The sequence below is a fragment of the Saccopteryx bilineata genome, chromosome 6, assembly GCF_036850765.1.
Source record: "Saccopteryx bilineata isolate mSacBil1 chromosome 6, mSacBil1_pri_phased_curated, whole genome shotgun sequence".
Lineage (NCBI taxonomy): Eukaryota > Metazoa > Chordata > Mammalia > Chiroptera > Emballonuridae > Saccopteryx > Saccopteryx bilineata.
In genome coordinates this window covers 115,109,321-115,181,409 of record NC_089495.1, presented here as the reverse complement: position 1 = coordinate 115,181,409, position 72,089 = coordinate 115,109,321, and positions in this window count along the sequence as shown.

Here is a 72,089-nt window from a genome sequence, read left to right as displayed (position 1 = left end):
CATACCTCAACATGATAAAGGCCATCTATGACATACCCAAAGTCAACATCATAATCAATGGGCAAAAATTAAAAGCAATCCCCTTAAGTTCAGGAACAAGGCAGGGGGGCCCCCTTTCACCACTCTTACTCAATATAGTTCTGGAAGTCCTAGCCACAGCAATCAGACAAGAAGAAATAAAAGACATCCCAACTGGCAATAAAAAAGTAAAATTTCATTATTTGCTGATGACATAATACTGTACATAGAAAACCCTAAAGTCTCAGTCAAAAAGCTACTAGACCTGATAAATGAATTAGGCAAGGTCGCAGGATATAAAATTAATATTCAGAAATTAGTGGCATTTTTATACACCAATAATAAACTTTATGAAAGAGAAATTAAGAAAAGAATTCCCTTCACTGTTACAACAACAAAAATAAAGTACCTAGGAGTAAACATAACCAAGGAGATAAAAGACTTGTACTCAGAAAATTATAAAACATTGAAAAAAGAAATCAAGAAAGATACAAACAAGTGGAAGCATATACCATGTTCATGGATAGAAAGAATAAACATCATTAAAATGTCTATATTACCCAAAGCAATCTATAAATTCAATGCAATTCCTATTAAAATACCAATGGCATACTTCAAAGATATAGAACAAATATTCCAAAAATTTATATAGAACCAAAAGAGAATGCAAATAGCCTCAGCAATCTTGAAAATGAAGAATAAATTGGAAGGTAGCACACTTTCTGACATCAAGTTATGCTACAAGGCTATTGTAATCAAAACAGCTGGCTGAAGAACAGGCATATAGATAAATGGAACAGAACAGAAAATTCAGAAATAAACCCACACTTTTATGGTCAATTGATATTTGACAAAGGAGGTAAGAGCGTATAATGGAGTAAAGACAGTATCTTTAATAAATGGTGTTGGGAAAACTGGACAGGTACATGCAAAAAAAATGAAACTAGACTACCAACTTATACCATTCACAAAAATAAACTCAAAATGCATAAAGGATTTAAATGTAAGTCACGAAACCATAAACATGTTTGAAGAAAGCATAAGCAGTAAAATCTCCGATATCTCTCACAACAAAATTTTTGCCTATATATCTCCAAGGATAAGTGAAATAAAAGATAAACAAATGCGGGTTTATCAAGCTAAAAAGATTTTGCACAGCAAAAGGCACCATGAACAAAATAAAAAGACAACCCATACAGTGGGAGAACATATTTGCCAATATGTTTGATAAAGGGTAATAACCAAAATTTATAAAGAACTGAAACTCAACACAAGTACAGTAAACTATCCAATTTAAAAATGGGTAAAGAAACTCAACAGACACTTCTCCAAAGAGGACATATAGATGGCCAACAGGCATATGAAAAAATGTTTAACTCACTAAATATCAGAGAAATGCAAATTATAACCACAATGAGATATCACCTCACACCTGTCAGAATGGTGCTCATTAACAAATTAACACACAGTAAGAGGTGGCGAGGGTGTGGAGAAAAGGGAACCCTCCTGCACTGCTGGTTGGAATGCAGATTGGAGCACCCACTGTGGAAAACAGTATGGAGATTCCTCAAAAAATTAAAAATTGAACTGCCTTTTGACCCAACTATCCCACTTTTAGGAATATAACCTAAGAATATCAAATCACTGATTCAAAAGAAGATATTGGACCCCCATGTTCATGGCAGCATTGTTTACAATAGCCAAGATCTGGAAATAGCCCAAGTGTCCGTCAATGGATTAAAAAGAAGTGGTAAATATACACAATGGAATACTATGTGGCCGTGAAAAAGGAAATCTTACCTTTTTCGATGGCATGGATGGACCTGGTGATTATTATGCTAAGTGAAATAAGCCAGGCAGAGAAAGACAAATATCATATGATCTCACTTATATGTGGAATCTAATGAACAAAGTAAACTGAGGAACGGAATAGAGGCAGAGGCGGGGTCACAGGGAGCAGAGGGACAGCTGTCAGAGGGAAAGGGGATGAGAAGATGGAATTAGAGAAGGTGAAGGGATTAATGAAATTATATATACATAATACATAGATACAGATAACAGGACAGCAAATCCCAGAGGGAAGTGGGGGAGGGAGTTAGGGGGAAAGGGGCAAATGGGGTGTAATGGTAAGGTGACCAACATTTTTACAATGAAAAGGAGAACAAAAATAAGTGGAAGAAAACAGTAACATAAATAAAAGAAACATTTTATTCATTGCAACAATAATACACTATAATACGATGAATGCATAATAAAAACATTTGTAATATTTTATATTGTAATTATGCTTACATGCCTATCAATTTTTAATAATAATTATAAGAAAAAAGTACTCATTTAGATACAAATATGTCACATCACACGCAATGGATCGACTCTGCATCGATGGAATACGGACATTTACAGATTAATCTTCCAATATCTAAACGGAGGACATGTAGGAGGACATTTTTCGAGGGAGGATGGAACTTAGAAAAGAAGAACTGTCCTCCATAAAGGAGGATAACTGGTCACCTTAGTGGGGAACATGGGGGTGGGAGGTTGAGGGTGTTATATTGAGTGGGACACTTGAATCCATGTTAACACAATAAATTAAAATTAATAAAAAAATTTTTTAAATAACATGGGAATTTCAGAAATTGCTGGGTGTGGCTGTGACCCTCCCAATGGAAGAATTTACGGTAGCCACAATTTTCTAGTTTTCTTAATTCAAAACTGTGGGAAACAGCCTTTGGATTTACAAACACATGTTCTTAATCACCACCCCCTGTGATAGGAAAACAGTTTGAAAGTCACCTTAAGTTAGATCATATTGCTTAAAGACTGACAATAGGTTTGCACTGTTCTGTGCACCTGGGAGCTGCTAGTTGCCCATGTGGGAGCCTACTGGGTCTGGGCTGGTACTCCCATTCCTGATGCATTAAGCAATGAGAAGAAATGCTGGCAAACAGCCTCCTCCTTCTGTGTCTGGCTGGCTACAAAAGAACCCAGTACAGCTTCCCCAGGTTGAGCCGGATCACTCGGTTAGGTGATCCAGGAAGGTGAATATGGAGGGAAAGTCTCCAAATGCCTTTAGCTACTCTGGCATCAAAAGGCAGGCAGATATCATTGTAGTTGCTTCAACAGCATAAGGGGTGTATTACAGAAATGGGACACCAGTGCGGTGCCCCTGCAGGCATATGGCGACACACTAATTCACAAAATCTCTCCATCTCCTAGGCCCAAGAATGCATTTAGCTGAGGTCACTGGAAAGGTGCCCTGGGAAAAGCTGGCTGACACTCTCTTACGCACTCTCCTACAGGACCGTCTACTTACTAATGCATTGCACATTCCTTTCAAGGAGGAACAGTAAGAAATCTGTCCTGTGATGTCAGAAAGTAAGCAATAAAGAAAAGAACAGGTGATAAAGGAAAAGAAGAAAGAGAATGGATCAAGGCAGATAAAAATTTAGGAATTGCTACAATTAACTGAGTGCCCTCTCTTTGTCAGGCACTGTACTGGATGGACCCTTGATTTACACCATTATATTAAATCTTTACAAAGACACTATGAAATAATGTTATTTTCTTGGACTTCGAGGCCCAGAGAGATGAAAAAAAATTGCCCACATGAGGGTAAAAAGTCAAGTCTACCCAACTCTGGAACCCCCACTAACCATACCCACTCCCGACAGTAGGGTCTTGAAAACTCTTGAAAGCAGCTGCCATATAGGTTGCTGAATGCAAGAGAGCTACAGTGACAACTCGGAGCTCCTCTGGGTTTATGTCTTGAGGCAGGATCTAAACGTTTTCTTTTCCAGGTAGCTACTGAGCTAGCTGTTCAGGGAGACCGAAAAGCCTGGGAGTTTATGGTGTTTGAAGCAGAGAATGCCTGGGAAGAAATCTCTGGTCCTTAGAGAGAGGTCTGAGATCACTGCATTTCCGGGTCATTGACCTCGAAGAGCATTTTCAAACAGAATGATCAGTCTGATTATTTAATAAAATAAAATAAAAGCAACGAGTAGGCTTGGCCTACTTTCATTTTCAAAATAAATTTTGTCACGGTCCAGCCATGACGAGTCTATTATGGGGCCTTCGAATGGGAAAAGGTATGGATTTGAAATAAATGATAGACAGGGACTTAAAGATATATATATATATATACACACACACACACACACACACACACACACACACACACACACAGATGAGTTCAGGAGGATGCCACAGCAAACAGTCTCTACTGTTCTTTAGCCTAATGTCCTGCTCCCAGAAGGACATCCACTTTTATTCATAGAAAAAATGTGGTCCATTAGCAATTCAATTAAGTTTCCAAGGCAACTCAAAGACAACTCCCACCATACCATACACATCTACTTTACACTAATAAGAAACTAGCTTCCAGCCTCCTCCAGAGAACATGAGTGAGACAAATGAGAATCAGGAGTAGCTCTTTGTTAACTAGGCAAATGAGGTGGGGTTTGGGCCCAGCACCTCTGTCCGGATTGCAAAAACACCCTGTTTATTCAGTCCCCAACAAAATTTTCTGTTTTAAAATCATATTTTGCCCACATCTAACCTCCAGCAGTCAGTCCTAAACCCAGAAATCTCACCCAAAGTTCTTCCCTGGTCAACTCTGTCTCCCATGGCCTAGGCCGCAGGTTCCACTCTCCCCTCCCTGGCCATAACTTCCTTTAGAACATTACCAACCTTTTCAACTCATTGTCACTGTTTCCATTATCTCTCTTTTATAAATGAAGGAATCGAGTCACGAACACAACCCTTAAAGAGATATATATAAAAGAGTAACAACATTCTTTTATTTCTAACCACATAACCCAGATTGTGCAGCGATCCTGTAGCTGATCTGACCAGGTGGAGGGAGGCGCTGTGCAGGCTTTTTCCACACGGCTCACTGGATCTGTGCAGGGCGCGCTCTCCCGGTCACCACTGGAGGGGGAGGGGGAGCATGCTGGCTTTTCCGTGTCTGGTGTGTCTTGGGCTTTAACAGGAAAGACTATACTTTTTAGGAACAATTAGATCTCCCATTGCTGCAAATAAACTTGAGTGTTCTCCCTGGAGAAAGAATCTAGAATTTCAACAAAGAGAAATATTAATTGAATACATCAGTGAAGTTTCCATGTTTCAGTTATGGCTGTATTTCTAGTTATCCTTAGTTTTATTCCATTAATGTTCACAACCAAACTCCTGCACTTCCCCCTACAGGCTCCCCCGAAGACCACCTGGAGACACCTGGAGAAGTTTCCAAGTGCCCTTCGGAGGCCGCTCCCTCCTTGGACCACACCATGCATCCTTTCCCTTTCGGAGCACTCTTGCTCCATCTTCTTCGTCCTTCACATTGCTATTTGGATTTCTCAGGGCCCACACTGGCCTCTCTTGTCTTATATGCTACACACCCACTGCAGAGGCAACTCACTCCCAAGGCGTGAGGGGCAGTGGCTCCTGGTTCCCCGTCTCCAGCCTGGCTTGCTCTTCGCAGGACACTGCGAATGGGAAGAGGGCTGCAGTCAGACCGGCTGGGCTGGAAACCCAGTCTATGGACCTGCTGGTTGTGTGAATTGTCCAAGAGACCCAACCTCCATATGGGCTACCCTGTCCTTCTCTGTAAAGCAGAGATAACTAACAATGCTTTCCTCATGGGGTTACTGTGGGGACTTACGCTTGTAAAGCACTTAGTACTGGGTCTATCTGATGTGCTTGGAAATGTTAGTGGGCATTGCTGCTACTACTGCTATTACTACTACTACCACACTTTCAGACATCTACCTAGATGTCCTGCATCTACCTTGAAACAAGGATTCATTGGACACAGTTATATGCTAAGTTTTGTACATGTTGTCATTTGATCCTACAGCAGCTCTGCCATGTAGTGTTCTGAGTAACCACCACTTCACAAAAACTTATCCCAAACTTACTGGCCTTGAACAACCGTTGTATTAGGTATATGGATTCCAAGCCAAGGATTCCAGCCTGCACAGCTTTTTCTCAATGCCTGGGGCCTCAGCAAAGGCCCTTAAACAGTGGGGATTTGATACCAACTGGAAGCTTCTTCATTCGTGTCTTGCACCTGAGCTGGGATGACTTAAAAGCCGGGGTCAGCTGGGACTGTCATTGGCAGCACCTACACGTAGCTCCTCAGGTGCTGTGTGTTTCTCAGAGTATGGCAGCTGGGTTGTAAGAGGTAGTGTCCCAACCAAGCAGCATCTGGAAAGCACGTATTCAAGAACCCAGGTGGAAGCGGCAGAACCCTTTGAGATCTAGCCCCCAGGACTCACAGGGCATCGATCCTGACATGCTCAACTGTTTGAAGCAGTTATGAGCCTGCTCAGATTCAAGAGGTCTGGCAAAGAATTTATGTTCCTTTTGGAAAATTGCCACAGGCAATTTACTACTGCTTTAATAGTAAATAACTAGAAGCTTAAAGAAATAAAGTGACTTGAGAAAGATGATATAGTTAGTAGGTAAGAGAGTCCAGATTTGAGCCTAGGTTTTATGACAGGTATTATTTATCCTGTTAGGCACTTTCTATAACTTCAACATAAGAACCCAATGTCTCTGTTCAATTCTGGAAAATTATGAGCTGTTTTCCCTTTAAATTTTATTTAATCGCTAATTCTTCTATTCTTTTTTCAAGAATTCACTAATTCTGTCTTTGAATACAGGCAAGTCCAACTTTTTGGGTCTTTTTTTAGAAATTTTATTTATTCATTTTAGAGAGGCGAGGGGAAGAGAGCAACAGAGAGAGAGAGAGAGAGAAGGGGGAGGGGCAGGAAGCATCAACTCCCATATGTGCCTTGACCAGGCAAGCCTGGGGTTTCGAACCAGCAACCTCAGCATTCTAGGTGGATGCTTTATCCACTGCACCACCACAGGTCAGGCCAGGTCCAAGTTTTTAAAGACTGTTTTGTTTGTGTCAAGAATATAGAATTGGTTCTTTTTTTATATGCATCTGCTTATGTTTCAGTTCTGTTTATTTTTGTTTTATAATTTCTTGTTATTTTTTAAATGTTATTATTTTATCTCTTTCAGGATTCTTAGCTCCTGTTTTCCAGAAAGCTCTTGTCACAATAAGTCCCCCCACTGCCATCCTTGGTGAACTCCCCCAACAGCAGTTTTAGCCAATTAAAGACAGGACATAAGTGTGGTTATTTTAGAAGTACTTCTGAGGTAATACTGACAGACGTTCCACCTACCTCCCCTACCCTGTTCCTGCTACTCCTGTCCCCATCCTCCCACCCTCCACCCCCGATGCTCACTCTCTAGCCCAGGACTGAAAATGATCACTTTAAAATATGGACTGAAAGTCTCGAGGAGAGGAACCAAGGTGATCACGCAGGGGTCTCCTGAACCTCCCTCCTCCCACGGATACCCTGAATGGACAGCTACAGTAGGAACAATTCTCCCTGAAACACATCCAAAACCTAGCTGAACGATTCCTACACATCAGGCAAATGAGAAAATATGCCCATTGACATGGGTAGGAAAGGCTGAGATATATAAACCCCATCATCACCACATCTGGCACCATACCTTCAACTCTCAACTTCTTGAGGAGGTTTGGACCACACATTGAGCACCCCAACTTTTAAGGTCCTCATCGAGGATGGGGACCCAAAACACCTATCTCTCAAAGCCAAGAGGTTCTATATTCACAAGTATCAACTCAATAGAAACAAACAAACAAAAACCCAAATAACCAAAATTACAAAATGGACAATCTGCAGAGATTTTTTCCAAAGAAGACATACTCGGCATTACAAAGCACTAGGGAAATGTAAATCAAAACCTACTGAGTTATCACCTCACACCTGTTAGGATGCTTATCATCAAAAAGACTAGAGATAAGTTACCTGCAGCACTGGTGACAGCCAATGGAGCAGGAGAATGGTCCAGTGGGCCCAGTCAATTTACAGAGCCACAAAGATAATAAAATATTTTATTACGTTTCGGGGTAGTTTGTTTTGCTATGCCACCAGAAATAACAAAAACTATCACTGCAATTGCTTTTACCTTATTTCTTGTCATTGTATTCATCAAGTTCTCCAATAGTCATAGAATCTTATGGTCCAAATAAATTTAATTCAGTTAAACTTTTAAATTTATTTTTTATTTTTAAATTTTATTTTAAAATTTACAGTGGAGGCTCTCTCTTGTTAATTTAAAAGCTATGGTCCCCCAGCCTGACCAGGTGGTGGCATAGCGGATAGAGCGTCGGACTGGGATGCTGAAGGACCCGGGTTCGAGACCCCGAGATCGCCAGCTTGAGCGCAGGCTCATCTGGTTTGAGCAAAAAAGCTCACCAGCTTGGACCCAAGGTCGCTGACTCGGTCTGCTGAAGGCCCGTGGTCAAGGCACATATGAGAAAGCAATCAATGAACAACTAAAGTGTCTCAACGAAAAACTAATGATTGATGCTTCTCATCTCTCCGTTCCTGTCTGTCTGTCCCTCTCTCTGACTCTCTCTCTGTCCTTGTAAAAAAAAAAAAAAAAAAAGCTATGGTCCCCTGAACCCTGGCAGGAGTCTGTGCTCCCCTGCCACTGGTTACCAGGCAACTGCTCAGAGCTAAGGAAACAAATGATCTTCACTTCCTTGCTGCGTTTGTGAGAATAGGAAATTTGAAGGAGGCCAATTTATGTTAATTCTTGAGTTTACACTCATTATTGACCAAACACTTCTGTAGGTGGTCATAAGAAACATATATAAGAGTGCTTAGAAAGCTTGGAAAGGGCAGTAAATATTGCAATATTTACTGATATGAAACAAATACAGACTAAAAAATCCACAATAGCATGAAATTTAAAAAATACCAACTATACCTTTGAGAAAACATAATCTTAGAAAACCATACATCTAAACCTAATTTTCTTCCAAAGACTCACCTTGTGACTTTAATTTCATGGCACTTATATTGCATGTTACTTCTCCCAATAATTTGCTTTCTGTATATTTACTTATTCTTTCAACCAATATTTACTAAGTTCCTTACATGTGCCAAGCATAGACCATGTTAGTTTCTAAAAATAAAGAAATATGAGAGAGAGAGACAGAGAGAGCAAGAGAGATCCCTACTTCAACCAATTTATAGTTTAATTAGGTAAACAGACAAGAAAACAAAAAAAATCAAAATTGAATTTAAATGCTACACTAAGAATAAAATAGAGTATACTCTATGAAAAGTCAGACTGAGAGATAAGAAAAAATTCTTGAAATGAAATAATTGATTGGAGCTGAGTCTTGAAAGATTGGACACCTTGCCTAACCACCTTGGTCTCTGGTCCTTAGTCTTCCTGCCAGGTGTCATCAACCAGGGCAAACAGTATTTACTGAGCATGCCTGCAGGACTCTGGGCCGGGTCTGGGGTGTGTCAGCACTCCTCTCCCTCCACAAGGATGGCTCCCCACTGGTGCAGTGGGGTTCTCCACCCAATTAAAGCTCATCCAGTGCTCAGGAAGGGTTCCACAGGTCAGACCGCTCAGACCATAAGGACTAAGTACTCCTCATTTAGTTTTGCATACTGATGAACTATTTAGTCCACTTTGTTTTGCACCTATCTCCACCCCATTGCACCCCAGCATCTCCTTTGATTTAGCAAGTCAATAAACCTTTTCTTCCTCTCAATTCCTGAATTTCGATACTTATCATAGCTCCACTGGGTCTTTTGATTTACTTTGGATATTTCAGTCTTGAGACAAGACTGATAGCCCTGTATCCAGTTGGTTTTTATATTACTGGACAATATTTTCTTCTCTCCCATGTGTGGGTTCTCCTGCCCTTTTACAGTCATCAGAGTCTTAGAATGCTTACAATCCGATGGTGTCCACATGAGGTCACTGATCATGAGTTCACTACTATGACGTAGAAAAGCAAAGGTCCCCAATTTTACCACAGAAACTTGAAGGTATCATCTTTCTTTAAGTGCCAAGCATCCTGAAAGACGGTTCCTTTTAGAGATTCATTTCCCTGGATAATTCATTTTCCAGAAGAATAAGACTCAAGATCATCTAGTCTAGGCAAGGCCAACAGTTTTTGCCCCGGGCCAGATTAGAAAGAAAACTTTTTTCACAGGCCGGATGAAATATTAAAATTAAAAAATGTTAAATACAAAAGCGATTCGTTTAAGTAAACAAAATTTTATTATGCAATTTGTTTATGAATAAATATGAGTGAAAAAAATTTTAATATACATTATTTTATTATTTTTTTGTGTTGTTTTGTTTTTTAGCAAGAGAGCCAGAGACAGAGAGAGGGACAGACAGGGACAGACAGGCATGAAAGGAGAGAAATGAGAAGCATCAATTCTTCGTTGAAGCACCTTAGTTATTCATTGATTGATTTCTTATATGTTCCTTGACCAGGGGACTACAGCAGACCAAGTGACCCCTTGCTGAAACCAGAGACCTTGGCCTCAAGCTGGTGAGCCTCGCTCAAACCAGATCAGCCCATTCTCAAGTTGGCAACACTTGGGGTTTCGAACCTGGGTCCTCTGCATCCCAATCTGATGCTCTATCCACTGCGCCACTGCCTGATCAGGCAATATATACATTATTTTAACAAAAATATATTTTAACAAAAATATAATTAAATACCATATAAATATCCAAACTGTATCACAATCAATCAAAACAATACTTAATTAATAGAATGAGCTTGAAGGGGTTATATCGCAACTAGAACAATTATTTCGTTTTACAAACAGCCTGGACACGTTTTCAGTTATCAACTGCAGCTATTGTCTATGCTACAGTGCCACTTGATTCAGCACATTTGACCACAAAAATAACAAATTGTTTGAGCTTGGGTGCGCACTGGCAAACTCCGCCTAAAAGAATGTGGGTTTCACATCACCGCTAAACGTCAAACAGTTCCTATCGAGTACAGACGAGTACAAAAGTTGCAGATCTTTATAAGGATTTTTCTTTTTTAAAAAAAGAAGTATTGCGAATCCATCTGACCAATTATTAGAAGTTAACCGTAGATTAGTCACATGCAGAATTCTTTTCTGTGTATCGCTATCTTCTTAAATATCTCGATTTTCAATAATCAAAGATGCTTCCACTTCTGAGTAGCTGAGATTTAAAGTAGCGGAGAATATTAAAAATTTAATCGCGGGCCGCATAAACTCATGCAGGCTGGATCCGACCTGCGGGCCATGCCTGATGTAGTCTATAAATCACAAATTTATAATTCACAAACTTAAATTGGCAGGGCAAATTTGACACCAGCCCAATAGATGTTTTTGGCATTCATGGTACCTGTAAACATTTTAATAAGTTGCTCACATAAAAAAAAATGAGATTTCACATAAAAATCTGAATTTCTAGTTGGTTTGTTTTTTAATTAGAAGATTTGGCATTATTCAGCCCACATCTCAATCAGGACCAATTACTGTGGATGTAACACAATCACACTCTGAAACAGATTTGTGTTCTCTATTTCCCCGTTGCCCCAACCCAGGGAATTGTACTCTGAGCCTTTGCAGGTGCTTATTTTCTGTTCCTGAATTAGTCCAATTCCCTCATTCTATAAAAAAGTAACTGAGACCAAGAGAAACCACAAGATTTTCCTGGGCTTGTAGTTGGTTCTACAACCAGAACCAGGACTTGAACGTGGGTCTCCTTCTGCTCCAAACATGAACATGGCTCCACTTTCTATTCCTTTTTTTTTTTTTTTTTTCATTTTTCTGAAGCTGGAAACAGGGAGAGACAGTCAGACAGACTCCCGCATGCGCCCGACAGGGATCCACCCAGCACGCCCACCATGGGGCAACGCTCTGCCCACCAGGGGGTGATGCTCTGCCCATCCTGGGCGTCGCCATGTTGTGACCAGAGCCACTCTAGCGCCTGAGGCAGAGGCCACAGAGCCATCCCCAGCGCCCGGGACATCCCTGCTCCAATGGAGCCTGGCTGCGGGAGGGGAAGAGAGAGACAGAAAGGAAAGCCCGGCGGAGGGGTGGAGAAGCAAATGGGCGCTTCTCCTGTGTGCCCTGGCTGGGAATCGAACCCAGGTCCTCCGCACGCTAGGCCGACGCTCTACCGCTGAGCCAACCGGCCAGGCCCCCACTTTCTATTTCAAGGTGTTGCTTGATTCTCTTTACATTCAGAATTAACTGCTTCAGGATACTTATTGTCTTAGAAGAGACTATAGAAGGACTGAATATCAAACTCTAAGCCAAGAGTAATCATGGCTTCAGTCTTAATATTTGAATTTTGAAGAGGTTTCATTACTTTGATTTTTTTCCCCATCCCAAACTTTTCTTTTTGTGGCATGTCATAGCAGGTGAATACAAAAGCAACAGGCAAGTGTTTTTGGGTTTTTTTTGGCTATTGCACATCTATGTCCTGTAAAGAGACGTGTACTTCCTTCTCACAAGGACTTCTAGTCAGTTTGATGGGAACAGTCCATTGATGTATTATGCCAGAGTCACAGATACATTTTATAACACAGATGCATATATTCATTGTACCTTGGGGTTGGAAGGACCTAGTTAGCCAATGTTATTGTATACTCCTAATCGTGAAGTTCACTCCCATAAAACACTCTGTCAGTTCCTATGGAGTAGACACTTTTCTAAGTGGTAAGATGCAGCTTTAACTATAGAGCAGGGACAGCAGCAGAATTCCAAGGGTAAGCCTTTCCACTTATCTCAAAATATTGGTAGCTATTATTAGTCTCACTTGTTCCCCAGCAAGCTATAATAAAAAAAATAGTCTTTATATTTTTAATAAATGAAAAGCCCCTCTTAACAAAAGCACAAAAAACTTCAGATTGACTAGAGCAGGGGTCCCCAAACTACAGCCCACGGGCAGCATGCAGCCCCCTGAGGCCATTTATCCAGCCCCGGTTGCACTTCCAGAAGAGGCACCTCTTTCATTGGTGGTCAGTGAGAGGAGCATAGTTCCCATTGAAATACTGGTCAATTTGTTGATTTAAATTTACTTGTTCTTTATTTTAAATATTGGATTTGTTCCTGTTTTGTTTTTTTACTTTAAAATAAGATATGTGCAGTGTGCATAGGGATTTGTTCATAGTTTTTTTTAATAGTCCAGCCCTCCAGCAGTCTGAGGGACAGTGAACTGGCCCTCTGTGTAAAAAGTTTGGGGACCCCTGGACTAGAACTTTTATATAATCCTTTTCTGCCCCAGAAGATGCCTGAGACCTCACAATGAAGTGCTTTGTGAGCGTCATACCAAGGCTGACTAGGCACCTCCATCACAAAGAGCATGTGCAGATTGTCACAGGAGTTCAGAGAAGCCACTTCCCACATATGTTCCTCTGGTTCCTTCATTGGTGCTCCAGAGGAGGAGGCTGGTTCCTCCGTACAGGGTGCTATGACAGCTTAGACTTTCATGCAAGAAAGTGATTCCTGCACATCTGATGTACTGCTTTAAATTTAAGGACCTCTTGGGACCTGAAATTGTAAGGTAAGCAGCGATCAGCCACAATTCTTGAACTTTGAAACTGAAATGTAATTTGAGGACGTTCCTTGAAACTCTTTGGTGTTTAATGTGAAACTTTTACATGCTGCCTTTCCTGCTGCTTTTAAGAATAACAGCTCTCTGTCAAACATGCTCACACAGCTGATTCAAATATCTTAAAAAAAAAATCCACTGCTTAGAAAATAAAAATTCTTCCATAATGAAATAGTCATATCAACTTGTACTTCTAAGCCTATGTGGAAGCATCCGGAGTGGGCTGCAGTTTCTCTCTGCTTTCAGTCAGTGTGACCAGTGTCCTTTCAAATGTGATCACATCATCTCGCCACCTGAAAAATGGATCTCTGTGCAAGACTAATTCCATTGAGAGAAAATCCCAGTGGAATTGCCACCAAATGTCAGTTCAGGTCTGTCTTTCTTCAAGTGTCACCTGGTGCTTGCTTAGCCATGGAAGGGGATGAGTGAGGTGCTATTGCTCCAATTGTGTTGGCACTGCTGTGTGAGGTGTGGCTGTGTGCAGGTCAGTTCCTGATGACCGTAGCAAATTAAATTGGGGAGCTGGAAGTTGCTAAGAGCCAGAGGTTTGTCAGACAAACTGATGCAGAACAAGCTTCACAGTAGACAAGGCAGTTGTGTGTCTAAGATGGTTAACAAAATCTGATGTTTCTAATTTCATATTTACAAGAGCTGTTAAAGTGTTTTCTGTTCAAGTTTGTCCGGACTTCAGGGGTGGAATACTTGATGCTTTTAGCACTCTCAATGATCTGTTTCTAAGAGGGTATCACTGTAAAATATTTCTCTGTTGTAGAAACAATAAGATAGTGAATCTTCCTTCTGTGTTCAGAAGGCCATAAAAGAGAAGACCTAGCCTATAACCACGCTGCTTCTTTTTACTTAAACTTTGCCCAGATGTGTCCACTTGCTTGCATTTCCTTTGCAGTTCCCTGGGACCAGGTTAATTGGCTGTCTCAAACTTCCCCCAAGATCTCCACACCTTGTCTTGTGCTATTTTCATTGCCAGCACCAATGTGCATCCACACAAAGCAACGGGACTCTTGCTTATCATTGTCCTCCTCACCTTGGATGATTGTTTAGTTACAGACCAGCCTCCCAGTACATATTCCTGAGATATAGCTTCCCTCCCGTTTAGAGACTTAGAAGATGATGCCCAGAGGGCTGTGGGCACCCCGTCTAAAGTCTGAAAGGGCAGCAGTAGTGGGGCATGACCTGGATGCCATTTCTCCCCACCTACCCCACCCGCGGTATTCTCCCTTTCAGGACAAGGCTATGGCGCCTGGCCCAGTACTTCCATGGACCTACCCTTTGAACTGATTAACTGCACCCACTTGAGGCAAAAGGTGCTCATTCACTCTAAGGATTAGAATGGTGAAGCTACCTTTGGCTTAGGCATGGTTGGCTGGCAATTTACAGGAGCTCTTGGTGACTCTATAACTGTTCCCTCTCCCAACTCTCGACAGCATAAATATAGACCCCTGGTAAGAGCAAGGGACAAGCCACAGTCATGGTCCCTGCAACCACACTGGTTTTTAAATCATTGTAATAACAGTTACAATGGATCAAGGGGAAAAAAAAGACTATTGGAAATCTTATAGGGTGGGAGAATATTAAACGTATGTGGTATTCTTGAACTGATTCTGCATCAGTGCTAGAGGGTGGAGAAGTTGAGCAATTTCCTTGAGAACTGGTCAGAGCAAAATAGTTGGAATAAGAACTTGGACAGCATCCTAGTTGAGTTTGTCAGCATTTATTCTCAAGTAAGAGCTCATTCTTCTCTGGTGTCTTTAGACAGCTTCAAAGAGACCTTACACATACTGCTAAATTTTCCAAAACTGGCAAGATTCTAAAATGGATGATTAAAGGAATAGATTGTAGAATATCCCAATGAGAAACTAGTAGATCCCTAGAACCCAGCATATATTCTCTAAAAAGGAAATCACCAAGATAAGCACATATTGTTCTTTAATATATTATTAGCCTAGTAGCTAAACAGCACATATTTTAGCCAAAAAAAGTAATTTGGTTGAAAGAAAACTGGCCAACACAAAAAATTAGTTGAAAATGAGTATCTTCCACCAATTTTTTTTCAACTAATGATAAGTTGATGATAAGACGTAGGACAGCTTTACAGTGCTATAAATATCTTACCAACATTATTTTTACAGATGTCAGAACTTTTACTGTTATCGTGCTGCACATGGAATTCATCTTCAAGTAATTACTCTGTCTAAATTATGAAAAGTTTGAACAATTAAGGGATTGCTTGCAGAACAAGCTAAGGATGCCAAAAGGAACAAATTATTTGAAACTAAGTTGTACATTTGACTAGTTATGATTTAGGTATTATTTTAGTTCTTTTTAAGCAACATATGCTAATTTTAGGAAAATTATAAATATAAACCAGGGAAATTATAAACATAATTCCATTCAAATAGTGCCAATGATTGCATAAATGTGTATGGGGGTCTTCCATATGCTTTTGCTATAACTACATATATTTTATCTATCATATCATACCTAGAACCTAGCATATTTTTTAAAACAATCCACCAGTTGTTACACATTTGCATTTTTCTAATTAACTGCTTAATGGTTAGACTGTTTAAATTATTATACATTATAAACAATGCTTGATAGAAATGAACTAAACACTTTAAAAATCACTACTGAGAAAAAGCAAACTATGGACACAAATATATAAGGTACAACAAAATGGTTCACAGCTCTATCCAATAGTACACAAAAATGACTAACTTTGAAAAACACTAACTGCCATTATTACCTTTTAACTATTACCTGTCAACTACATCATTGTTTTGACAAAATTGTCTTCTTGACTAAATTGCTTTTTGTCAAATAGTTTATGTCAAATTAAATCTAGCCAAACTAGTGGGAAACAACCGTTGGAGGAAATGCAATAAACAAAAGGCTCATGAACTTCAGTGGGGCACTGTGTAATTCCTTTATGATATTATTGGAGACAAGATTAAGAAAGAGTGAGCTGAGCTAATGTAATTCAGCAGCCTAATAACTGATTGAATGAACATACCTGGAGGGTGCTTCTCAGCAACCTGGAATAGGACAGTCTGTTGAATTATAACAAAACTCTGTTCTTGGTTCTATCCTAAGACATATTTTTATCAGTGCCTTGAATAAACATATTTTCAACAAATTTCTGGATATAAAGTTAAAAAAATAATACATTTGTATACTGGCATCATCCAAATACAAACAGAAATAGTGAATAACCTGACTCTACCTAGACCTATAAAACAATGATAAATATAAGGTTTTTTATGTTGCTTCTTAAGTGTATTATAAATACACAAGTACTTGTTGAAAGAACTTGTACTTTTGAAATAAGACTTTAAGACTTGGGTTGGTAGTAAATTCCATATGGCATAAACAAAGGAGGTAATGTAATCTTTGGTGACATTTTTAAAAGGGGAAGGGAAGTGTATGAATGGAATAAGCTATATCCCAAGCCATGTGCTGGCTACAGTACAAGCCTTTAGAGATGGTTCCACCTCCTGTGTGGCCTTCAGTACTTGTAAGAACATAGGCAACCCCTGAACTACGCTTGAACCCTGCAGCCCAAACTATTGGCCAGTCCAGATGATGGCTTCAAGATTTCCCACTCCAAAAGATCTTTTTATTCCCATGCTACTGAAGCATTGATGGGTAAATATTAAGAGAAGGGTAGTAGTTAGCCTAGTAGGAAAGGAGAAATCTTTGACTATCTAAAAGATTAAGAATAATAATTAGATCTTGTAACAAACTATGGTCAGACAGTCCTCAAAGAAAAAGTCATATAAGAAAATATTCTTCACATTATGACATCTAATGAACATTTAGATTCTGTGGAAATCTAAAAAGATTATCTGAGTTCCAGGAAGTGACATGCAACAAACCAGCTGTACCTGGGCATGAGAGGCTTGAGAAAGCACGAGTGTACTAAAATGATTTACAGACTCAGGAGAGAGGGTCCATGATGGTGGCAGCATAGGAGTATGCTGAGAAAACTCAATATAGATGCTTATAATGAGCACATTATTCCTGTGAGACAACTGGTGGGTACATAAACAGCTTCTGAAGAACAAACAAGAGAAAAACACCAAATGGAGAAGGTTCAGAAAGTGCAGGAGCCCTCTGGGGGCTGCCGAAACTCTCTGGACCTGGACTGGAGGAGCCCGTGAGCACCATTGTTTACAACCTTCTCCACTTCATAAGGCAGGTGAGCTCTACTCTGGTTCGGCTCACTTACAAGATCAGAGTGCATTCCCAGCTTCATTGTCCCAAACATTTTGCCTCTAGGTAAAGGGAGCAGGTAGGAACAGGGTGTCACCACACATAGCTGGCCTCCCTGCCAGGAGCTGCGCCAGCCAGGCAAGCCAGTGCCCCAGGGACTGCAAGCACCTGCCCTGTCCTAAACAGCTTCCCAAAACTATCTGGTACATAAAGCTGGCAAAACAAAAAACAATAGCTTCCAACAAAACAATAGCAAACCAAAGTCAACAATACAATAAAAGTGTTATGCATCATAACATACACAAGTGGGATCTGTAAATCAGTCAACATTACATATCACATTAACAAAATAAAAGGTAAAAACCATATAATCATCTCAATAGATTAGATTCAGAGAAATCATTCGACAAAATTCAATACACTTTTACAATAAAAACTCTCAACAAAGTGAGTACAAAAGGAATTTATATAAACATAATAAGGATTATACATGGCAAACCCACAGCTAATATCATACTTGGTGGTGAAAAGCGAAAAGCTTCTACTCAAAGATCAGAAACAAGACAGGGATGCCCACTATAATCACTTCTTTTCCACATAGTATTGGAAGTCCTAATGACAACAATCAGACAAAAGAATAACAAAATAGATCCAAATTAAAAAAGGAGTAAAACTTTTATTATTTACAGGTGGCAGGATATTATATAGACATAAGTTAAGTCTAGAAATGCTACCAAAAAAACCCCACAAAAACTATTGGAAGTAATAAATGAATTCAGTAAAGTTGCAGGTTATAGAATTGATATATTGCAATTTGTTGTGTTTCTATATGCCAACAATAAATAATCAGAAGGAGAAATTAAGAAAACAATCCCATTTACAATTGCATCAAAAACATAAAATTATATGCTTAGGAATAGATTTGACCAAAGAGATGAAAAACTTGTACTCTGAAAATTGTAAGGCATTGAAAAAAGAAACTGAAGAAGATACAAGTAAATGGAAGGATATGCTCTGTTCATAGATTGGAATGATTACTATTGTTAAAATGTCCTTACTACCTAAATGTCCCAGTAGAGCCCAAGCTCTACCTTGATCAGGCATCCCCGATTCGACTTCCCCACATAGTGGGACACTCCTGCTTATCAGCAGGGCTGGCAGCCTCTTCAAGACTACTCTTGAGGCGTCTATGAGGATTCTACTTATCAGTGCTGAGACCAACTGCCACCAGAGGAAAGACACAACCGACACACAAGTTAGTTGCAAGAATCACATAGGCAGTTTGTTACTCACAAATCCTTTTGGTGTGCCTGGGTACAGCTTAAGGGGGCCCCGTTGGCATGTTCCTCTAGGTTGTCTTTGGTCAAAGTGGCATGGAGACAGTCCACAAGGTTGGAATATGGGTGACTACTGCAGCGGGGGGGGGGGGCCCTTAGCTTTAGCACCTTTTCTGGCCAAGGCTTTCTAACAGGTGTCAATCTACAAGATTATCATCTCAAACTACCTTTTTGGGAGTTCCTCGCAGGGAACCTTTTTTTTTTTTTTTTTTTTTTTTACAGAGACAGAGAGAGGGATAGATAGGGACAGAAAGACAGGAACAGAGAGAGATGAGAAGCATCAATCATCAGTTTTTCGTTGCAACACCTTAGTTATTCATTGATTGCTTTCTCATGTGTGCCTTGACCACAGGCCTTCAGCAGACCACATAACCCCTTGCTTGAGCCAGCGACCTTGGGTCCAAGATGGTGAGCTTTTGCTCAAACCAGTTGAACCCATGCTCAAGCTGGCAACCTTGAGGTCTTGAACCTGGGTCCTTCCGCATCCCAGTCCAACGCTCTATCCACTGTGCCACCACCTGGTCAGGCGCAGGGAGCCCTTTTTATGTTAATCTACTAAAATGTTACATCAAGCAACTTTTAAGGTGTTCCTAGGGAAGCCTCCTGTCTACAGCAATCCACAGAGTTATGACATCAAGACACTTCTTATCTATATGTAACCACACACACACTAACTGGGCCCTGCACAAAAGGCAGAGTCTATTTGTCACATCTGTACACACTATATTAATTCCTATCCAGATGGCATAACTTTATTTAATTTACTTAATTGCCCTTACTATTATATCCTAATTATTTTTATATATCTTCCATATTTTTCTATATTTCTATATAATTAATTACTATAACCTTATATTACTGCAACACTAAAGCAATATACAAATTCAATGCAATCCCTATTAAAATACCAATGGCATGTGTCTCCAAATTCTAAAATTTCTATGTAACCACTCTGACCAAGTGGTGGCGCAGTGGATAGAGCATCGAACTGGGATGCAGAGGACCTAGGTTCAAGACCCCGAGGTCACCAGCTTGAGCGCAGGCTCATCTGGTTTGAGCAAAAAGCTCAACAGCTTGGACCCAAGGTCGCTGGCTTGAGCAAGGGGTTACTCAGTCTGCTGTAGCCCCATGGTTAAGGCACATATGAGAAAGCAATCAATGAACAACTAGGGCGTCACAACGAAAAACGAATGATTTATGCTTCTCATCTCTCTCCGTTCTGGTCTGTCTGTCCCTATCTATCCCTCTCTCTGACTCTCTCTCTCTCTGTCTCTGTAAAAAATAAATAAATAAATAAAATAAATGTTTTAAAATTTCTGTGGAACCAGAGAAGACCCCAAATAGCCAAGGAAATCTTAATAAAGAACAAAGTGGTAAGTATCACAGTCCCTGATGTCAAAAGCTACAATAGTCAACACAATATGTTACTAGTATAAAAACAGTATCACTCAGTGCTGGTCAAACAAGTTTGTAAATATCTATATATGTTTACTCACTTATAGTTTGCATTGGGATTGGGGGACAGGCTGTAAGCAGGCAGGGTCGTTAAAGCCTAAGGCTTAGTTTTAAGACTAAGCTTTTCCTCACACCCTTGACTGTTGCATGATGTGGGGTGGTGACCTCTCATGAGGAATCCCATTATGCCTCAGATAAGTGGCTTTGTATCAGAGACTTCCTTGTTTGTATATTGGATTAAATGTTTTGATTTGTACAATATAAAATGGGGACGAGGAGCCCATGCTAGAAGAGAGCAGAGAAAGGCCATGTGGAGGAGAAGAGAAGCAGCCAAGATGGCGGAGTGCTGAAGGAGAAGCCAGTTTGTGCGGAGTTTGTGCAGAGAGAAGGGGAAGGGGAACAGAGGTAAATAAGGCTGTTGAGGTACAAACCTTTGATTCTAGAAAACTCTGATAAGTCAGTGACTTTGGGAGCCCTGAATGGAAAGGGAAGTGTTTTCCCACTGTGCATATTTCTTGCCTGCAAGGTGCAAGCTAGGATTAAAGCTAATGGCCCACCGATTCTTGGCTCTGTTGTTTCATTACCGTCTGTCTGAATCAAATGTGAACCTGCATGGGCCAGATGGCTGTGATGGTGGCCGTGGATAGTGGCTTTATACTCAGCAATAAAAAAGAATGAAATCTTGCCATCTGTGACAACATTGATAGACCTAGAGGCTATAAGCTAGGTGAAATAAGACAACAGGTAAAGTGAAAGATAAAAACTGTATGACTTCACAAATATATGTGGAATCTAACAAAAACAAAAACAAAATAAAAAAATAAAACAAAAGGACACATTCCCATAGTTCTAGAGATAAAGTTAATAGTTGCCAAAGGGAAAGTTATAATCACAGAAGCATACGTAATATGGCATAGGAAGCTTGAAATTCTCAAGATGAGATTGTGATTCCTTTAATAACATTTCCGTAGTGAAAGTCTTCCTTTCTTTATCATCATTGTTGTTCTCACTCATCACTTTATCTTTGGGACATTTGTTAAATGGAGGTAATGAACATGGCACAGTGTTGTGCATCGGATGAGAGAGGAAGTGGGGAGGCATGTGGTGGCTCCTGTGGTCTGGGAAAACAGTGTAGGCAGATGTGGGAGGTTTGGTGCATTGATACAACTGTTTTCTGTATTAGCTACTGTGACAGCTAATAAGCATCTTTTGGACCTTTTAAGAGTTGTACGGTAAACAAGACTTTTAAAAAAAGTCTGAAGTGATTGGGGATCACAGGAACTAGGACTAGCTGTGTGACTTTGGAAAATCAGCTGAGAAGTGTCCAAACCTCAGTTTCCTCAGATTAAATAGGAGCAGAACCAAGAGGTTACTTGCTATTTTAGAATGTAACCCCATGAGGGAGAGCAGAGATCATTGACTCTTTTGTTTACTGCTGTATTTCCAGTACCCAGAGCAGCTGATACACAGTAGGCGCTCAATAGACACTATATGGATAAATGATGTATGGATAAATTTAAGTTTTCAGACTCTGGGACAAATGCTATGGATGAGAGAATTTACTTTTAGTAACTGCAACTGATCCAAAAATGTCCACAAAACATATTGATTCTTTTGTGGTTAATAAAATGCTTAAGCCATATAATTACTAGTCTGTAGTACTCTGAGAAATTCTTCCACATTACAAGCAAGCATTCTACAGCACTTAATTTGTCAGACACTGTAAACATTTCAAATACATTACCAGCTTGACTTTTCACAACACTCTATGAGGTAGTTTAATTATCCCTAATTTGCATATGATGACTTTGAGTCAGAGAGGTGGTGATGGAACTCAATTCAATTCCAAGCACACTGGATACAGAGTCCCTGCTTGTATGGCCAGTAGCCACGGCCACCATCACAGATGCCTGGTCCATGCAGGTTCACATTTGATTCGAACAGATGGTAATGAAACAACAGAGCCAAGAACAGGTGGCCCATTAGCTTTAATCCTAGGTTGCACACAGTGGGCAAGAAATACACACAGTGGGAAAACACTTCCTTTTCCATTCAGGGCTCCCAAAGCCACTGATTAATCTGAGTTTCCTAGAATCAAAGTTTTCTACCTCACCAGCCTTATTCACCTCTGTTCCCACCTCCTTCTCCCTGCACACACTCTGCACAAACTGGCTTCTCCTTCAGCACTCCATCTTGGCTGCTTCTCATCTCCTCCATGTGGACTTTCTCTGCTCTCCTCCAGCATAGGCTCCTCGTCCCCATTTTATAGTGTAGAAGTCAAAACCTTTAATCCAACATACAAACAAGAAAGTCTCTGATACAAAGTCACTTATCTGAGGCATAATGGGATTCCTCAAGAGAGTGCACCCCCCCCCCATCATGAAACAGTCAAGGGTGTGGGGAAAAGCTTAGTTTTAAAACTAAGCCTTAGGCTATAAGGATCCTGTCTGCTTACTTACAGCCTGTCCCCCAATCCCAATGCAAACTATAAGCGAGCAAATATATACATCAAATTTGCAAACTTATTTGACCCACATTCCACCTCTTTTGCTTGCTTAAAATCTGAAGCACAGTTATTCCTATACAAGGAAATTAAGCACATTACACAAATTACAACAACAGCACAAATCATACAGTTTCAACAATTACAAAGGTACATTTCACCAGTCTCTGAGCACTTTGCCAAAAGCGCAAATTGTCCTCAGCCTTCTTTTTAGCTATTTGAAAAGCTTCCCAGGGCAGGGGAGGGACACCAGCAAAACCACCCCCCACCCCTATCAGGATATTTCACATTGTTCAAAATCTGTAAGTCCATCCAACAAAGGAGCCAGTGCTCACTCCGGTTGTAGTACAGGAATCAGTCCAAACACATGGGGCCTCAGCCACCCCCCTCATTCCTACTGTCCTGGCTGGTCTTACATTGTCCCAAAAAGGAGCACATGGCAATGGCAATCAGCATTTCCATCTCTGCTCTGGAGAGCATGATGGCATCCACTTCTATGTCCCAAACTCACAGACCTACCAGGGGTGTAAGTAGGTACTCCTTGCTGCTGGGCTCTCATCTTCTGGAGACTGCAGATCGCAACTCCATCCTGATTCTCCTCATCCTCCAAAGAGGAATTAAAAACATCAGCTCCTGCTGCTGGGCTTGAGCCCCGGGCTGCCGCCTTCTGCTCCGCAGGCCTTGCAGCTCCAGCCCCGGCCTCCCACTGATATTGGCTCTCCACAACATCCAGGGCCATCTGTGACTCATGAACCTGTGATTTCGTCTCCAGCGGCTGCTCCATTTCCAAGAAAATCTCACAAATCTGGTTGGCTTCCTCTGGTGCTTGCTTCAGATCCAAGGTTGGCATCTGTTTCTTCCACATTTGCTCCAGCTCCTTCCACTGCTCAGATTGCAGGTCCCAGGCAGCCTCTTCCACAGAGCTCTCAGTTTCCTCACACATAGCTGTAAAAGTCAGCCAGCCCATGGCCCCAAAAGGACACCCATGTGCAACCATAACAGCAGCCCATCCTCTACTCCATCGCTCCAAGGTGGTGGTGGCTCCATACCTGTCTGTATCGAATCCTGCCACAGACTACGCCAAATGTAAAGCCAGTAGCCATGGCCACCATCACAGCTGCCTGGCCCATGCAGGTTCACATTTGATTTGGACAGACAGTAATAAAACAACGGAACCAAGAATTGGTGGGCCATCATCTTTATCTAGCTTGCACCAAGCAGGCAAGAAATACACACAGTAGGAAAACACTTCCCTTTCCATTCAGGGCTCCCAAAGCCACTGACTTATCCAAGTTTTCTAGAATCAAAGGTTTGTACCTAACCAGACTTATTCACCTTTGTTCCCCATCTCCTTCTCTCTGCACAAACTTTGCATGAACTCTGCACAAACTGGCTTCTCACTCAGCACTCTGCCATCTTGGCTGCTTCTCCTCCAGCATGGGCTCCTCTGCCCCATTTGATATTGTAGAAATCAAAACCTTTAATCCAGTATACAAACAAGGAAGCCTCTGATACAAAGTCACTTATCTGAGGCACAACGGAATTCCTCATGAGAGTGCACCTCCCCCCACCATGCAACAGTCAAGGGCAGGCATGGCCAACAGTTTTTGCCCCTGGGCCAAATTAAAAAGAAATCTGTTTTCATGGGCTAGACAAAACATTAAAATTAAAAAATGTTAAATACAAAAATGATTCATTCAAGTAAAGAAAATTTTATTATGTAATTTGTTTATGAATAAATGTGAGTGAAAAAAATTTCATATACAATATTATTTTAATAAAAATGTATTTTAATATAAATATAATTACATACCATATAAATACCCAAACTGTATCAAAATCAATAAAAAATAATTAATAGAATGAGCTTGAAAAGGTTATATCGCAAATAAAACAATAATTTTTTTTTACAAACAGCCTGGACACGTTTTCAGTTATCAACTGCAGCTATTGTCTATGCTACAATGCCACTCGATTCAGCACACTTGACCACAAACATAACAAATTATTTGACCTTGGGTGCACACTGGCAAACTCTGCCTAAAAAAAATGTGGGTTTCACATCACCGCTAAGCGTCAAACAGTTCCTATTGAGTACAGACGAGTACAAAAGTTTTAAATTTTATAATAGATTTTTTTTTAAATAAAAAAGTATTGCGTAAAAAAAAAATTTAAAAAAAGTAAAAAAAAAATTGAGGTCGCAGGTTCGAAAACCTGGGCTTGCCTGGTTAAGGCACATATGGGAGTTGATGCTTCCAGCTCCTTCCCCCCTTCTGTCTCTCCTCTCTCTCTCTCCTCTTTCTGTCTCTCCCTCTCCTCTCTAAAATGAATAAATAAAATAAATAAAATTTAAAAAAAAGTATTGCGAATCCATTCAACCAATTATTGGAAATTAACCCTAGATTAGTCACACACGGAATTTTTTTCTGCATATTACTATCTTCTTAAATATCTCGATTTCCAATAATCAAAGACGCTTCCACTTCTGAGTAGCTGAGATTTTAAAGTAGCAGAGAATATTAAAAATTTAATCGCGGGCCACATAAACTCATTATGCGGGCCAGATCCGGCCTGCGGGCTGTATGATAGCCATGCCTGGTCAAGGAGGTGGGGAAAAGCTTAGTTTTAAAACTAAGCCTTAAGCTATAAAGACCCTGCCTGCTTACAACCTGTCCCCCAAACCCAATGCAAACTATAAGCGAGCAAACATATATATCATATTTGCGAACTTATTTGACCCACTGCTCTTAACCACAGTGCTTTATTAATACTGTCAGGCAGTCTTATTTCTAGCTCTGTGTAGTAACTCCTAGAGTAAAACAACATTTTAGAACATGTCCAGCCCATAAAATGCTGTGATTCTATATCAGTCCTTTTCCGAATGTTAGTTAACATTACAACGGCAGAACAAAATACATTCAGAGAAACGGCCATTTCTCCTGATTTCCATGCATGTTGGTCAAATAAGTTTGTAAATATGATATATATGTTTGCTTGCTTATAGTTTGCATTGAATGTGAGGAACAGGCGGTAAGCAGGCAGGGTCTTTATAGCCTAAGGCTTAGTTTTAAGACTAAGCCAGGGGTCCCCAAACTTTTTACACAGGGGCCCAGTTCACTGTCCCTCAGACCACTGGAGGGCCGGACTATAAATAAACTATGAACAAATCCCTATGCATACTGCACATATCTTATTTTAAAGTAAAAAAACAAAGCGGGAACAAATACAATATTTAAAATAAAGAACAAGTAAATTTAAATCAACAAACTGACCAGTATTTCAATGGGAACTATGCTCTTCTCACTGACCACCAATGAAAGAGGTGCCCCTTCTGGAAGTGTGGTGGGGCCTGATAAATGGCCTCAGGGGGCCATATGCAGCCCACAGGCCATAGTTTGGGGACACCTGGACTAAGCCTTTCCTACCCTGTGATGGTGCACTATCATGAGGAATCCTATTATGCCTCAGATAAGTAACTTTGTATCAGAGACTTCCTTGTTTGTATATTGGATAAAAGGTTTTGATTTGTACACTATAAAATGGGGCAGAGGAGCCCATGCTGGAGAAGAGCAGAGAAAGGCCCTGTAGAGGAGAGGAGAAGCAGCCAAGATGGCGGAGTGCTGACAGAGAAGTCAGGTTGTGCAGAGTTTGTGCAGAGAGGAGATGGGGAACAGAGGTGAATAAGGCTGGTGAGGTTAGAAACCTTTGATTCTAGGAATACTCGGATAAGTAAGTGGCTTTGGGAGCTGTAAATCCAGTAGCCACGGCCACCATCACAGCTGTCTGGCCCATGCAGGTTCACATTAGATTTGGACAGACAGTAATGAAACAACGGAGCCAATAACTGGTGGGCCATTACTTTTAATCTTAGCTTATACCCGGTGGGTAAGTAAAAACACACACTGGGCTCCAAATTCCACTCATTCAGTGCTCACAAAGCTACTGATTTTTCTGAATTTCCTAGAACCAAAGGTTTCTAACCTCACCAGTCTCATTCACCTCTGTTCCCCATCCCCTTCTCTCTGCACAAACTCTGCACTAACTGGCTTCTCCCTCAGCACTCCACCATCTTGGCTGCTTCTTCTGGCCTCCTTCATGTGGCCTTTTTCTTCTCTCCTACAGCATGGGCTTCTCTGCCCCATTTTATAGTGTAGAAAGCAAAACCTTTAACCCAATAAAGAAATAAAGAAGTCTCTGATACAAAGTCACTTATCTGAGGCATAATGGGATTGATTCCTCATGAGAGTGCACCACCCACATCTTGCAATCAGTCAAGGGTGTGGGAAAGGCTTAGTCTTAAAACTAAGCCTTATGCTATAACGACACTACCTGCTTACAACCTGTCCCCCACACCCAATACTAACTATAAGCGAGCAAAAATATATTGATATATCATATTTACAAACTTATTTGACCAACAGGAGTCTTGAATGGAAAGGGAAGTGTTTTCCCACTGTGTGTATTTCTTGTCTGCTGGGTGCAAGCTAGTATTAAAGCTAATGGCCCACCAGTTCTTGGCTCCATTGTTTCATTACCGTTTGTCCGAATCAAATGCGAACCTGCATAGGCCAGGTGGCTATGATGGTGGCTGCAGCTACTGGTTTTACAATGCATATTTCCTGTTTAGAGATTGGGAATGAAGAATTTCCTTTATTTAGAGATTAGGAAGCTGTGGAATGCCATTCCCGAAATTCTGTCAAAATGCCTGTGGTCAATGAAATGTAAGGATAGGACCTTTTCTCCTTATAGCAGCAGCTTCTTTCCTTCAGCAGCAAGTTAGGTTACTTCATGAGGTGGTTTATTCTAGGTCCCTCTCTGGTCACAGTCTACTGACATGCTTAAGTCCAGTAGCAGCCTGCATTGAATCAGTTGAGTGACACTCACATATGTGATAAGGTGCCAAAGAATTGTAAATCTTAGTGTTGGTCAAATGAGTTTGTGTAAAGCCAGTATCCAAGGCCAGAGCCACTATCACAGCAGCCTCCTGGCCCATGCAGGTTCGCATTGGATTTGGACAGTTGGTAAAGAAACAATGGAGCCAAAAACTGATGGGCCATAGTCTTTAATCCTAGCTTGCACCCGGCGGGCAAGCAAAAAACACACACTGGGCTCCAAAACCTACTCACATTCAGTGCTCACAAAGCTACTGACTTATCCGAGTTTCCTAGAATCAAAGGTTTCTAGCTCACCAGCCTTATTCTCCTCAGTTCCCCATCTCCTTCCTTATCCCAGATACAAACTCTGCACAAACTGGCTTCTCACTCAGCACTCCACCATCTTGGCTGCTTCTCCTGGCCACATGGCCTCTTTCTGCTCTCTGCTTTGCTCCCTCTGCTCTCTCATGCTAATCATCCCAGGAACCAAGAGCGCAAACTCTCATTCTGCCCCCATTTTATATTGTGGCTTCACAACCTCTAATCCAATACACAAAATAGGGAAGTCTCTAATACAAAGTCACTTCTCTGAGGCATGATTAGATTGTACCACCCCACATCAAAAAAGGGTGGGAAAGGCTTAATCCCAAAACCAAGCCCCAGGCTACAAGGATTCTCAACACACATTAATATCACCTGGGCTATGGCCTCACGTGGGCAGCACCATTTTTAACAAAGTGAGCATAATATATTTTATCTGCCCAACAGTTTGTAAATATGATATATGTGTTTGCTCGCTTGTGGTTTGTGTTGGGTGTGGGCAACGGACTGTGGGCAGGCAGGGTCGTTGTAGCCTGGGGTTTAGTTTTAAGACTGAGCTTTTCCCCACACCCTTGACTGATTGTATGATCTGGGTGGTGCACTCTCATGAGGAATCCAATTGTGCCTCAGATGAGTGGCTTTGTATCGGAGGCTTCCTTGTTTGTATATTGGATTAGGGGTTTTTGGTTTTCTACACTATAAAGTGGGACAGACCAGGAGCTGGCTCACACAGTTCCTGCTATCACGATTGCAGGGGCCTCCCTGATCCCTTGCCCTTCATGGGAAAAGCTGGTTTTCTGCTTTTCCCTTGTCTTCTTTTGTGGTTTGCCTGTCTTGGTGAGACACCAATAAATAGGATGGCCCCCCATCCTCCAACTCCGCCATTTCTTTATCCTCTGCCCGAATCCAATAGGAACCTGCATGTGAATGGCCACGATGGCGGCTCCTGGCCTTACAACTGGCGTAGTTTCCGGCAGGATTCAGAGATTGGTATGGGGCCGCCACCCTTGAGGGGTGGGGTAGAGGACTGGTTGCTGCTCTGCCTCCCCATGGCTGTCCTTTTAGGGGCCATGGGCTACGTGTTTTTTACTCAAGAGGAAACCAGGAGTCCTGTGCGAGAAGCTGCCCAAGGTCAAAAGCTTCAGTATGAATTGCAAATAGAATGGCAGAAAAGGCTGGAATTGGAGCACTGGAGAAGGAATTACGGGTTCGCAAGTTGCAGTTTACCCTGGAAGCTGAACGTTTTCACCGGCAGTTGTTGGAGAAACAACTGCGGATTCAAGAGCTCGAGTCTCAGCTTCTGGCCAAAAGCCAGCAGCCACAGGAGCCTAAACAGTCACCAAAGGAGCAGCAGCATCCGTGCCGGTGGATTGGCTTTGAGTCAGCGGGAGCAGGCGCTTGCAACTCCTCTTCTGAGGATGAGAAGGCTCAGGCTGAAGCTGCCATACGCACACTGAGAGCCCGACCAGTTGTCGCCAAGAAGGTAAAAACCCAGCAACAAAGAGTCCCTCAGGGGCAGCCACAGCCTCCTGCCCAGGTAATGGAACACTCTGTGGTCCGGCCCTATACCCAGGCAGAGCTGATGGAGTTGGGGGCACAATTTAGGCAGAAACCTACTGAATCCCTGGTAGCCTGGTTACTACGATTATGGGATATAGGGGTGGATGGCATCATGCTCTCCGGAACAGAGATGGAGAAATTGGCCGCCATTACCACACACTCTTCCTTGAAGCAGCGTCTTCAGAACTGCCATGGCAACCCAGGAGACCATACCCTATTAGAATGGGTGATGGCTGCCATTCGTATGGTCTGGCAGAATGCTGGAGAATTGCCAAGGGCAATGAGTCGGTGGCAGTGCTACAGTGAGTTAGTAAAGGTCCTTCGGGAACTAGGTATGAAGAATGTTGTTTTCAACCCTGGGTCTCGTGGGCCAGACGAGGAAGTGTTTATGGCAAAAATGAGGGAATTTGTCCTTGCTAGCATCCCGTCAGCCCTTTTTGGGTCACTTGTGGCTATCTTGGGTCCCTATGTGGGGCAGCCCATCAATGCAGTTACACAGATGGTAGCAGATTTGGGAGAGCTGGAGGCCGCTCAGGATCATAAAGCAGTGAGGGCTGCTGCCTATGTTCCCCCCCCCCCAACTAACAAGGGAAACGGGCCTGTAAAGGTTACCCGAACGCAGATGTGGGTAGACTTGATTGCGGCTGGAGCAGATAAGGGGAAATTGGATGGCCAGTTTAATAAAATTCTTTTGGAGCTTTGGTGGCAGCTTAAACCAGAGCAGAAGTTCCAGCCACTGAGACAAAAGGCCCCAGCAGCTTCCAATAAAATGTTTGGTGTGCGCACAGCTCGATTACAAGATTATATGATAGAGACAGCCGAGGGAGAGGAGAACTCCCAAGACACATTGTACCAGTTTGAATAGGAAAAAGGCCGAGGGACCCTTCTAACGGGGATGGGTGGGGACCGGAGGCCACATGTGGAACTGGCTATCCACTGGTCCCCTTCCAATGTACAACAGGTGTTGGCCTTGGTGGATATGGGTGCAGAATGTTCCCTTCTCTATGGAAACCCAGAGCGGTTTGCTGGGACCCCAGTGGCCATTGATGATTATGGGGGCCAAACTGTTCAAGTGAAGCCAATAACTATTCCATTGGGGATAGGGAGACTGCCTCCTAAGCCATAAAAGGTGTATGTATCTCCTATTCCTGAATATATTTTGGGGGTAGATGTCTTGCAAGGACTGTGGTTGGAAACTACAGCTGGGGAGTTCCGGCTGCGGATCAGGGTTGTGAAGGCAGTATTGCGGGGACATGCATCACATTCCCCTTTGCAATTACCCGTCCCTCGGTGTGTGACTAACACCAAGCAGTACCGCCTGCCAGGTGGTTATGAAGAAGTCACAGGGACAATCCTTGAACTAGAAAAGGTGGGGATCATCCGGCCAGCACACAGTCCTTACAACTCCCCAGTATGGCCTGTGCGCAAAGCAGATGGAACCTGGAGAATGACAGTAGATTACAGGGAACTTAATAAAGTTGTTCCCCCTTTGCACGCTGCTGTTCCCTTGATAGCTAACATGATGGATCGGCTAAGCCATGAGTTGGGGGCATACCACTTTGTGGCAGACTTGGCCAATGCTTTTTTCTCTATTGATATAGCCGCAGAGAGTCAAGACCAATTTGCCTTCAGTTGGGAAGGGAGACAATGGACCTTTACAGTGTTACCCCAGGGCTATTTGCATAGCTCCACCTTGTGCCATGGGCTGGTGGCTGCTGACCTGGCTAAATGGAAACAGCCAGAGGTAGTCCGCATGTACCATTATATTGATGATATTATGCTAACTAGTGATTCTCTTCCAGAATTGGAGCAAGCAGTCCCTACCCTGCTATCCCATTTGAAAGCATGTGGCTGGGCAGTTAATGAGAACAAATTACAAGGACCTGGGTTATCTGTTAAATTCTTGGGAGTTGTCTGGTCGGGTAAGACAAAAGTTATCCCTGACGCAGTTATAGATAAGATTCAAGCATACCTCATGCCCACTACGGTAAAACAGTTACAGGAATTTTTAGGTTTGTTGAAGTATTGGCATTTATACTGCATTTGGCTCAGTTACTACGCCCCTTGTACAACCTTATTCGAAAGGGGGTTTGTTGGGATTGGACTGAACAGGCACAAGGTTCATTTGCAGCTGCTAAGAGAGCTGTCAAGGTGGCACAGGCCTTGAATGTGTTTGATCCTGCCAGGCCCTGTGAGCTGGATGTTCATGTAACCTCAGAGGGGTCTGGATGGGGCTTGTGGCAGCGGACAGAGCACCTACGGCAACCTATTGGATTTTGGTCCCAGTTGTGGAAAGGTGCTGAAGTTCATTACTCATTAGTAGAGAAGCAGCTGGCAGCTGTGTATGCTGCCCTCCTGGCAACTGAGAGTATTACAACCACAACACCAGTTACAGTCAAAACAACATACCCTATAGCTGGAGGGGTGAGAGATTGGGCAACTAAACCACGTAGTGGTATGGCCCAAATGTCTACCCTGGCCAAGTGGGGTGCCTACCTGCAACAACGCTGTGCTCTTAGCACCAGCCCATTGACGGCAGAACTGCAGGAAGTCTTGGGTCCAGTCACCTATGTGACCTTAGAGTCAGGTGCAACTGGGGCTAAGGAGGCAGAATCTGAGGTCAGTCCCTACCAGGAGGGGCGGGTGCCCATCCCCGAAGATGCCTGGTATACTGATGGTTCCAGCAGGGGCCAACCTGCCAAATGGATGGCTATCGCCTTCCATCCAGCCACTGAGACTATTTGGATGGACACGGGTACAGGCCAAAGCAGCCAATGGGCAGAATTAGGAGCTGTTTGGCCAGTTGCCCATAATGAACCTTCACCTCTGGTGATCTGTACTGACAGTTGGGCTGTCTATCATGGACTGACCCTTTGGATTGCTACTTGGCACATTAACCAGTGGATGGTAATGCACCGTCCACTATGGGGTCAGGCCATGTGGCAGGACTTATGGGAAATAGGACGCCAGAAGCAGGTGACAGTATATCACATCACAGGGCATGCCCCTCTAGCCCATCCTGGGAATGATGAGGCAGATACGTAGGCAAGGGTGCAATGGTTGGAGACTGCACCTGCAGGTGACATGGCGCAGTGGCTCCACCGGCGCCTGCTCCATGCAGGACAAAAAACTATGTGGGCTACGGTTAAGGCTTGGAACTTGCCTGTGTCCTATGCAGAGGTACTTGCAGCCTGTGAGCAATGTGCAGTATGTTCCAAGGAGCACCCTCGGAGACCACTGGTGTCACCTGGACAGATCCAGAGGGGTCATGTTCCACTGACACGATGGCAGATAGACATCATTGGACCCTTATCAAAGTCAGAAGGGTATCAGTATGCAGTCACTTGTGTAGATACTGCCACCAGGCTGCTTGCTGCTTACCCCGCTCGTAACCCTGACCAGAGGTCAGTCATACAGGCTCTGGACCGCCTGAGTGCTGCATACAGGTGACCGCTGGTCCTTGAAAGTGACAATGGTACCCACTTCACTGGTTCAACGGTGAGGCAATGGGCTCAAAAGCTGGGGGTGGACTGGAAGTATCATGTTCCCTACCACCCCCAGGCTGCTGGTATCATTGAGCGTTATAATGGACTCTTAAAGTGGGGACTGCGACAGGAGGGGGGCACCGGCTCTCTTACTGGATGGACACGCTGCTTATGGACAGTACTTCGGATTTTGAATGAGCAACCTCGACGGGGGAGCCCAGCTCCAGTAGAGGCCCTCCTGCATTGGACAGCTGCCCCCATTCAGTTGCAGATACGCACCAAGGACATTTTATTCAAGCCAGGTTTTGGACAGCAGGGCAACGTGCTCTTGCCTGCCCCAACAGTCCTTCTTAAAGGACAACGGCTTCAATGGACTTGGCCCTGGACTGTACAGGCCCCCCATCTGAGATGGGTGGCCTTGTTGGCACCATGGGGAAAGGAGTTAGAGGTGGACCTTCATTTAACTCCTTGGGCAACCAGCACCTGGCCACCTAAGGTAGAAGTGTATTTATTATCCCTTGAGTGCTCAAGGGGACAGCATTTTGAAGGGCACCTTTGTAATTTCTTTATGGCCAGTAATGAGTTCTCCTATTTTACTACACATAGAACCAGCAGATGCTGGTGTATTGGCCAATAAGGCTTGGTATGCCAGCTCAGGGCGGCCTCTGGTGCCAGCTACAGTGCTGTCTGCAGACAAAACTCTGGCCTGTATTCTGCCAGAGGGAAAAGATTTGCCTCTCTTGGTGCCGCTGACAGCTCTCTCATTTCTTCCATATCTTTTGATCTGTTAATCCTATTGCTGTATTTGTACTATCTCTGTTTATGCAATGTATCCTACTCCTTGCACAGTGACCATCATGGAAGATACCTGTGGTTTAGATTGTAAAGCGAGCAAAAGGGGTGGAATGTTGGTCAAATGAGTTTGTAAATATGATATATGTGTTTGCTCGCTTGTGGTTTTTGTTGGGTATGGGGGACGGACTGTGGGCAGGCAGGGTCGTTGTAGCCTGGGGTTTAGTTTTAAGACTGAGCTTTTCCCCACACCCTTGACTGATTGTATGATCTGGGTGGTGCACTCTCATGAGGAATCCAATTATGCCTCTGATAAGTGACTTTGTATCAGAGACTTCCTTGTTTGTATATTGGATTAGGGGGTTTTGGTTTTCTACACTATAAAGTGGGACAGACCAGGAGCTGGCTCACACAGTTCCTGCTATCACGATTGCAGGGGCTTCCCTGATCCCTTGCCCTTCATGGGAAAAGCTGGTTTTCTGCTTTTCCCTTGTCTTCTTTTGTGGTTTGCCTGTCTTGGTGAGACACCAATAAATAGGATGGCCCCCCATCCTCCGACTCCGCCATTTCTTTATCCTCTGCCCGAATCCAATAGGAACCTGCATGTGAATGGCCATGATGGCGGCTCCTGGCCTTACACTTAGTATTGGGAATGCCATTTTAAAGAGAAAAAGTCAGACTTTCTGTCCCATCCTTTCTTTGGAAAATGGAAGGAGAAGGACATGAAAGTGTCCTGACTTACAAGGACAACTGGGTCATTTAGTTTTAGTTCTCTGAAAGGATTAAAGTTATCTGAGGAATTTTCTTTACCTTTCAGTAAGAGACAGAATTTACATACCACCCTACACTGATTTTGGCTCTCCCTCTCTTCCTGGAATCCTGAGATTAATGTGTAAAGGAGGGGAGATAGACACTAAAAGGTTTATGAATGTATTTGTATTACCTTGAAAGTTTTAACGTTTTTTGTAAATCCCCTAGACAAATATTAATCTTGTTAATGATTGTGTCATGCTGTCATGCCCCCCCTGTATGTGGTCAAAGGGTATATAACCAGCCTCTGAGATATACTTGGGGCTGCACGATTTGGGTCTGCTATGCCCCGTGCTAGTCATATGCGGCCGGCATATTAATAAATCTCCTCCTTTTAATAAAAACCTTCAAAATTCATCTGGACTTGGTGTCTCTACGTAAACCCCCAGAAGTGAGGAATGGGTACTTTACAACAATATGACCTTCCCCTTTGATGCCTTCATTAACCATAGATTATGACACCTAAGGAATTGATTCTATTCTTAGTCTAATGTTTCCCTCTTCTCTCATTTACCATCAGTCATTTCCCAATGGCTGTTTCTGGATGCTAGCAAGTTTTCACTTGTTTAAACAACAATGCTTCTGGTCAAGACTAGTCAGGTGATTTTAAGTGTGGTAACTGAAGTTTAAAGCAGCCAACAGATTTGCCCAGATCACAACAAGAACAAGGTATGGAGCCAGAACTAATGTCAGGTCTGCTGGGTTTCTTTGAGGTGAGATAGAGAATTAAGTTCATCACAATAAGTGATGAATTCCAAAGACAATACAATTCCATACTATTTCAGAGAGAAAAACTCAAATGAAATGTACAATTGATGTGAAATCCTTGCTGTTAATTTGTTGTTTCTCACTGTGACAGCCAAAACTGAACTATTATAAAAATAAATCAAAAGATGTTGATTTCCTGTTTCAACTCAGAATTCCTTTGACTTTTCAATGCTGTAAAAGCTATGCATTCAGTAAAAACTGCTCTTGGAATTCTGATATTTTGTCTCTGCCAAGGCTAACAACATATGGTAAGATGCTCTCTGGTGATGCCGAGCAGCAGCAGCAAGATGATTGTGGCCACTGTAGGCCAATGTAAGTGTCTGAGCACGTTTAGGCTAGGCAAAGCAGTGATGTGTCAGTAAGTTCAGTGCATTAAATGCATTTCGACTTCCGATATTTCACCTTGCAATGGGTTTATCAGAATATAACTTCATTGTAAGTCAAGAGGCATCAGTAAATCCTTATTTAGTACAATGCTATGTGTGAAAATGGGTCACAGAAAGGATATGTGTAGCCCTGGCCAGATAGCTTGGTTGGTTGGAGCACTGTCCTGATATGCAAATATCGCCAGTTTGATTCCCACTCAAGGCACGTACAGAAACAGATTGATGTTCCTATCTCTGTCTCTCTTCCTCTCTCTGTGAAATTAATACAAATATTTTAAAAAAACAAAAACAAAACAGAAAGGATACATGTAGAATGGCAAGGAGCCTCCAGGGCAGTTTCACTTGGTGGAAAAGGCAGTGAAATGTAAATGTAAACTGAGAACTGTGCCTCTTCAGCACCCTTGGTAGTTCTTCCTCTCAGGTCCTGAGTGTTGGCTGGAAAAAACCTGGGATAGCTTATGTCAAAGACATTTCTGTGATCTATCTCTGGAGGGATGAGGACAGAACAGAAACTAGTCCCCACCATGGTTTGGACAACCCCAATTCCCATTCTTCCCTTCCTGTAGAGCAGGGGTCGTGAACACCACATATTTTAAAATGCAATTCTGTGAGAGCCATACAATATGTTTAACACTAAATACAAGTAAATGTGAGCATTTTGTGTAAGACCAACACTTTTAAAGTACAATAAGTCCCTGAATTCTTTTTAATAATGTTGTTATGCTATTGCTAACCAATGATGAATGAAGTACTTCTTACCATGAATGTGACTTCTGGTGCTGCATGGTTTTGCTGATGGCTTTCTAGTCTGGTTGATTTGTGGTGAGGTTGAGCTTCATGCAGGCCTTGAGACTTCCATCCATTAAACGTGCTCATAGGTTGGTCTTAACGTTCTTTAGATGTGAGAAAGACTGCTCACATGCATACATAGAGCCAAACATTGTCAGTACAGCAATACTCACACGCTGCATTGTGTGGTATGTGACAGGAAGTGCATTCCAAGTTTTGACGATCAGCTGGTCCGTGGGTTGAAGTTTTTTCATTTCTCCCCACTTGTGTTTGCTCGCCAACTCTGCTTACTGTCATGCAAGTCTTTCCAAATCGTCATTCAGTGACTTGAACTTATTCACCCACATATCTGAGGCCTTCAGGTCAGCAGCTTGTAGCTCAAAATCTCTGACCGAGACACCGGGGATGTAACTCAGGTCGGCGCTGTCGACTGCACACTCGTGCGGATGGGTGATGAACTTAAAAAGACAAGTGCACTCACAAAATTCTCCAAAGAGTGCTTTGAATGACTGCAGGAGATTAGATGTGAAGCCCGCTAGCTGCTGGAGATCAAGATGTTGAGCAGGGTCACTTGCGGTGCATGCATCTTTAAACTCTCCCAGTTTTTCAAAGTGTAGTAAATGACCTGTTTCAATGTTGATGATGAAGAGTTCCAGCTTGTTGAAGGGATAATACTGTATTTCCAATGCCTTGCATTTTCACATTGAGCTGGTTCAGATACAATAGATGTTCAGTCATGTCCACGAGATAGTAGAACTTCAGGAGCCACTCAGTGTTAGCTAACCCAGGATGCTCGACGTTTTTCATATCAAGAAAAGTCTGGATTTTGCTCAGACAAGCCATGAAATGGCTGAGCACCTTCCCTCTTGACAACCAATGTACATTGCTGTGCAGAAGCAGACCAGGATAATTATTCCCAACTTCATCCAGCAGTGTTTTAAACTGGCGATCATTTAAAGCTCAGGCAACAATAAAGTTGACCACCCGAATGACCAGTAACATCACCTCACCAAGCTGCTCCCACACATCTGAGCACAAGGCACCTCCTGATGTAGGATGCAGTGAAAACTTAGGATGTGTCTCCTTTCATGTTCATGAAGAAGCGCTACGAATCCTGTTTTTCCCCACCATGCATGGAGCACCATCAGTACACACCAAAATAAGTTTATCCATCGGTAGATTTTTTTCTTTAGCAAACTCAGTGAAAGACTTGAATAAATGCTCCCCTCTCATCTCTTTCAAAGGCAAAACAGCAAGACTTCCTCACTGACAGCATACCTTGCAATCACGCTGAACTGGGATAAATGGCTTATGTCTGTTGACTCATCCAAAGCGAGAGAAAAGAATGGTGCTGCATTTATGTCCTTCACTTGTTGCCTCAATTTGATTTGCCATCATGATGGTACGATCATGAACAGTTCTTGCCAACAGAGGCATGTTTTTTATTCGTTTGATTATCTTGTCTTTATCCAAAAAGTCATCAAATAGTTCATTGGCAACATCAGGCATGAATGTTTTGGCATACTCCCCATCTGTGAATGGCTTTCTATTTCTCACAATTGCTAAAGCACCAGCAAAGCTAGCCGAATTCCAGTCACCTTTTTTGGGTCCAAACATGTAGTTGCTGCTGACTAGCTTGCACTCTGCACAGTAGCTCTTGACATGCTTTCTTCCTGCTGTCTCCCACTGGATATTTCGATGCGATTGTAGTATGGCGTGTGTCAAAGTGCCGCTTTATATTTGACCATTTCATCAATGCAATTTTATCATTGCGTATTAGACACACTGCAGAACCTACTCTCTCCACAAAGCTGAATTCCTCTGTCCATTCCTTTTTTTTTTTGTATTTTTCTGAAGCTGGGAATGGGGAGAGACAGTCAGACAGACTCCCGCATGCGCCCGACCGGGATCCACCCAGCACGCCCACCAGGGGCGATGCTCTGCCCACCAGGGGGCGATGCTCTGCCCCTCCGGGGTGTCGCTCTGTCACGACCAGAGCCACTCTAGTGCCTGGGGCAGAGACCAAGGAGCCATCCCCAGTGCCCGGGCCATCTTTGCTCCAATGGAGCCTTGGCTGCGGGAGGGGAAGAGAGAGACAGAGAGGAAGGAGGGGGTGGGGGTGGAGAAGCAAATGGGCGCTTCTCCTATGTGCCCTGGCTGGGAATCGAACCCGGGTCCCTTGCACGCCAGGCCGACGCTCTACCGCTGAGCCAACTGGCCAGGGCCCTCTGTCCATTCCTGCTGAAGAGTACAATACTCATCTTTTTTTTAGCTATCTTCTTTGTCAAAGGGTTTCTGCAATTAGCTAGCTGACTACTTGATTAAAAGAGGAAAGTTTATTTCCTGACCTCACAACGACCCGTGTATGTTATGCTGTTGGGCAGATAAAATGTATTATGCTCACTTTGTTAAAGATAACACGAGGAGGCCATTGTCCAGGTGATATTAATGTGTGTTGGGGTGGGCTAAAGGCAGGCAGAATCCTTGTAGCCTGGGGCTTGGTTTTGGGATTAAGCCTTTCCCACCCATTTTGATGTGGGGTGGTACAATCCAATCATGCCTCAGAGAAGTGACTTTGTATTAGAGACTTCCCTATTTTGTATATTGGATTAAGGGTTTGGATAGCTACAGTATAAAATAGGGGCAGAACGGGAGCTTGCTCTCTTGGTTCCTGGGATGACTAGAAGAGAGAGCAGAGAGCAGAGAAAGGCCACGTGGAGGAGGCCAGGAGAAGCAGCCAAGATGGCGGAGTGCTGAGTGAGATGCCAGTTTGTGTAGAGTTTGTATCTGGGATAAGGAAGGAGATGGGGAACAGAGGAGAATAAGGCTGGTGAGCTAGAAACCTTTGATTCTAGGAAACTCGGATAAGTCAGTGGCTTTGTGAGCACTGAATGTGAGTGGGTTTTGGAGCCCAGTGTATGTTTTTTACTTGCCCACCGGGTGCAAGCTAGAATTAAAGACTATGGCCCACCAGTTTGTGGCTCCGTTGTTTCTTTACCGACTGTCCGAATCCAATGCGAACCTGCAAGGGCTGGGCTGCTCTGATGGTGGCCCTGGCCCTGGCTTCTGGCTTTACATATGCATTATCCAATAAAAATTTGGTGTTGTCCCAGAGGACAGCTGTGATTGGTTCCAGCCACCAGCAACCATGAACATGAGCGGTAGGAAATGAATGGATTGTAATACATGAGAATGCTTTATATTTTTAACGTTTTTTTTTTTTATTAAAGATCTATCTGAAAGTTAGATGCAGCCATCAAAAGAGCCACATCTGACTCGTGAACCATAGGTTCCTGACCCCTCCTGTAGATGCAAAACTTGGACACTTTCTTTCTCGTTAGAAGCTTGTTGGGCAGATAAAATATATAATGCTCACTTTGTTAAAGATGGCACTGTTCACGTGGAAGCCCATTACCCAGGTGATGGTATTGGTTGCCCTTTTTGCTTGGGATGGGCTTGATTATATATATATATATATAATATATATATATATTTTTTTTTTTGGCGTGATTATATTAATGTGTGTTGGGGGTGGGCTGTGGGCAAGCAGGATCCTTGTAGCCTGGGGCTTGGTTTTAGGACTAAGCCTTACCCACCCTTGACTGATTGCATGATGTAGGGTGGTGCACTCTCATGAGGAATCTCATTATGCCTCAGATAAGTGACTTTGTATCAGAGACTTCTTTGTTTGTATATTGGATTAAAGGTTTTGGTTTCTACACTATAAAGTGGGGCAGACCAGGAGCTTGCTCTCTCTCAGTTCCTGAAATTAACATTAGAGAGGAGAGCAGAAAAAGGTCATGTGGAGGAGGCCAGGAGAAGCAGCCAAGATGGTGGAGTGTTGAGTGAGAGGCCAGTTTGTGCAGAGTTTGTGCAAGGAGAAGGAAGGAAATGGGGAACAGAGGTGAATAAGTCTGGTGAGCTAGAAACCTTTGATTCTAGGAAACTCAAATTAGTCAGTAGCTTTGTGAGCACTGAATGAGTGGGTTTTGGTGCCCAGTGTGTGTTTTTACTTGCCCACCAGGTGCAAGCTAGGATTAAAGATGATGGCCCATCAGTTTTTGGCTCCATTGTTTCTTTACCGACTGTCCGAATCCAATGAGAACCTGCATGGGCTGGGTGGCTGTGATGGTGGCCCTGGCCACTGGCCATACAAAGTTGCTAGGTTCTTTTCGGAGTGGTGAGGTATGATGTCATCATAGCTCATACTGGAGGAGAAACAGGTACTGCTGCATCAGGTTTAGGCAAGTAAAACTGAAGCTAATCTCAAAATATTTGGAACCGAGAACCAAACATTTCCCCCTTGGAAGCTTAAAGTAAATCTGAGAGAGCCAATCTGCCCTCCTCCCTCCCTGTTCCCTACCTCTTCTCATCTATCTTTATCTCTTTCTGGGTTTGGAAATTATAGGCAGGGACATATATTTGTAGATAGTTACACATCTGTTGAAACTGTCTCTTTATACTGTGACAGGCTAGATCTCCTTGAAGACCAGGACCCAGAACTGTATCACTTTGTGATAGACAAGTTTCATTTTACAGATTTAGGAGATAAGTGTTCAAAAAGTTAAGAGATGGCCCAAGGCCACAGAGTAAGAGTGTGGTGAGAGGGCTAGAAGCTATTATTAGTGATGTCTTCTCTCAAATACATCAAATTTCCTTCCTAAATATTACAGTTGGGAAGAGTGGCTGAGCCGAAGGCTGATATGGTGTGTATAAATAAATGAAGACCAGGCAAATGAGAACAAACGGAGGTGATTTATTTAGCTTACTGTAGCAAGGGAGTCACCACCATCACATGCATTTGGCAAAGACTCAAACGTAGGCAAAGGAGTGGAAAACTGTGTAGTGTAAAACAAGGAAGACTCGGGGTGTGATATGATTGGAGGCTGTGACATGGGGAATCCAGGGGAGTAGCAAAAGTGAGGCATCTTATATGATTGGTTAGGGGAGTGTTTTTGGCTAATTAGTCCTGAGTGAGAAGCAGGGATTAAAACCAGGAAAGCTGGCAATCGTTGCCAAGTCCCTGCTATCTTGGGGTGGTTGCTGCAGAGGCTGTGCATCAGAGCCCTGTTGTCACGTATGCTCTGGACATTGTCCACTTGTATTTCAGGCTCCCAGGAACGACTGCTAAGGAATGCAGCCCTTCTCCAGTCTCACAGAGGAGACATATCGATGCTAGTTTTGAGTCTTCCTTGTACTCTCGCTTCTGTGTTCCATATATCATGGAGTTCTCTCCTTTCGAAACCTCTGTGACACTTACTCTTCTCTTCCCACCAGGTCTTTGCCTAGACACATCACCCCTCTGGGGAGGTGCTGAAACTCTGACTTAGCTTGACTTTTCCTCCACTCTCTTGCCCCTTAAGTCCACCCAGCAAACTGACTGCTCTTAGTCTAAGGATCCCCAAACCAGCTGCCTTCTGTGACACTCAGGCCCAAAGCAAATGAAACAACACCTAATATGGCTTTATCCTAATCAGTCAAGGTGAAACTTGTAAAGCTTTTTGCCTGACTTTCATAGCCCCTTCATGTCTGGCCTATATTATCAACCCAACTTTATTTCTCTCAGACCTTAAGACCATCAGCTCCCTAGCTCTCCAACACTGTGGGCAGTAACCTTTGCAAAGAAAGGCCCTGGAATAGACTCCTAGTGGGTTACTGGCTTGGTCCTTATTTAAACCATGTGGTTTTTTTATACTGCATGGCCATGGATACCCTTTCACCTAGTAGCCATCACAGATAAATATGTCCTAAGATAAACCTCAATTCATCTTTTAGATTTTTTTTAGTATACTTAAATTTACAAGTATTTTTCATATTCATCATTTCAAATGACTGTCATGACGAACCTTAGAGGAAGTTTGATGCAATATTGTCCTGTAAAGCCAGAAGCCATGGCCACCATCACAGCAGCCTGGCCCATGCAGGTTCGCATTGGATTCGGACAGTCGGTAAAGAAACAACGGAGCCAAAAACTGATGGGCCATCATCTTTAATCCTAGCTTGCACCCGGCGGGCAAGTAAAAACACACACTGGGCTCCAAAACCCTCTCACATTCAGTGCTCACAAAGCTATTGACTTATCCGAGTTTCCTAGAATCAAAGGTTTCTAGCTCACCAGACTTATTCACCTCTGTTCCCCATCTCCTTCCTTCTCCCTGCACAAACTCTGCACAAACTGGCTGCTCACTCAGCACTCTACCATCTTGGCTGCTTCTCTTGGCCTCCTCCACGTGGCCTTTTTCTGCTCTCCTCTCTGCTCTCTGTTCTAATGTTAATCTCAGGAACCAAGAGCAAGCTCCCATTCTGCCCCCACTTTATAGTGTAGAAATCAAAACCTTTAATCCAATAAACAAAATAGGGAAGTCTCTAATACAAAGTCACTTATCTGAGGCATGATGGGATTGTACCACCCCACATCCAGAAGGGTGGGAAAAGCTTAGTCCTAAAACCAAGCCCCAGGCTACAAGGTTCCTGCCTGCCCACAGCCCGCCCCCAACACACACTAATATCACCTGGGCGACAGCTTCCACGTGGGCAGCGCCATCTTTAACAAAGTGAGCATAATATATTTTATCTGCCCAACATGTCCCCATTTTATAGGTGAGAAAATTCATGCTTTCATAAACAGAGTGATTTTCTGCCAAAAAAAACAAAAACAAAAAAACACTTGTGAAGGATAGATAAGGGTAAAAACAAAATGAAAATTCATCTAGAGTCATGTTCCCCTATAGTAAACATTTTGTATATTTCTTTGCAGTTCTTTTTCTACTATTTTAAAATAACAGATGCCAAACTATTATAATTAGCATTACTTTTTAATTAAATTATATGACAAAGGCATTTCCCCATGTTTTTAAAATTCATAATAAAAATTGTGGACAAGGCCCACTGGGGGTGAGGATGACGGAGATGCAGAGACCCAACTCCGGGGACCAGGTTCAGTGATGCAGATCCAATTTATTCAGGAAGTAAGCTAGCTTATATACACAGGTTCAGCCTATAGGGTGTTACAGTGTGTTCTTCAAAGCCAATGGCTGGAGAGGTCAGGGAGTTGCCTGGTTGGCGCTGAGTCACTTCCTTATAGCGGGCGAGCTCCCTCCTGGGTGTGCCTAGGAGGGTTTCAGGTGCTGGAGTGTTCTCACAGCATTGCATCAGCCACAGCTGCTAGGAGTGCGCTCTGCACTCTACCTACAAAAAATTATAATATTTTATGTATAATTCATTATTTGCACATGTAAATTGTAATGAACTTGACCCAAACAGCTAAACATTTAGTTTACTTATAGTTTTTTATTTTTATTTATTTATTTATTTATTTATTTATTTTTTTTTTTTTAAATTTTTTTCTGAAGCTGGAAATGGGGAGAGACAGTCAGACAGACTCCCGCATGCGCCCAACCGGGATCCACCCGGCACGCCCACCAGGGGCGATGCTTTGCCCACCAGGGGGCAATGCTCTGCCCCTCCGGGGCGTCGCTCTGCCGTGACCAGAGCCACTCTAGTGCCTGGGGCAGAGGCCAAGGAGCCATCCCCAGTGCCCGGGCCATCTTTGCTCCAATGGAGCCTTGGCTGCGGGAGGGGAAGAGAGAGACAGAGAGGAAGGAGGGGGGCGGTGGAGAAGCAAATGGGCGCTTCTTCTGTGTGCCCTGGCCGGGAATCGAACCCGGGTCCCCCGCACGCCAGGCCAATGCTCTACCACTGAGCCAACCGGCCAGTGCCAGTTTTTTATTTTTTGAATGCTATCAATTTTTGTTTATGAGGTAGATCACACCATTTACTAAGAATAGTTTCAAGATTTTTTTGTGTGTGTGACAGAGAGAGAGAGATAGAGAGAGGGACAGATAGGGACAGACAGACAGAAAGGGAAAGAGATGAGAAACATCAATTCTTTGTGCGGCACCTTAGTTGTTCACTGATTGCTTTGTCATATGTGTTTTGACCTGGGGGCTACAGGAGACTGAGTGACCCCTTGCTCAAGCCAGCGACCTCTGGGCTCAAGCTGGTGAGCTGTGCTCAAACCAGAGGAGCTGATGCTCAAGCCAGCAACCTCAAAGTTCTGAACCTGAGTCCTCCACATCCCAGTTCGATGCTCTATCCACTGTGCCACCATCTGGTCAGGCTAGTTTCAAGATTTCTATCATGAAAACAATATTGTTTGATATGGTAAAAGTATTTTCTATAAGAGTTGCTTTAAATTAAACTTCTATCAGCAGCTAATGGGAATAAACACCTTACCTAATTCTCATCAACATTAAATTTTATATATTCTCAAAACCTCACTAAGTTTAAGCCCTGGGGAGGGGTAGATAGGTTGGCTGGAGGTTCATCTCAATACACCAAGGTTGTGTGTTCAATCCCAGGACAAGGCACTCACTAACTGGAGTCAATCAGTGAGTACAGAATTAACTGGAACAACAAATCAATATTGCCCTCTCTCTCTTTCTCTCCCTTCCGCTCTGTAAAAACAAGTAAGTAAATAAAATATTTTTTAAACCTTATTAAATTTATGGAGGAAACAGTGCTTCATTTTAACTTGTATTATTATTATTATTTACTGCTATTGAAACCAATTTTTTTTGGATATTCATTAGTGTGGGTCAAATAAGTTTGCAAATATGACGTACATGTTTGCTTGCTTATAGTTTGCATTGGGTGTGGGAGACAGGCTTTAAGCAGTCAGGGTCATTATAGCCTAAGGCTTAGTTATAAGACTAAGCCTTTCCCACCCTAGGGTGGTGCACTCTCATGAGGAATCTCATCATACCTCAGATGATTGACTTTGTATCAGAGACTTCCTGTTTGTATATTGGATTAAAGGTTTTTATTTCTACACTATAAAACGGGGCAGACCAGGAGCTTGCTCTCTCTCAGTTCCTGAGATTAGCATTAGAGAGGAGAGCAGAGAAAGGCCACATGGAGGAGAGGAGAAGCAGCCAAAATGGCTGAGTGCTGAAGAAGCCAGTTTGTGCAGAGTTTGTGCAGAGAGAAGGAGAAGGGGAACAGAGGTGAATAAGGCTGGTGAGGTAGAAACCACTGATTCCAGGAATACTCGGATAAGTCAGTGGCTTTGGGAGCCCTGAATGGAAAAGGAACTGTTTTCCCACTGTGTGTATTTCTTGCCCACTGTGTGCAACCTAGAATTAAAGCTAATTGCCCACCAGTTCTTGTCTTCGCTATTTCATTACCGTCTGTTCGAATCAAATGTGAACCTGCATTGGCCAGGTGGCTGTGATGGTGGCCGTGGCTACTGGCTTTACAGTTAGCTTTGTATATTTCCTCTTTGAGAAAATTTTTGTCTCCTTTCTTGTTTGGATAATGGGGGGGGGGGTTGTGGCAGTTTTCAAATTAATGGATATAAGCTTTTAAAAAGTATTTTAAAATAACTTTTAATCCTCTGTGATCTTTTCTGAAGCAATTTACTATAGGGAAGGTGTGAGGCCAGTATACACGGCCACCATTACAGCTGCCTGGCCCATGCAGGTTCACACTGGATTCATACAGTTGGTAAAGAAACAACGGAGCCAAAAACTGGTGGGCCATCATCTTTAATCCTAGCTTGCACCTGGTGGGCAAGTAAAAACACACACTGGGCTCCAAAATCCACTCATTCAGTGCTCACAAAGCTACTGACTTATCCAAGTTTCCTAGAATCCAAGGTTTCTAGCTCACCAGACTTATTTACCTCTGTTCCCCATCTCCTTCTCTCTGCACAAACTGGCTTCTCCTTCAACACTCCGCCATCTTGGCTGCTTCTCCTGGCCTCCTCCACGTGGCCTCTCTCTGCTCTCCTCTCTGCTCTCTCCTCTAATGCTAATCTCAGGAACCGAGAGAGCAAGCTCCGGGTCTGCCGCACTTTATAGTGCAGAAATCAAAACCTTTAATCCAATATACAAAATAGGGAAGTCTCTAATACAAAGTCACTTATCTGAGGCATGATGGGATTATACCACCCCACATCAAAAAGGGTGGGAAAGGCTTAGTCCTAAAACCAAGCCCCAGGCTACAAGGATCCTGCCTGCCCATAGCCCGCCCCCAACACACATTAATATCACCTGGGCGATGGGCATCCACGTGGGCAGCGCCATCTTTAACAAAGTGAGCAGAATATATTTTATCTGCCCAACAGGAGGAATGGAGCACCGTGTAGCTCCATACCCACTCCCACAGATTTTTATTTGTGGTTTCCTCAGAAAGCAGCTAAAAGCCCAGGAGCTGTGTCTCATAAAACGGGAGGTATTTCAAACAGAAATGCATTGAAATGGAAGGCCTTTAAGAATAGGTGTTCTACCCTCTTCTTTTATATCCTCAAGCTCCTCTGGCCATGTCTGTTTAGGAAAAGAGCATTATCACTTCCCAACAGTTTCTTTCAATCACAAAATTTTCCAGTTTTGTAACTTCATCTTATAGTATCATATATGTCATCGAGTGTAATCAAATTAACAAAAGTGCTAATGCTAAAACTATTTGGGAAACTCTGGGAAAGTTTTGGGGTTGATAAATAAATTACTTTAATGATAATATATTTATGGGCATATCTGTATATTAGAATATAATTATATATTTTTTTATCTTTCTGGGAGCTCAAATTTCCAATTCCCTCCCCCTTTTCTCTTCCTTAACCCTTTACTACACATATACACTCCCTGGTAGAGTCCCCACCCATCCCAAATCTTTAGGACTAGCAAATTTGACAGGTGTCAGAGCCTACCTCACCTTCTTTCTTACTTCCTCTTCCCTTGATGGGCCTTACAAAACCTGCTTTCTAGATCAATCACTTGGGAAGGTAAACTTTATCAGTGTCAGCTTCTAAAGGAGAACCAGAAGTGAAGAGGCAAATCCTCCCCACCTCTTTTTGTAATCAATCCCAGCAATGAAGATTGTTGTTTAATTTAGATGACTCCAAATCACTGGGTTCAGTCCCTATCACACTAATTGGGCGTATTTTTATATGCTAAATTTGGCAAACCTACCAAGGAGGCAACTGTCATCAAGGAACTAAGAGTGCAAAGCAAATAGTTATTTAGTGTCTTACCTCCTAGACACAGCAAGGAGAACCAAGTGTGTCCATTAAAGACAACTGCATGTCTGCCAGGTCTAGACGGGTCAAAACCACCAAGTACAGGCAGAAGTCAGGTAGGCAAATTATAAGATTTAGGATCTTTTCCATGGACATGGAATTATTTACAATTACAGAGATTTTAACAATTGAAAACATTTTAATAATTAGAGCTGATGTAACCGTCAGAAAATTTATTTATTTATTTTTTACTGAGAGGGACAGAGAGACAGAGAGACAGAGGCAAGGCAGACAGGAATAGAGAGAGATGAGAAGTATCAACTCATAGTTGCGGCACTTTTAGTTCATTGATTTCTTCTCATACGTGCCTTTTCTGGGGAGATCCAGCTGAGCCAATGACCCTTTGTTGAAGCCAGCGACCTTGGGGTCATGTCTATGACCCTACGGTCAAGCTGGTGAGCCTGCGCTCAAGCCAGTGACCTCAGGGTTTTGAATCTGGGTCCTCAATGTCCTAAGTTGATGCTCTATCCACTGTGCCATTGCCTAGTCAGGCCCTACTGTCAATTTAAATAGAATGGTGGGGAATAAGAGCAAGTGCAAAGGCGGGAGTGTGGCTGGCATGGACCAGGAGTGGATGACATCATTAACTTGGTTCAGTCATTTCACACTAAAAAACTTTATCTCTAATGTTTCCCACTTTTAAGCATATTACCTTAAGTTTTTCAGTCAGGTCAGTAACAAAGTTTCCCCCAGGACCTACAACCAGTGCTATCATGGCAGCAGTCTGGGAGCCAAATCCAGAACCTTCTCTTGGCTGATGCTATATTCTGCTCATATAAAAATTTGCCAACAGGAGAGAGAAGATGGCAGCGGAGTAGGCGGATGCACAGACACCCAGCTCTCAACACCAAACTGGAATACAAATCAATTTAGAAAAAATCAGCATGAAAAACCAACACTGAACTGCAAGAACAGCTCTCAAAAACCAAGGAGCAAAGAGGAAGCCACAATAATCCTGGTAAGGAGTGCCTGAATCTCTTCTGCTTACAGGAAGGGAAGGAGGGGGGTGAGGCTGAGAGCCCAGAGAGGATTTCACAGAGGAAAAAGAGCAGAAACTACTGCTCACAGCCACTTACCTGGCGACCAGGGAGCAAGGTGGGTTGAAAAGACCAGCTTATCTCCCAAGTGGAAAAGACAGGGAGAGGGACAGACTGTGAGGGGCTAAGGTATGCAAGAAACAAAATAAAAAAGCTGACTCATTCGTGCTGGAGGCGGCCATAGCTGGGGGAGGGACTGAACCTTTCACAAAACAGAGCTGAAGTGCTTCCGGATCAGAGATCTCCGGACATCTATCCAGCTCCAATCAGCACAACAAGACACAGCTGAAAACAAGAAGTGGGGAGGAGGGGCAGTAACTCAGGTCTCCATGGCGATCTGAGATACACCTCCCCCTACTGAAGCTGAGAGAAAAAACCCTGCCCCCAGTGAGATTAGTTGGAGGAAGAGACCTTCAGCGTCTCAGGTTACACCCACAGCATTCCTGGATACAGTTTCAAGGAAGCCCCCTGCTGAGATCAGTTAACAAGACTATCACCTGTTAAGAAAACAAACAAATCAAGACTTCAAAGCTGCCCAAATCCGAAAGTGGATTACAAATAATAGCTGATACCAACCCACAAAGACCTAAAAATAACACAACTGAAAACTGGAGGCAGACAACACCAAGCCTAGACTCAATCAACTCTACAAATAAAAAAAAAAAGAAGATGAGAAAACAAAGGAGTGCAATCCAAATGAAACCACAAGAGACACTTTCGAGAGATGAACTGAGTGATATGGAAATAATCAAACTTCCAGATGCGGAGTTCAAAATAATGATTGTAAGGATGCTTAGGGATCTTAGAACAACAATGGAGGGGGAGTTTGAAAACCTAAATAAAGAAATAGCAAGTATAAAAAAGAATCAGTTGGAGACGACAAATACAATATCAGAAATAAAGACCACAATGGAAGGAATTAAAAACAGGATAGATAGAGCAGAGGATCGAATCAGCGAGTTAGAAGACAACTGGAATGAAGGCATGAAAGCAGAGAAGAAAAGAGAAAAAAGACTCAAAAAGTCAGAGGAAACTCTTAGAGAGCTCTGTGACAACTTGAAGAGAAATAACATCTGCATCATAGGGGTTCCTGAAGAAGAAGAAAAAGAACAAGGGATAGAGACCTTGTTCAATCATATAATAGCTGAAAACTTCCCTAAATTAATGCAAGAGAAACTCTCACAAATCCAAGAAGCACAGAGGACTCCATTAAAGAGAAACCCAAAGAAACCTACACCAAGACACATCATAATTAAAATACCAAAGCTAAGCGATAAAGAGAAAATATTAAAAGCTGCAAGAGAAAAAAAAGTTATCACCTACAAAGGAGCCCCCATAAGGATGACATCTGACTTCTCAACAGAAACACTTGAGGCCAGAAGGGAATGGCAAGAAATATTCAAAGTAATGCAGAACAAGAACCTACAACCAAGACTACTTTATCCAGCAAGGCTATCGTTTAAAATTGAAGGAGAAATAAAAAGCTTCCCAGACAAAAAACAACTCAAGGAATTCATTACAACCAAACCAATGCTGCAGGAAATATTAAGGGGCCTGGTGTAAACAGATAAAGTGGGAAAAGAATACAGAAAAAAAAAAGAAAAAGGAATACACCTTTAAAGAAGAAAATGGCAATAAACAACTACATATCAATAATAACCTTAAATGTAAATGGATTAAATGATCCAATCAAAAGACATAGGGTAGCTGCATGGATAAGAAAACAGGACCCATACATATGTTGTCTACAAGAGACACACCTTAGAACAAAAGACACACACAGATTGAAGGTAAAAGGATGGAAAAAAATGTTTCATGCAAACGGAAATGAAAAAAAAGCTGGGGTAGCAATACTTATATCAGACAAATTGGACTTTAAAACAAAGGATATAGTAAGAGATAAAGAAGGCCACTACATAATGATAAAGGGAGTAATCCAACAGGAAGATATAACTATTATAAATATCTATGCACCTAATATAGGAGCACCCAAATATATAAAACAGACTTTGATGGATTTAAAGGGCGAGATCAACAGCAATACTATAATAGTAGGGGATTTCAATACCCCACTAACATCACTAGATAGATCCTCAAGAAAGAAAATTAACAAAGAAACAGCAGACTTATTGGAAACACTAGATCAACTCGATTTAATAGATATCTTCAGAACCTTTCACCCTAAAGCAGCAGAATATACATTTTTTTCAAGTGCTCATGGTACATTCTCTAGGATAGACCACATGTTAGGGCACAAAAGTGCTCTCAACAAATTTAAGAAGACTGAAATCATATCAAGCACTTTCTCCGATCACAACGGCATGAAACTAGAAATGAATCACAGCAGAAAAGCTCAAAAATTCTCAAACACATGGAAACTAAATAGCAGGGTGTTAAATAATGAATGGATTAAGAGTGAGATCAAAGAAGAAATAAAGAAATTCCTAGAAACGAATGACAATGAGCATACAACAACTCAAAATTTATGGGACACAGCGAAAGCAGTGCTGAGAGGGAAATTCATAGCACTACAGGCACACTTTAAGAAGCTAGAAAAAGCTCAAATAAACAACTTAACCCTACATCTAAAAGAATTAGAAAAAGAACAGCAAGTAAAGCCCAAATGTAGTAGAAGGAAGGAAATAATAAAGATCAGAGCAGAAATAAATGACATAGAGGCTAAAGAAACAATACAGAAGATCAATGAAAGTAGGAGCTGGTTCTTTGAAAAGGTAAACAAGATTGATGCACCTTTAAGTAGACTCACCAAGAAAAAGAGAGAGAGGACTCAAATAAATAAAATTAGAAATGAAGGAGGAGAAATAACAACTGACACAACAGAAATACAAAATATTGTAAGAAAATACTATGAAGAACTGTATGCCAAAAAACTAGACAACCTAGATGAAATGGACAAATTCCTTGAAACGTACAATCTTCCAAAAATCAATCTGGAAGAATCAGAAAACTTAAACAGACCAATTACACCAAAGGAGATCAAAACAGTTATCAAAAAACTCCCAACAAAGAAAAGTCCGGGGCCCGATGGCTTCACAACGGAATTCTACCAAATATTCAAAGAAGAACTAACTCCTATCCTTCTCAAACTATTTCAAAAAATTCAAGAGGAAGGAAGACTTCCAAACTCCTTTTATGAGGCAAGCATAATTCTGATTCCAAACCCAGGCAAAGACCACACAAAGAAAGAAAATTATAGGCCAATATCTCTGATGAATATAGATGCTAAAATCCTCAACAAAATATTAGCAAACCGGATCCAACAATATATGGAAAAAATCATACACCATGATCAAGTGGGATTTATTCTGGGGAGGCAAGGCTGGTACAATATTTGTAAATCAATCAATGTGATTCATCACATAAACAAAAAGAAGGAGAAAAACCATATGATAATTTCAATAGATGCAGAAAAAGCATTTGATAAAATCCAGCACCCATTCATGATCAAAACTCTCAGCAAAGTGGGAATACAGGGAACATACCTCAACATGATAAAAGCCATCTATGAGAAACCCACAGCCAACATCATACTCAATGGGCAAAAATTAAAAGCAATACCCTTAAGATCAGGAACAAGGCAGGGGTGCCCCCTTTCACCACTCTTATTTAACATAGTCCTGGAAGTCCTAGCCACAGCAATCAGACAAGAAGAAGAAATAAAAGGCATTCAAGTTGGAAAAGAAGAAGTAAAACTATCATTATTTGCAGATGATATGATATTGTATATAGAAAACCCTAAAGTCTCAGTCAAAAAACTACTGGACCTGATAAATAAATTCAGCAAAGTGGCAGGATATAAAATTAATACTCAGAAATCAGAAGCATTTTTATACACCAACAATGAACAGTCAGAAAGAGAAATTAAGGAAACAATCCCCTTCACAATTACAACCAAAAAAATAAAGTACCTAGGAGTAAACTTAACCAAGGAGACTAAAGACTTGTACTCGGAAAATTACAAAACATTGATAAAAGAAATCAAGGAAGATACTAACAAGTGGAAGCATATACCGTGCTCATGGTTAGGAAGAATAAACATCATTAAAATGTCTATATTACCCAAAGCAATTTATAAATTCAATGCAATACCAATTAAAATACCAATGACATACTTCAAAGATATAGAACACATATTCCAAAAATTTATATGGAACCAAAAAAGGACACAAATAGCCTCAGCAATCTTAAAAAAGAAGAATAAAGTGGGAGGTATCACACTTCCTGATATCAAGTTATACTACAAGGCCATTGTACTCAAAACAGCCTGGTACTGGCATAAGAACAGGCATATAGATCAATGGAATAGAACAGAGAACCCAGAAATAAACCCACAGTTCTATGGACAACTGATATTTGACAAAGGAGGTAAGGAAATACAATGGAGTAAAGACAGCCTCTTTAACAAATGGTGTTGGGAAAATTGGACAGCTACCTGCAAAAAAATGAAACTAGATCACCAGCTTACACCACTCACAAAAATAAACTCAAAATGGATAAAAGACTTGAATGTAGGCCGTGAAACCATAAGCATCTTAGAAGAAAACATAGGCAGTAAGCTCTCCGACATCTCTCGGAGCAATATATTTGCTGATTTATCTCCACGGGGAAGTGAAATAAAAGACAGGATAAACAAATGGGACTATATCAAACTAAAAAGCTTTTGCACAGCTAAAGACAACAAGAACAGAATAAAAAGACAAACTACACAATGGGAGAACATATTTGACAATACGTCTGATAAGGGGTTAATAACCAAAATTTATAAAGAACTTGTAAAACTCAACACCAGGAAGACAAACAATCCAATCCAAAAATGGGCAAAAGAGATGAATAGACACTTCTCCAAAGAGGACATACAGATGGCCAATAGGCATATGAAAAAATGCTCAACATCACTAATCATTAGAGAAATGCAAATTAAAACCACAATGAGATATCACCTTACACCAGTCAGAATGGCGCTTATCAACAAAACAACACAGAATAAGTGCTGGCGAGGATGTGGAGAAAAGGGGACCCTCCTGCACTGCTGGTGGGAATGCAGACTGGTGCAGCCACTGTGGAAAACAGTATGGAGATTCCTCAAAAAACTGAAAATTGAACCGCCTTTTGACCCAGCTATCCCACTTTTAGGAATATACCCCAAGGACACCATAGAACGGCTCGAAAAGGAGAAATGCACCCGCATGTTTGTGGCAGCATTGTTCACAATAGCGAAGATCTGGAAACAGCCCAAGTGTCCGTCAGAGGACGAGTGGATTAAAAAACTTTGGTACATATATACTATGGAATACTACTCAGCCATAAGAAATGATGACATCGGATCATTTACAATAGCATGGATGGACCTTGATAACATTATACGGAGTGAAATAAGTAAATCAGAAAAAAAACTGAGATGAATCCATACATAGAAGGGTCATAAAAATGAGACTCAGAGACATGAACAAGAATGTGATGGCCAATAGATGACTGGATAAAGAAGATGTGGCACATATACACTATGGAATACTACTCAGCCATAAGAAATGATGACATCGGAACATTTACAGCAAAATGGTGGGATCTTGATAACATGATACGAAGCGAAATAAGTAAATCAGAAAAAAACAGGAACTGTATTATTCCATACGTAGGTGGAACATAATAGTGAAACTAAGAGACATTGATAAGAGTGTGGTGGTTACGGGGGGGAGGGGGGAATGGGAGAGGGATAGGGGGTGGGGAGGGGCACAAAGAAAACAAGATAGAAGGTGACAGAGGACAATCTGACTTTGGGTGGTGGGTATGCAACATAATTGAACGACAAGATAACCTGGACTTGTTATCTTTGAATATATGTATCCTGATTTATTGATGTCACCCCATTAAAAAAATAAAATTATAAAATAAAAAAATAAATAAAAAAAAATAAAACATCGTTCACACTTAAATATATATAAATAAAATGAAAAAAAAAAAAAGAATGTGATGGCAACAGGGGCGGGGGGGTTGGGGGAGGGGGGAGGGGGTGAAGAAGGAGAGAGGGGTTAGGGGAGGGGAGGGGCACAAAGAAAACCAGATAGAAGGTGACAGAAGACAATTTAACTTTGCGGGAGGGGTATACAGCACAATCAAATGTCAAAATAATCTAGAGATATTTTCTCTCAACATATGTACCCTAATTTATCAATGTCACTGCATTAAATTTAATAAAAAAATATTAATATTAAAAAAAAATTTGCCAACAACTTACACTTGTTAATCTACTCATTGATTCAATTATTAAATGTCACTATATGGAATGCTACGGAATCAAAGATGAAACAGGCACAGCAAACACGACCAAAGGGCCTGCATCTAGTACTAGGAAGCAAAGATAAACATAAATAGATGAAACACAACATATCAAGTGCTCAGCTGATATATACATATATCTACCTGGAGATAGCAGGACTGGAATGGGCTGGGAGGGGCCAATTGAGAATGTCTCAATTTGGGGGTATGGCAGTTCTTTATAAAGTCTACAGACTTGTATGCCATGAAATGTTAACTTTATGTATTTAGAATCCATTATAAAAAAATACCAGCAATTATTGCCAATAAATGTATTCTTCCTCTGAAGAATGTAACCATCCATTGTCACAGGTCTGATTTCAGTTCTACAATACTCAGCCAGAATTTTAGTTCATACAACACAACATAGAAGTTTATCCATGTTGTTTATTCCTGTTCACTATAGAATAATGTATAAATCTAAGTTAACCTCTCACTGATAATTAAATTCTGAATTTAGAAAGACATTAGAGATTATCTGCTTATCCCATTAAAGTCAATTATGAGAAAGAAGAATTCTTATTATTAACTTGTATCTGTAAAGTAGTTGGAATTGTAAAATTCCATGCAGTTATTTTATGTTCTCAGTTCTTAGTATTACTCAGGGAGCCAGAGAAAGGGCAAGCAGTCCCTTTCACTAAGAGAAAAGTGAGTCCCACCATGAGGTGTGGCGTGTCAGAGGCCCCAGGATCTGGCATTGGAGAGGCAAGACAAGAAGTCACAAAGGAAGAAGTTTGATGCCCGAGTATGATTCTTTGGATCAAAGCCATCTTTGGCTCAATATGCTACGGAAGATTTAGAGGTTAAACAAAACTCAGGCAGAAGTAGTTTCAAAAATTTCCACCTCTGACTAAACAAGATAAAATCATGAATTAATCTAACAGGTTTTACACTGTGGGCAGAATACTTCACAGAAATTTACCTGTTTTAATTTCCAGGAAATTATATTTTAGCTCTCTTTCTTTATTGGATTTTTTGAGATCTGATTCACATAATCATAAAATTCATACTTTTATAAAGTTTACAATTCAGTGCAGTGGTTTTAGCACATTCCCAACATTGCTATGTCATCACCATTAATTCCAGATCGTGTTCATCACTCCAGAAAGAAACCCCCTACCCATAGCAGTCATCATCCATTCCTTCTTGCCCAGCCCCTGGCACTAATCTACTTTCTCTATGAATTTGCTTAGTCTGGACACTTTATAAAATAGAGTCATATAATAAACACGTAATCTTTTGTGTCTGCCTTCTTTCACATAGCATAATGTTTACAAGTTTCATTCATGTACTAGCCAGTATCAGTTCTTCGTTAATTTGTTATAGTTCAAGAACAGTTCCAACATATTGACATATATCACATGTTCTTTATCAACTCACAGTTCATGAACACTTTAGTTATTTCTACTTTTTGAGCATTACAGACATTCATGTAGACATTTTTGTATGGACATGTTTTCATTTCTTTTTTTTATAGAATTAAAAATGGAATTACTGGGTCATATAACTCATTTTGCCAACCTGTTTTTCCAAAACATTTTACTACCCCATCAACAATGTATGGAAGTTCCAAATTCTCTGCAGTTGAGCATCTTTTCATGTGCATGTTAGACATCTGTGTATCCTCTTTGAAGAAATGTCTATTCAAATCCTTTACCTGTATTGAAATTGGGCTATTTAGCCTTTTAATAATGAGCTTTAAATTCTTTTTATATTCTGAATGCTAATGAATCCTTATCAGGTGTGATTTCTAAGTATTTTTTCTCAATTTTGTGATTAATATTTTCACTTTTTGACAGCATCCTTTACATCACAAAAGTTTTTAATGTTGATGAAGTCAACAAAATCTGTTTTGCTACTTGGTCTTTTGGTGACCCACCTAAACATTCATCACTGTATCCAAGAATGTTAAGATTTCTTCCTGTTTTCCAAGAGTTTCAGAATTTTAGCTCATATGTTTGGGTGTGTGATCCATTTTGAGTTAATTTTTGTATATTGTGCAGAGTTGATGTGTAGCTTTATTCTTTCACATGTGCATATCCAGTAGTTCTACTAGTAGCATCTCTTAAAAAGACTATTTTTTCTCTACTGGTTTTTTTTTATTTTTATGCATTATGCTTTTTTTATCTTATTTTTATTAATTTTTATGCAGTGACATTGATAAATCAAGGTACATATGTTCCAAGAAAACATCTCCAGATTATTTTGACCTTTGATTATGCTGCATACCCCTCACTCAAAGTCAAATCGTCCTCCGTCACCTTCTATCTGGTTTTCTTTGTGCCCCTACCCTCCCCCCACTCCCTCTCTCTCCTTCCTTGCCCCTCCTACCCCTCCACCACACCCTGTTACCATCACATTCTTGTCCATGTCTCTGAGTCTCATTTTTATGTCCCATCTATGTATGGGTAAATATAGTTCTTATTTTTTTCTGATCTACTTATTTCACTCTGTATAATGTTATCAAGGACCATCCATGTTGTTGTAAATGATCCGATGTCATCATTTCTTATGGCTGAGTAGTATTCCATAGTATATATGTACAAAAGCATTTTAATCCACTTTTCTTCTGACGGACACTTGGGCTGTTTCCAGATCTTCGCTATTGTGAACAATGCTGCTATAACAATGGGCGTGCATTTCTCCTTCTGGAACTGTTCTATGGTGTTCTTGGGTATATTCCTAAAAGTGGAATGGGTCAAAAGGCAGTTCGATTTTCAATTTTTTGAGGAATCTCCATACTGTTTTCCACAGAGGCTGCACCAGTCTGCATTCCCACCAGCAGTGCAGGAGGGTTCCCTTTTCTCCACATCCTCGCCAGTACTTATTCTGTGTTGTTTTGTTGATGAGCGCCATTCTGACTAGTGTGAGGTGATATCTCATTGTGGTTTTAATTTGTATTTCTCTAATCATTAGTGATGTTGAGCATTTTTTCATATGCCTATTGGCCATCTGTATGTCCTCTTTGAAGAAGTGTCTATTCATTTCCTTTGCACATTTCTTCATTGGATTGTTTGTCTTTCTGGTGTTGAGATTTATAAGTTCTTTATAAATTTTGGTTATTAACCCCTTATCAAACATACTGTCAAATATGCTCTTCCATTGTGTAGTTTGTCTTTTTATTCTGTTCTTATTGTCTTCGGCTATGCAAAAGGTTTTTAGTTTGATATAGTCCCATTTATTTATCCTGTCTTCTATTTCCCTTGCCCGTGGAGATAAATCAGCAAATATATCACTGCGAGAGATGTCAGAAAGCTTACTGCCTATGTTTTCTTCTAAGATGCTTATGGTTTCACGCCTTACATTTAAGTCTTTTATCCATTTTTAGTTTATTTTTGTAAATGGTGTAATTTGGTGGTCTAGTTTCATTTTCTTGCAGGTTCCTGTCCAATTTTCCCAACACCATTTGTTGAAGAGGCTGTCTTTACTCCATTGTATGCCCTTACCTCCTTTGTCAAATATCAGTTGTCCATAAAGCTGTGGGTTTATTCCTGGGTTCTCCATTCTGTTCCGTTGATCTATGTGCCTGTTCTTAAGCCAGTACCAGGCTGTTTCGAGTACAATGGCCTTGTAGTATAACTTGATATCTGGAAGTGTGATACCTCCCACTTTATTCTTTTTTTTTTTAAGATTGCTGAGGCTATTCGTGTTCTCTATTGGTTCCATATAAATTTTTGGAATATGTGATCTATATCTTTAAAGTATGTCATTAGTATTTTAATTGGTATTGCATTGAATTTATAAATTGCTTTGGGTAATATAGACATTTTAATAATGTTTATTCTTCCTAACCATGAGCATGGTATATGCTTCCACTTGTTTGTATCTTCCTTGATTTCTTTTATCAATGTTTTATAATTTTCCAAGTACAAGTCTTTATTCTCCTTGGTTGAATGTACTCCTAGATACTTTATTTTTTTGGTTGTAATAGTGAAGGGGATTGTTTCCTTAATTTCTATTTCTGAGTGTTCATTGTTGGTGTATAAAAATGCCTCTGATTTCTTATTTTTTTTCTTCTTTTTTGTATTTTTTCTGAAGCTGGAAACGGGGAGAGACAGTCAGACAGACTCCCACATGCACCCGACTGGGATCCACCCGGCATGCCCACCAGGGGGCAACTCTCTGCCCACCAGGGGCGATGCTCTGCCCCTCTGGGGCGTTGCTTTGTTGCGACCATAGCCACTCTAACGCCTGGGGCAGAGGCCAAAGAGCCAACCCCAGTGCCCGGACCATCTTTGCTCCAATGGAGCTTCGGCTGCGGGAGGGGAAGAGAGAGACAGAGAGGAAGGAGAGGGGGAGGGGTGGAGAAGCAGATGGGCGCTTCTCCTGTGTACCCTGGCTGGGAATCGAACCCGGGACTTCTGCACGCCAGGCCAACGCTCTACCGCTGAGTCAATCGGCCAGGGCCTGCCTCTGATTTCTGAGTATTAATTTTATATCCTGCCACTTTGCTGAATTCATTTATCAGCAAAGACTGAGACTTTAGGGTTTTCTATATACAATATCATCTGCAAATAATGATAGCTTTACTTCTTCTTTTCCAACTTGAATGCCTTTTATTTCTTCTTCTTGTCTGATTGCTGTGGCTAGGACTTCCAGGACTATGTTAAATAATAGTGGTGAAAGGGTGCACCCCTGCCTTGTTCCTGATCTTAAGATTTCTTTTAATTTTTGCCCATTGAGTATGATGTTCACTCTAGGTTTGTCATAGATGGCTGTTATCATGTTCAGGTATGTTCCCTGTATTCCCACTTTGTTGAGAGTTTGGATCATAAATGGGTGCTGGATTTTATCAAATGCTTTTCCTGCATCTATTGAAATTATCATGTGGTTTTTCTCCTTCCTTTTGTTTATGTGATGAATCACATTGATTGATTTGCAAATATTGTACCAGCCTTGCCTCCCAAGAATAAATCCCATTTGATCATGATTTTTTCCATATATTGTTGGATCTGGTTTGCTAATATTTTGTTGAGGATTCTAGCATCTATATTCATCAGGGGTATTGGCCTATAATTTTCTTTCTTTGTGTTGTCTTTGCCTGGGTTTGGAATCAGAATTATGCTCACCTCATAAAAGGAGCTTGGAAGTCTACCATCCTCTTCAATTTTTTGAAATAGCTTGAGAAGGATAGCAGTTAGTTCTTCTTTGAATATTTGGTAGAATTCACTTGTGAAGCCATCTGGCCCAGGACTTTTCTTTGTTGGGAGTTTTTTGATAACTGTTTTGATCTCATTTGTTATAATTGGTCTGTTTAGGTTTTCTGATTCTTCCAGATTGATTTTTGGAAGATTGTACGTTTCAAGGAAGTTGTCCATTTCATCTAGGTTGTCTAGTTTTTCGGCATACAGTTCTTCATATTATTTTCTTACAATATTTTGTATTTCTGTTGTGTCAGTTGTTATTTCTCCACTCTCATTTCTAATTTTATTTATTTGAGTCCTCTCTCTCTTTTTCTTGGTGAGTCTAATTAAAGGTTCACCAGTCTTGTTTACCTTTTCAAAGAACCAGCTCCTACTTTCATTGATCCTCTGTATTATTTCTTTAGTCTCTATGTCATTTATTTCTGCTCTTATCTTTATTATTTCCTTCCTTATACTACATTTGGGCTTTACTTGCTGTTCTTTTTCTAGTTCTTTTAGATGCAGGGTTAAGTTGTTTATTTAAGCTTTTTCCAGCTTCGTAAAGTGTGCCTGTAGTGCTATGAACTTCCCTCTCAGTACTGCTTTTGCTGTGTCCCATAAATTTTGAGTTGTTGTATGCTCATTATCACTTGTTTCTAGGAATTTTTAAAATTTCTTCTTTGATCTCATTCTTAATCCATTCGTTATTTAACAACCTGCTGTTAGTTTCCATGTGTTTGAGAATTTTTGAGCTTTTCTGTTGTGGTTGATTTCTAGTTTCATGCCATTGTGATCAGAGAAAGTGCTTGATATGATTTCAATCTTCTTAAATTTGTTGAGACCGCTTTTGTGCCCTAACATGTGATCTATGCTAGAGAATGTACCATGAGCACTTGAAAAAAATGTATATTCTGCTGCTTTAGGGTGAAAGGTTCTGAAGATATCTATTAAATCGAGTTGATCTAGTGTGTCCAATAAGTCTGCTGTTTCTTTGTTAATTTTCTTTCTTGAGGATCTATGTAGCGATGTTAGTGGGGTATTGAAATCCCCTACTATTATAGTATTGCTGTTGATCTCGCTCTTTATATTCATCAAAGTCTGCTTTATATATTTAGGTGCTCCTATATTAGGTGTGTAGATATTTATAATAGTTATATCTTCCTGTTGGATTGCTCCCTTTATCATTATGTAGTGGCCTTCTTTATCTCTTACTATATTCTTTTTTTTTAAGTCCATTTTGTCTAAGTATTGCTACCCCAGCTTTTTTTTCATTTCCATTTGCATGAATTGTTTTCTTCCATCCTTTTACCTTCAGCCTATGTGCATCTTTTGTTTTAAAGTGTGTCTCTTGTAGACAGCATATATACGGGTCCTGTTTTCTTTTCCATGCAGCTACCCTATGTCTTTTGATTGGGTCATTTAATCCATTTACATTTAAGGTTATTATTGATATGTAATTGTTTATTGCCATTTTAATCTTTAAAGCTGTATTCCTCTTTTACTATATTCTTTTCCCATTTTGATCTGTTTACACCATGCCCCTTAACATTTCCTGTAGCATTGGTTTGGTTGTAATGAATTCCTTGAGGTTTTTTTTTGTCTGGGAAACTTTTCATTTCTCCTTCAGTTTTAAATGATAGCCTTGCTGGATAAAGAAGTCTTGGTTGTAGGTTCTTGTTCTGCATTACTTTAAATATTTCTTGCCATTCCCTTCTGGCCTCAAGTATTTCTGTTGAGAGGTAGGATGTCATCCTTATGGGGGCTCCTTTGTAGGTGATGGTCTTTTTTTCTCTAGCAGCTTTTAATATTTTCTCTTTATCACTAAGCTTTGGTATTTTAATTATGATGTGTCTTGGTGTAGATTTCTTTGGGTTTCTCTTTAATAAAATTCTCTGTGCTTCTTGAACTTGCGAGAGTTTCTCCTGCATTAATTTAGGGAAGTTTTCAGCTATGATATGATTGAACAAAGTCTCTATCCCTTGTTCTTTCTCTTCTTTTTCAAGAACCCCTATGATGTGGATGTTATTTTTCTTCATGTTGTCACAGAGCTCTCTAAGAGTTTCCTCAGACTTTTTTTTTCTCTCTCTCTCTTTCTTTCTTTCTTTCTTTCTTTCTTTCTTTCTTTCTTTCTTTCTTTCTTTCTGAAGCTGGAAATGAGGAGAGACAGTCAGACAGACTCCCGCATGTGCCCGACCGGGATCCACCCGGCATGCCCACCAGGGGCGATGCTCTGCCCAACAGGGGGCGATGCTCTGCCCCTCCGGGGCGTCACTCTGCTGCAACCAGAGCCACTCTAGTGCCTGGGGCAGAGGCCAAGGAGCCATCCCCAGCGCCCGGGCCATCTTTGCTCCAATGGAGCCTTGGCTGCGGGAGGGGAAGAGAGAGACAGATAGGAAGGGGTGGGGGTGGGGGTGGAGAAGCAAATGGGCGCTTCTCCTATGTGCCCTGGCCAGGAATTGAACCCGGGTCCCCTGCACGCCAGGCTGATGCTCTACTGCTGAGCCAACTGGCCAGGGCCTTCCTCAGACTTTTTGAGTCTTTTATTTTTTCTTCTCTGCTTTCATGCCTTCATTCCAGTTATCCTCGAACTCGCTGATTCGATCCTCAGCTCTATCCATCCTGTTTTTAATTCCTTCCATTGTGGTCTTCATTTCTGATACTGTATTTGTCATCTCCGACTGATTCTTTTTAAATATTTCAATATCCTTTTTTATAATTGCTATTTCTTTATTTAGGTGTTTGTAATGATCATCCATTGTTGTTCTAAGATCCCTAAGCATCCTTACAATCATTATTTTGAACTCTGCATCCGGAAGTTTGGTTATTTTCATATCACTCAGTTCATTTCCTGGATGTTTCTCTTGTGCTTTCATTTGGATTGCACTTCTCTGTCTTCTCATTGTATCTGTGTATTTGGGTGTTTTGCTTGTAGAGCTGGTTGAGTCTAGGCTTGGTGTTGTCTGCCTCCAGTTTTCAATTGTGTTATTTCTGGGTCTTCTTGGGTTGGCATCAGCTATTATTTGTAATCCACTTTTGTATTTGGGCTGCTTTGAAGTCTTGGTTTGTTTGTTTTCTTAACAGGTGATTGTCTTGTTTGCTGATCTCAGCAGGGGGCTTATTTGAAAGTGTATCCAGGAATGCGGTGGGTGTGACCTGAGGCTCTGATGTCCTCTTCTGCCAGTTAATCTCTCTGGGTGCGGGTTGCTTTCTCAGCTTCAGTAGGGGGAAGTGTATCTCAGATCTCCATGGAAACCCGAGTTACTGCCCCTCCTCCCCACTTTTTGTTTTCAGCTGTGTCTTGTTGCGCTGATTGGAGCTAGAGAGATGTCTGTATCTCTGTGACCTGGAAGTACTTTTGTATTTTGCTTTGTGGAAGGAACAGCCCCTCCCCCAGTTATGGCCACCTCCAGCACTGAATTCAGGTTGTCACCTGCATTCCTCTCCCCCTCACCATCCGTCTCTCTCTCTTTCTCCTTTCTTTTTGGAAGACAAGTGGGCCCTTTCAACACACCTCATTCCCTAGTCGCCAGGCAAGTAGCTGTGAGCAATATTTACTGCTCTTTTCCTTGGAGTTAGAGCCCCGCCTTACCCCCCCCCCCGTTTCTGTAAGCAGGGGAGATTCAGGTGTTCCTTACCAGCTTTGTTGTGGCTTCTTCTTTGCTCCTTGGTTTTTGAGAGCTGTTCTTATAGTCCAGATTTGGTTTTTCATGCTGATTGTTCATAAATTAGTTTATAATCCAGTTCGGTGGTGCGAGCTGGGAGTCTGTGCATCTGCCTACTCTGCTGCCATCTTCAGGTCTATTGAATGGTTTTGATGCCCATCAAAATCATAGATATATGGGTCATTTCGGGACTCATTCTTGTCTATTGATCTATATGTCTATCCCTATTTCAGTAATCCACTGCTTTTATTCCTGTAGGTTTGTAATAAACTTTGAAATTAGTAAATTTGAGTGAATCCTGAAACATTGTTTTTCTTCCTCAAGATTGTTTTGGCTATTCTGGGTTACTTGCATTTCCCTGTGAATTTCAGAATCAATTTGACAATTTTTTCAGAATAGACACCTTGGATTTTGATAGCTATTACATCGAATGTATAAATTACTTTAAGGACTACTGCCATCTAAATGATATTGTCTTCCTGCCCATTTCAGACCATGGGATGTTTATTGACTTAGGTCTTCTTTATCATTCTTCAGTGATGTTTTATAGCTCTCGGTATAAATGTTTTCAATGGGTTTTGTTGAATTTATCCTTAGGTATTTTATTATTTTTTTATGCTATAAATTAAATATGTAACTGGTGAGATCACTTAAAAAATAGCTACCATTGCTTATTAGATACCAGATATTAGACCAACCTACTTTCAATTCAATCCACCCTACCATTCTTGAATGTGCTATTACTGTTTCCAGTCTAAAGATAAAGAAACCAAAGCTCAAGGAAGTCAAATAACCTGTCCAAGATCTTCCCAATCAGTAGATTACTGGGATTACAAACTAAATGTAATTGATTCCAAATTGTATGCCACTCATGTAGAATTTCTTTGTGCCCCATTAACTTGGCTTTTAAGAAGAAAATAGCTTGGGAATTCATGTGCTTTATATCCTAAGGAACCATTAAACTGTTGAGTTTTAATTTAGTACCCATACAAGAAACAGATTGTGAACAGAGTATAGTAAACTACTTCAGAACTTTCTTTTTTTTAATGTTATTTTTATTGATTTTAAAAAGAAAGAGAGAGACAGAGACAGAAACATCCATCTGTTCCTGTATGTACCCTGACCATGGATCAAACTTGCAACCTTTGTATATCAGGACAGCACTCCAAACAACTGAGTTATCTGGCCAGGGTTCAGAATAACTTTCAATGATGATTATTGTTTAGAAATCTATATATGCAATTATTAAATTGTGGCTTAAATTAGTCTTCATCAAAATATATTTATCAAAATATACTTAATATATTTGACACAAATATATTAAACCATTGAAATGCCCATCTCACATTTTGATCTTGTATAAATCTAACTATGTAGATCTGGAGCTGAGGAGGGGAAATATTAATAGCATAACTCAAAATGCTCAAAGGTCAGGAATTTTGTCCATTTAGTTCAAGAAATATTTATTGGGGGTTATTGTGTTGGTTTTCTATTGTTGTACAACAAATATTTGGTGGCTTAAAACAATAATCATTTTATTATTTCACACAAATATATGGACAGGGATTTAGGCAGAGTTCAGTTTGGTAGTTCTTCTGCTCCACATGGTGACACTGAGGTCACTTGGTGATTTTCAGCTGCCAAGTGGTTTGCTCTGGTGGGTCCAAGATGGCTCCACTCACATGCCCGATGCCTTGTTGGGCGAAGTAAGTAGTAGACGGGCTCAGCAGGGCTCCTTTCCCATTCCCTCTGCACAGACCCTCTATAGCAGTATAGAAGGACTTCTTACAGGTAGGTCAGGACTCTGAGAGAAAGAATGAAAAGAAGACTAAAAACTGCTATCTTACAATTTCCAACATATTCTATTGATCAAGTAGTCACAGAGCAGCCAAGAATCAAGAAGAAGGGAACTGGAGCCTACCTCTAGATAACAGTAATGTCAAAGAATTTACTACATCTGTCTTTAACCTGGCAAACATATCTTGTACCAAACATAGTATTAGGCTTTGGAGAAACAGATTAAAAGGACATTGCCTCTTTATGCAAAGATCTCAAAGTTTAACAGGTTATTGTTAGAGTGATTCTAAACCAGACACTTTTGAGAGCTAAAGGGGTGCAAATAATTACTATTTTCTTATATTAGAGGCATGAAATGGGACTATCCCAAGCAAATTGGAATAATGTAATGCTAATTTTTGGATACATTAAAACTTAGTATATCAAAGTTATAGAAAGCTTAAATTTTATTTTCTTGGTAGTTCAAAAATCTTATATTGCATAAACTTTTATTTTTGAAAGAAAGTGTATTGGGCAGTGTGTTTGAGAAAACAGCACTGAGACTCCTGTGCTTACCCAAAATAGTCAATAAAAATATCATCTTCTGTTATTAACAAGGACACTGCCACATCCTCTAAAAACTGTTTCTTGCTCCATGCCTGACTTTATAAAAACAAGTTGCTCCGTAAACTTGTGAGAAACATCACTATTTGTGGAAATGGATCACGCTCAAAATTACCCGTGATATCATCTACTTTATTTCCCACGTTGTTGCTTCTGTTTTATCTCTGCGGCACCCATTACTGAATTTTATTTTTACCTAAGTTCTTCTTCCGAACAAAGTTTACTCTAAGAATTCAACCCTCAGAGTACTATAAAGAGTAAAACCTAAATGTCCCAAAGGCTTACAACATTAAAAGGTAACTTTGTCTTTTTTTCCCTTATGTGAGAGTCAGGGAGGCAGAGAGACAGACTCCCACATGCGCCCTGACGGGGACCCACCCTGCAAGCCCCCTACAGGGTGATTCTCTGCCCATGTGGGGCTGTTGCTCCATTACTCAGCAACTGAGCTATTTTAGCGCTTGAGGTGAGGCCATGGAGCCATCCTCAGTACCTGGGGCCAATTTGCTCAAATCAAGCCATGGCTGCAGGAGGTGAAAGAGATGAAAAGAAATGGAAAGAGAAAAGGAAGAGGGGGAGAGGTGAAGAAGCAGATGGTCGCTTCTCCTGTGTTCCCTGACCAAGAATCGAACCCGGGACATCCACACGCAGGGTGGACACTCTACCACTGAGTCAACGGCCAGGGCCTATTTTATTTTTTTAATTGGACTCATTTCAGAATCAGGTTTAGAGCCAAATAAGAAACTCCTGCTGAGCAAGTGAAAAAGAGGTAGCTCATCATCCTTCACCTCTGTAAGAAGCAGCTGAGGCTGCCAGTTACTTGATATAAGTCTCCAGTTTTGGCACTGAAGTGGCACAGAATGATTCCTATGAACCAGGAGGGAGAAAGAACATAAAAATTCACTGGTGAAGTGTTTTGAAGAAATTAAAAATACTGTGCTAAGAACAAAACTTCAGACGAGCTGTATTTCAAAATGACTATTCTTATTTTTATTCATTAGGTGGGTTTTAAAATTTTTTATTGCTTCCAATTATGTATTTTATTTTTAAATTTAAAAATATTTTTTATTGATCAACTTTAGAGAGAAAGGGAGGGAGAGAGAGAGAAATAGAGAAGGCAAGAGTGAGAAACATTCATTTGTTGTCCCACTTATTTATGCAGTTGCTTCCCATACGTGTCCTGACTAGGGATTGAACCCACAACCTTGGTCTTTTGGAAAGATGCTTTAGTAAACTAAGTAGATTAAAGTCAGTCACTCGGCCTGACCTGTGGTGGCACAGTGGGATAAAGCGTCAACCTGGAACACTGAGGTTGCTGGTTCAAAACCTTGGGCTTGCCTAGTCAAGGCACATATGGGAGTTGATGCTTCCTGCTCCTCCCCCTTCTCTCTCTCTCTCTCTCTCTCTCTCTCTCCCCTCTCTCTAAGAAATCAATAAATAAAATATTAAAAAAAAAAGTCAGTCACTCATGGCAGTTGAATGGGCTTGCTTTACTTTCTATTTGGAGGAGACACATTTCATTTTTTTACCTCTTTACCCTGCTTACCAGGGCCAATTATTTATTTATCATTTGAAAACAAAATTACCAAGCTATCACCTGTATTTTAAAGTATTTTGAAATCTTTTGAGAAAAAGTGATAAATGAATGAATGGACTGATGGAGGAATGGCTGAATGCATGGGTGGGAGGGTAGTTGGGTGAATGAGTAGGAATAATAATTAAAACAGTACTTATTTTGAATCTATTATCTGTCACATTTTGTTAAGGATACCAAAACTAAAGCTGAGGATACCAAAACAAACAAATCCTGACGAGATCCATTCATGGTATTTATATTCTGGTGTAGCCAGAGAAACAGTAAACAATTCCATTATAAATACAATAATTACAGATTGTATTGTCTCTAAGAAAATACACCAGCTGGCACCATGGAAAGTGACCAGGTGAGGTGGGAGGTGAGAGTGATAGACAGTACCAGGGAAACCTCTTCAGGAGGTCACATTTGAGCTTAGACCTGAAACATGAGAAGCAGAAGTCTAGAGAAGTGCATTTCAGACTGAGAGATCACCGACTGTAAAAGCCCTTGGACACAGCAGCACATATGCAATAAATATGTTAGTGATCTGATGTCATCATTTCTTTTTTTTGTGTGTGTGTGTATTTTTCTGAAGCTGGAAACGGGGAGGCAGTCAGACAGACTCCCACATGCGCCTGACCGGGATCTACCCGGCATGCCCACCAGGGGGCGATGCTCTGCCCATCGGGGCATCGCTCTGTCGAGACCAGAGCCACTCTAGCACCTGGGGCAGAGGCCAAGGAGCCATCCCCAGCTCCCGGGCCATATTTTTGCTCCAATGGAGCCTCGGCTGCAGGAGGGGAAGAGAGAGACAGAGAGGAAGGAAAGGGGGAGGGGTGGAGAAGCAGATGGGCGCCTCTCCTGTGTGCCCTGGCCAGGAATCGAACCCGGGATTTCCGCACACCAGGCTGACACTCTACGACTGAGCCATCCGGCCAGGGCCCGATATCATCATTTCTTATGGCTGAGTAGTATTCCATAGTATATATGTACCAAAGCTTTTTTATCCACTCGTCCTCTGACGGACACTTGGGCTGTTCCCAGATCTTCGCTATTGTGAATAATGCTGCCATAAACATGGGGGTGCATTTCTTCTTTTCACACAGTGCTATGGTGTTCTTGGGGTATATTCCTAACAGTGGGATAGCTAGGTCAAAAGGCAGTTCGATTTTTAATTTTTTGAGGAATCTCCATACTGTTTTCCACAGTGGCTGCACCAGTCTGCATTCCCACCAGGAGTGATCATTTACAATAACATGGATGGACCTTGATAACATTATATGGAGTGAAATAAGTAAATCAGAAAAAAAACTAAGAACTATATGAATCCATACATAGATGGGACATAAAAATGAGACTCAGAGACATGAACAAGAATGTGATGGCAATGGGGGTGGGGGGGTGGGGGGAGGGGGGATGGGGGGAGGAAGGAGAGAGGGGTTGGGGGAGGGGAGGGGCACAAAGAAAACCAGATAGAAGGTGACAGAAGACAATTTGACTTTGGGGGAGGGGTATACAGCACAATCAAATGTCAAAATAATCTCGAGATGTTTTCTCTCAACATATGTACCCTGATTTATCAATGTCACTGTATTAAATTTAATAAATAAATTAAAAAAATATGTTAGGCAGCCTGAGCCAAAACCAAAAACAAACAAAATACAATTCTCTAGAATGTTGTTAATTATCTGGAATCTGGACCATATGATCAGACTAGGTCTGAGTCTCATTCCAAAAATAAAACACAAATTTTCACTCTGAACACATAAAGTACTCACTAACTAGCTACGACTTGGGCAAGTCATTTCCTCTCCAGGTCTTTGTTTTCTTTGCAGTAAAGTAAAACGGACTGTAGTAGCCACTTCCTGAAGGTTTATTATAGCTCTAAGACCATCTTTAATATTTAGAGGAAGAAACTGAGGCCCAGGCAAAGAGGAGAGTGAAGGAACTAACTTTTCCTTAGGTATTAAAAACTACAACATGGGAAACACTTTATCATTTAATTCTCCCAATATTCTGGACTAAATAGTATCCTTCCTGTGTTACAAACAAGAAATGAAAGCGCACAGAAGTAACTTCTCAAGTAGGCTTAGCTGGTCAGTGGCAGAGCTGACCTTCACTAGATCATTCCTATTAATAGCATCTTCATTACAAAATCATGTCATGAGACAGGGATTCAGTAATCTAGATATGTTAGACTTGTTGCTCAAGGTCCTTCAAGATAATTTCTGGCTAATAGGACTGTCATTGTTAGCATAAAAAATAGAGTTAAGTATTTGAATTATTTGGTCAGTTCCTAGACCTTAAACTACATGATTCAGGCCAAAATTTCTTAAGAGAGGGAAGAGTAGGGATGTGGGGGCAGCTGAGTGACCTACAGCACTGTTTGAACTACTGGACTCTTGTTCTGGCCTTTGCACATTTGGGAGCACTCTATAGGAGCTGTTTGTTAACTGTAAATATTGACTATGTTCTTTCTTCAAACAGAGTAAATCTAAGTATTTACTAGTCTGACTCAGGTATTTTTGAGGTAACTTGTTTTTGAGTCTCATGAGATGTGGATGAAAAGAAAAAGACATTTTTAATTTCTATTTAGGTCCATCTTTCTTCCTAGGAGATCAAGTCCCTTTGTACCCTCCTAAGAGATTAAGCAAGCCTCCTTTTACAGTATGTACATCAAAATTAAGGATAAACTGGTTTGACATCAGTAAAATGCAAATATATTCCAAATTAACTTTTGAAACTGGCTTCAAGTCCTTCGGGGACACTTTATACATTATTGTTCATTTTATATTTTTGGTGTGTCACATACTTCTCTATATAATTATTAAATGTACAATGAGAACCCACTGTACAAGAAGAACTTTCTTTCATGTCATTAATTCTCTTCCCATTAAATTTTATCTGATCATGAATTAAATGACTCAAAGATTTATTTAAAACTCAAAAAACAAATTAAAACATTGTATTAGGTGATACCTTTTACTTTTTAAAAGGACTTGTGTGTAGCATTTCATTGTTTAAAGTTCTGTGAGAATGTAATATCTCAATACCCTACCTCACATGACCCCTGTCCCTGCCATTTGTCCTCTGGCTAAAAATATGAATGTTACAGGTGAACTAAATTTAATTTTTTTGAATATTGAACTTGAGTTTGATTTTAAACCTGCAAAATGATGGTCTTGGTTCCTATGTCTCTCCCCTATGGCAATAGGACTCTTTTGGATGACAACACAAAGTAAGCACTAAGTTTTTATCCCCAGAGACACTGTGCCTGACCTTCCCCATTACCACGGTCCTGCAGTGCCAAGGCAGGTGTCAAGAGGCCAGAGCCAAGATGTGTGGGAGTTCAAAGGATTCTTAGAACTGCCAAGAATCCTTGGATTCCCTTATGCTGAATCCATGTTTTATGTACATGGGGACCACTAGTTGAAAGATACAAGACAAAGAGCAACAGGGCATTAATTTCACCAAGCTGAATTTTAAGATTTTGTATAAGTAGCATGGAGATTATTCTTCTCAGTCAAGAAGGAAACTTAATTGGGTAAAGCTCCGTAGTATTCCAGTGTACCAATTCAATGAGAAAGAGCAGGGTTGTGAGTCTGGAACTTTGTGTCTGCGAAGTCATCACATGAGGTTTTATTCTTGCAATTGGACTTAACTGAATAAAGAAACTTTACATTTGCTTTAATAAGCTCTTGCCCATTTAAAAAATAATTACCACATCTCTGACAACAGCTGGTGTCCACTAATGCTCAGGTGTATGTTCTGTACAATAATCTTCAGCTAAAAAATGTCACAGAATTCTCAATGAGTTGCACTAGTTGGTAGAAGGGAAAGAAAAGGGGAAAACCCCTTGATGTCACGGCTGACACATACAAATAAGGTCTGTCCTAGGAGACACCCTGGCTTCAGAAATCTATTCTCCCTTGCCCATGCCTTCCTGTGGGCAAATATTTTCACCTATCAGATACAGCCCACTAAAATGCCACTTGCTTTTAGCTTTAGGAGGCGGAACCTCAGCTTCTCACATTGCTTAACAAGAAAATGTTTTTTTATGATAAAATCTAGCAAAATAACTCC